The sequence below is a fragment of the Rhinopithecus roxellana genome, chromosome 2 (genome assembly GCF_007565055.1).
Source record: "Rhinopithecus roxellana isolate Shanxi Qingling chromosome 2, ASM756505v1, whole genome shotgun sequence".
In the NCBI taxonomy this organism is placed as follows: domain Eukaryota; kingdom Metazoa; phylum Chordata; class Mammalia; order Primates; family Cercopithecidae; genus Rhinopithecus; species Rhinopithecus roxellana.
Genome location: NC_044550.1, coordinates 136,027,264 through 136,099,352, shown reverse-complemented (window position 1 = coordinate 136,099,352; position 72,089 = coordinate 136,027,264). Strand labels below are relative to the sequence as shown.

At 41.7% G+C, this 72,089-nt stretch overlaps 2 pseudogenes; one reads left to right on the top strand and one right to left on the bottom strand.

Moving 5' to 3' along the window:
• Positions 1 to 11,927: 11,927 nt before the first annotated feature.
• LOC104669907 lies at positions 11,928 to 16,009 on the bottom strand (annotated as a pseudogene).
• Positions 16,010 to 22,314: 6,305 nt separating this feature from the next.
• LOC104669906 lies at positions 22,315 to 65,345 on the top strand (annotated as a pseudogene).
• The last annotated feature ends 6,744 nt before the right edge of the window (positions 65,346 to 72,089 follow it).

Sequence of the window (72,089 nt, the reverse complement as noted above, 5' to 3'; positions counted from 1 at the left end):
AAAAAGAAGCTATAAGGGTGACATCTTATTTGGAAAAAAGTCAAATATAAAGTAAACAATTAAAAATTAATCAGTCTAATTTACAACATTTGAGTGAAACATTAAATTAGTCTGAGCTAATGAGAAGATTAGGGAACTAGAATACCAAGCAGAATTAGTGTAAAAGCAGAAAAGGAAAAGTTATATAACCACAAATATACATTTATGAAAAGTAGAATGAGAGGAAATAAATCTATTTTTTTCAGCTGGGCGTGGTGGCTCACACTTGTAATCCCAGCACTTTAGGAGGCCACGACTGGCAGATAACAAGGTCAGGAGTTCGAGACCAGCCTCACTAACAAAGGGAAACCCCGTCTCTACTAAAAATACAAAAATTAGCTGGACGTGGTGGTGGGTGACTGTAATCCCAGCTACTTGGGAGGCTGAGGCAGGAGAATCGTTTGGACCCAGGAGGCAGAGGTTGCAGTGAGCCAAGATCATGCCACTGCACTCCAGCCTGGTGACAGAGCAAGACTCCATCTCAAAAAAAAAATTTATTTTTTTCTCAGAATATATTTTCAAAAGTAAAGTCAATATTCAGAGTTGGTGTCTTCTAAGTTTCTAAAATTGAAAACCAGACATAAGTCTTTTTTTTTTTTTTCTTTTGAGATGGAGTTTCACTCTAGTTGCCTCAGGCTAGAGGGCAGTGGTGCCATCTCGGCTCACTGCAACCTCCGCTTCCCAGGTTCAAGCAAGTCTTCTGTCTCAGCCTCCTGAGTAGCTGGAACTACAGGAGCACACCACCACACCTGGCTAATTTTTGTATTAGTTTTAGTAGAGACGGAGTTTCACCATATTGGTCAGGCTGGTCTTGAACTCCTGACCTTAGGTGATCCACCTGCCTCAGCTCCCCAAAGTGCTGGGATTTCAGGTGTGAGCCACCGTGCCCGGCCTAAGTCTTTAAAAGAAGAAATGCAGTGGGTCAAAAAATAAATTAAATACCAAAAATAGTCAAGCCACCTAACATCAAAGAGGAGGAAAAAACACTATAAATCAGTGAGAAAAAATATATATACTTTACAAGGATGGAAGTAAAATGTCCACAACTTGTATAGAACCAAAACCTGAATAATAAATATAAACGGAAATGTGAAAATTTATTCTTAAAGCTGGAAATGGATACTTACCAGCAATACCTTCATCAAAATGGGTAAGTTAAAATATTTTGATAAGAAAAATATTAATTTGGTCATCAACAGCGTTACGGGCGGGTCTTTGTTCTTAGAGCTCCCAAGATGGGGTGGGCCACTCCCAAGATGGTGGCAAGACTTTTGTTCTCTGACTTGGGGTTCTTGACCTCATGGATTACAAGGAATTGAACCTTGGGCCGTGCAGTGAGTGTTACAGCTCTATTAGAAGCCATGGGTCACAGAAGAGAACCGTGGAACCCAGGGACTAGTGTTCAGCTCGATTAGGATGAACCCAGGCACTTAGCCTGCACAGGAACAATGGCGAGCCTCTAGCCCAATCGGGAGTGGCAATGGGTGCCTTGCTGGATCAGAAGTGCAGTGGACACCCTGCTGGATCCAGAGGGGTGGAAGTCAGCGGCAGGTCTTCGACAGTGGTGATCAGCAGTGGTGGATGGCAAGTGATAGCTCAGCTCAAGCCGGAACAAACACGGACCAGAAGAGTGTGCAGTTGCAAGATTTAATAGAGTGAAAACAGAGCTCCCATACAATGGGAGGGGACCCAAAGGGAGTTGCCACTCTCTGCTCGAATGCCTGGGTTTATATCCCAATCATTGTCCCTCCCCCTGTGCTCTCAGGTGATACATGATTTGACTATTTCTTTACCACCTGCTTTTAGCTTAATTTGTATTTTAGTGAGCCCTCTTTGCTACCTGATTGGTTGGGTGTGAGCTGAGTTAGTTGGGTGTGAGCTGAGTTACAAGCCCTGTGTTTAAAGGTAGGTTTAGGAATTCCTAAGCTAGGCTCAGGAATTCTTGGTTGGCCCAAGAAATCCAGCTAGTCCTGTCTCTCAGTCCCCCATCTCAACAGGAAAACCCAAGTGCTGTTGGGGAGGTTGGCCGATGAACGCTCTAACTGCTTCCTGTTGAATTGGGGCATAGTAGGGGTGGTGCAGATGAGATTTCCTCGGGAGGGGTGCCTTCGATGTCATTAACATCAGAGCATGGGCTAGCAGGCCGGTCCAGGGGTCCACAGTAGATCTTAGTCATGGACTGCATCTGGGGCTCCATTTGAAGAATGATTTGTATTTTTACAGCTTCAATTCTGGAAGAGATGAACTTAACAAGGAGGTTAAAGATACAGGGATTGAAATGTATGGCCTGAAGTGCAGGAGATTATTTCTTTGGTACACTTCACAGGCCCTGACTATCTGCTTGATAGTTTTAAAAAGGCCTGGTCCAGTAAATAATGATTTGGCCATCTGATGGGTGCTATCAATGCCTAACTGAAAGGTTTGGTGAAGGGTTTTAGGTAATTTCCATTGGTTAGCTGCAGACAAAAGTATTTTTCCTTCTTCAGTGGCTAGCCATGCTGAGGGGAGGAAACTGTGTCCTCATGAGGTTCCCCATTCTATTTCTTCTGCTGAGTACTGGGGCTTGGTTTCCCAGAGGGGATTATCCCATACTAGGGGTCCTTCTATGAGCATTTCTAATGGAGGGTCCCACCTTGCGGCTCTTTCAGCTTCAATATCCGCTTGGCGATTCCCTTCTATTTCCCTTTCCTTTCCTTTCTGATGACCCGGGCAGTGTTAGACTGCCACCTCTTTAGGTTTCTGTACAGCCAATAATAATCTCCTAATGGCTTCCTGGTGTTTGATAGGTGTTCCCTTGGAAGTTAGGAGTTCCCTTTCTCTCCATATTGCTGCGTGGGCACGGAGAACTAGGTAAGCATACTTAGAGTCTATATATATATTTACTCTTTTTCCTTCTCCTAATTCTAGTGTGTAATGGCCCCTGCTTTTGCTAGGATGTCTCTCCCTGACAAAGGAGTGGGGTTTTCTGGCATAATTAGAAAGGCATGTGAAAAGAGTAAAGTTCCCCAGTCACAACTTAGTGGCCAGGAGAAGTATCTAGTGACTGCCTGTCCTAGGACCCCTTAGATAGTGACAGATTTGGAGGACAGTTGTCCGGGACAGGAGAGTAAGACTGAGAAGGCTGCACCAGTGTCCAGAAGGCAGTTAACCTCCTGGCCCTCAATGGTCAAGTATACCCGGGGCCTAATGGGGGTGATGGCATGGGCTGGTGCTTGCCCCAGGCACCCTCAGTCCTGCTGCTGGATCATCTGGTTAGTGGCTTCTAACTGAGAGAACCTTCATCCCCTGGAGCAGTGGGCCTTCCAGTGATTCCCTTGACTTAAGGGGCATGGACAAGGGGGTGGATTATTTTTATTCAGACAGTCTTTTTTAAAGTGTCCTTAAGCCCTATTAGGCATTTGATTTGCCCAGCCTTTCCCTGTTCCAGAGGCTCCAAAGTCCACTTGCCAGAGGGCCATGACTAAAGCAGTGGCCTTTTTCTTATCCCATTTATCCCATTCTGCCTGCTCCTCCTGATCTCTATTATAAAAAACCAAGGCTGCCAAGTTCAATAGGGTTTCTAAGTTTTGCTCCAGGCCTAAGGCAGGCTTTTGAAGTTTTTTTCTAATGTCTGCAGCTGACTGAGTGATAAACTTATCCTTTAAGATAGTTGGCCTTCAACAGAGTCAGGTGACAGAAAGGTATGCTTCCTCAGTGTCTCAGTCTCTCCAGAAGGGCAGTAGGATTTTCTTCCTTTGCCTGTGTTATAGTGGACATCATTGAATAATTTATAGGCTTCTTCCTAGTTTTCCTTAGTCCTTCTGTCATACAAGTTAGTAAATGTCTGTGGCACCAATCTCCATGTTCTGATTCTGCATCCCAATGAGGGTCTACACTGGGAACTGCCTGCTTACCTGTGAGGAGTTGTTCTTTTTCCTCTGTTGTCATCCTGTCTTTGACCTGACTGAGATATCAGAGATCGCCAAACTCTCGGACTGCAGTTATGACGGCACTTCTCTCATTTGGGGTTAGTGTCTGATCTAGCAGTAACATTTTATCTCTCCATATGAGATCAAAGGATTGTCCTAACCCTTGTAAAACATCAACGTAGCCATCAGGGTTATCAGAGAATTTACCGAGGTCTATTTTAATTTGCTTCAAATCTGAGAGAGAAAAAGATACATGTGCACTGACTGGGCTGAATTCTCCAGAATACATCTTAGGGGCGTTTTTGCCTTGGGGGAACGTTTCCCATGTGAAAAAAGAACATAGGGATGTCAGTACCCCATTCCTGTGAGCATTAGTCGTAGAGCATCCTCTATGGTCCTCATGCTTATTCCTTTCCAGGGTGCATAACCACACATGGACCACTGCTTATCAGATTAGTTATGCTCACCAATGTAGCAGTCCTGCACCCCTTTTCCCACCTTTCTTGACCACAAGAAAGGGGTCCGGGCTGCTGGATTCTAGTGGTCCTTTACCAGCACACCCAACATTGCCTTTGTGCTCAGGGGTGAGTCCTAGAGCTGGGCTGGGTTCCTGAGTATTTCATAACAACCCAGCTGCCCCATCAAGATGCATCCCCATAAACAACATTTCTTATGCAAATTCATTTCAGAGAGCGTGTCGGTAACCTTTTGAGTCAGGATTGAGATAGTTTTTTGATTCTGTAAGTACTTTAAGGCTTGGCTGAGTGCAGACAGCTCACACGTTTGTGCAGACCAATTATTAAGCAATTCTCCTAACTCTGCTTCCACAAGAGTCTCCCTGTCAATTATAGCATACCCACTGGGGTTTTTTCTCAGTCACCTGGGAGGAACCATCTAATCATCCTGTCCTGAAGGGAGTTCCTCCTAGGTCTGGTCGGACCTGTGTATGGTAATTAAGATTTAAATCCCCTGTTAGGAAATCTGCTGGGTTAAGGGAATTTTCAGCTATTAATATTAAATCACCTTTTTCTAACAATAGGACTATACTTTAAGATTTTTGAGTTAGTAAGCTACCTTTTTCCTTTTTTTTTTTTTTTTTTTTTTTGGACTTAGGATAGCTCTGAACTGGTGAGGTGTGCTCACAATGAGGTTTCTTCTAAGTTATTTTTTTTACTATCTTCTGTTAGCAAAGCAGTTGTGAAGGAGATCAAACACAAACACATTCCTCCATATATCTCAGCCCTGGGCCCAACACAAACACATTCCTCCATATATCTCAGCCCTGGGCCCAACACAAACACATTCCTCCATTTGTCTCAACTTCCTGGGCCCAACACAAACACATTCCTCCATGTGTCTCGACTTTGAAAAACACCACCTGGCGATAAGGTCACAACCGTTTCTGGTTTTACTAAAAGCGCGGGAACCAATAGAAAATTGCTAAATGTATAACTTAAAATGTTAACCAATTGTAATGCTGTAACCAAAAGAATTCCCTTGTTCCTCTGTAACCTTACATATCCTGTTTACATCGGGCTATAAAAAGCGAGCACATGCATCGTTCGAGGCCCTCTTGAATGTTGTGAAACGGAGGGACCAAGTTCTAACTTGCAGTAAAGATCCTTGCCGCTTGGTTTTGACTCTGGTGGTCTTCTCTGGGGAACAAACGGTCTGGGCATAACAGTTGCCGCTACAGATTGAATGCATTTGACCCATCCGCGGGTTACTGGGTTAAGAATTTTTGATAGGAAGTCTACGGGCTGTCAGTGGTCTCAGTGTTTTCAGGCTACACCCTTGTTTACACTGACAAAAAGGTAGTATTAGAATGTTATAGGGTCACAGAGAAGACCTTCAATTATCAATTATAGGTTTTAAATTTACCCTGGCTTTCAAAGGAATAGGGCACACTTTTTTCTTTACTACTTCTTTTTCTTTCTCTCTTTGACTCCGTGTTTGTCTCTCTGCCTCTTTCCCTTCTCTCTCTGCTTCTCTTTCCACTGTCTCTCTCTCTCTCTGTCTGTCTCTCTCTTTCCCCTCTCTGTCCCTCTCTCTCTCTCTCTCTTTCCTCTCTGTCTCTCTCTCTCTCTGACATACTCAATTCGCTTTCATCCTGATCTATTATGTTGTCATAGACTCAGTTCCAGTTGTTAAAGTACTGGGCCATCAGTTCTAAGGCCCTGGCCAAGGAACCAAGGCTTGGAGATTGCACTGTGGAGGGGTAAGCTGAGTAGAAATTGGGGAAGGAGAGCATCTTACACAATGGGAGAGCAATCTTCCTCGCCACTTACAAACTTGGGAACCTGGCAAGGGTGGTGAGTAACGGGTCCCACATAACTGCCCGTGTCAAGAGCTGTATGCCTAAATTGGGAGGGATATCAGGGACAAGACTCTCTGGGTTCATAGTCTAGGGGCCTAAAGATGCAGCATAGAGCTTCCTTAGATCCCTTTGGAGATGCAACTTGCTAGAGGAAATGAAAGTCTGAACCATTAGGACCTAGGAGGCAGGGATCGGAGGAAGTAGATTCAGAGGTAAGGAGAATTTTGGGGCTACACTTTCAAAAACGTCATGGTCGGGACCCAGGAGGTATGGGTCAGAAGGAAAGGTAAGGGCACACGCATGGGCGACTGTTGGGTAGAGACTTCTGGCTGCACCATAGTCTCAACTGGCTAATGCTGGGAGTTTGGGATACAGTTTTCTGCCTCTAGTCAGCCCTCAGCTTCCCCAGGAAAACTGTGAAAGTGGAAGCTGGTTCCCGGCAGACCAACACTACCAACCCAGAAGGGTTGGGGGTTGTTAGCCCTTCCCAGGAAGCCTAACACCTGAGTCTTTAGTCCGGCAGCCATGCTAATCGTTTTTAACCGGCTGACAGGTGCCCAGTATTTTCCTCCAATTGTAAGGAAGGATAGGACAGAATAGCAAGTGAAAGTGGTCTGATATTATTCACTGCTTTGGAGAATCCCCATATGAGGCCACTAAATGTTATGGGCGGGTCTTTTTTCTTAGAGCTCCCAAGATGGGGGCGGGCCACATCTTGGGAGCTCTAAGAAAAAAGACCCGCCCATAACAATAGGAGCTTTTTAAGCATGTACTTCAAGAAAAATATTTTTGTGTTTAAAGTTAAAAATAAAAATGAAAGAGTGAGAGACTTCATTTGGGAGCTGACATGTCCTTTTCTCAGAGGTATCAGCACCTGGGAGCCTTTCACCCACATACAACACTCTAGAGTTTACAAAAAATTACTATATTCCATCTCTTCTTTGATCTTTATACCCTGTCAGGTGGTGCAAAATAGAGGCTTGAGTCCCATTTTTCATATAAAAAGGCTGAGGCTCAGAAAGACAAAGATAACACACAAAGCTTCAGTCAGAACTGGAACTAGAACATAGGACTGTCAAACCAGTGCTTTTCCCGTCACTAAATCACATGTAGGGCTAAGGATACATTAAGACTCCAAAAGATAGAGAATTGCTCAATACATTCCACCAAGATTAGACCTGACCCACCCCAGAAAGCTAAAGCTGCTCTGGGGCCCTGGTGTGGAGAACTCAAAAAAGAGAATGATGCCTACATTTGCACATCTGAGCTCCAATCCAAACTTGGACAGTTGTAGAACCTCACTTTCTGAGCTTCAGCTTTTTCTGCTATGAAATGGAACTACGGAAGGCATCAAAAAGATCAGGATAAGGGTAGAACTGCACTCTAAATGCAGGAGTGCATGGCAGGTGGAAAGCACTCATTGACTTTTAGTTTAAACACATGAGTAATATGTTGTGTTTCACTGTGTCTCCTCCATGGTGTTTCATTCATGGCTCCAGATCCTGGGGGCTTCTGATCAACCCTTCTGCCAAGTGATGGATGACTAGATGAATGGATGGGTGGGTGAAAGTATGGATGGAAACATCCATGGATGGATGAATGCTCAGGAGACCAGAAAGAAGTAAACAGAGAGTCAAAATGAGAATGAGGAGATGACTGAAGGATAAAGAGTTGATTTATGAGATAGAGGCGTGGTCTGCAATGCTCCTATCCCCACCCAGCACCACCAACACCTGCCTTGGGGTAGCAGTGGCACGTGCTTCAGATGATGTCCCCACTCGCCATGACAGAGCTGCAGAAGGTGCCACAGACCTGAGGCTGATCACAGCTCATGAGAACGTGCTGAGAGCCAGCAGAAAAAAAACCCAGCAGCACAATAAAGTCGATGTTGAAGCTCTTCTCATCTGCCATGGCTGCCTGGCCAGGCCATAGACTCTGCACTCCTGGCAGAGGGGATGCATGTCATCCAGCATAAACACCCAGACAGGCTCACAGGGAGGGACAGAGCTCTGCGATTGCTGCCAGTTGAGGCTTAAAAGTGTTTTTTGGTTTGGTTTTTTTTTTTTTTTTGAGACAGAGTTTTGCTTTTGTTGCCCAGGCTGGAGTGCAGTGGCTTGGTCTCAGCTCACTGCAACCTCCACCTCCTGGGTTCAAGTGATTCTCCTGCCTCAGCCTCCCAAGTAGCTGGGATTACAAGCATGGGCCACCATGGCCTGCTAATTTTTTTGTATTTTTAGTAGAGACAGAGTTTCTCCATGTCGGTCAGGCTGGTCTTGAACTCCTTACCTCAGGTGATCCACTCACCTTGGCCTCCCAAAGTGCTAGGATTACAGGCGTGAACCACCACACCCAGCCGAGGCTTAAAGTTAAAGGGAGAACAAGACCCCCTCACGTCCAAACCCAGTGCCTGGGCCCACAAAGTCAGCATGGCAAGAGGCAGCACACTTTAGTGAACAAGTGCACCCACTCACCCACTCACCTTCTCTCCTCACCCTCCTGCCTTTTCTGCAGGCTAAGCAGTCCTGTAGGGCATGTATGAATATGAGTGAGAGAGTATGCACGAAAGAGAGAAGGGAAGGTTACCAGGGCTGGGCCGAGCCAAGGCTTTGACATCACCTTGTTTGTCTACTATAGGGATGAACTAGGTGGACACGTGGCCGTATTATTACACTGTATTTATACAAATACACCTTCCAGCCCTGGGAAGCAGCACACAATTCTGCAGCCAAGAGATGTTAGAATGCTGCTGGAGGATTCCAGGATCTCACAGGCTGGATTTCAGAGTTCTGAATTTTAGACTTTTCAAGGACATGTGCCCATCTGGGGTTCAGGCATAATAGACTATATTTACTGATGGTGACTATGTGCATGCCACCATAACATGTTACACCATTAACTCACTTAAGGGACTCCATGAGGCAGTTACTGCTATCTTGACTTTACAGAGGACACTGAGCACGGGCAAGTAACTTGCACGTGGTCATACAGCTGGAAATAGCAGAGCAGCTGGGATGTGAAACCAGAGTTTGTGTATTTAGCCATAGTGCAGTCCTGCTTCATTGCAGAACAAGCTTGTGTGTGTGTGCTCTAATGGCAAGGCAAGCTGGCTGGTTTAGATCCTGGCTCCTCTACTCTGGGGCAGAATGGTTGATCAAGTTACCTGCTGTGCTTCATTTTCCTCCTCTGTAAAATAGGCATAATAACAGTGCCTCCTAGATTTGGAACTGTCTTTGGGCCTAGCCTTTTTGTGTTCCCCTATACCCTTCACATTCTGTGCACCATCCAGGCCTGGTTTTAATGAGCTCCTCCCATTTCCCACCACAGCTCTGGTAAATTAATGTCTGTGCAGCATGTGAATGACTGATAGCAACTAACCCAATTTCCTTGCAGCCTAATCCAGAAAGATGCCTTCCTAAGAATAGTATTCTAACTTGGGATTTTGGTCCTGGGGACAGGCTGATACGAGCAATAAGATTCGTTTACAGGATTACAGGAGAATAAGAACTATCCGTGTCTCTAAAAAAAAAATGTTCACTTGGAGTGTTGATGGGGTTAAATGGTGATCTAGGATAAAAGGCTTTCATTTGGCTCAGTGACTTGCTGGGTTTGGGGATTTTCCTCTTCTTGGTCATCACCTCCTGCCTCCTGGCCCCCCATTGTGGTGCCTGGTCCCCTAACCCCACACCTGTGCTCACACCACGCCTTCTGCCTGGTAGTCCTACCCACAGGCCTGTTTTCTTTTCTCTTTTTCTAGACAATTAAGCACAGAATGACCTTTTTTTTTTTTTTTTTTTTTTTGAGACGGAGTCTTGCTCTGTCGCCCAGGCTGGAGTGCAGTGGCTGGATCTCAGCTCACTGCAAGCTCCACCTCCCAGGTTTATGCCATTCTCCTGCCTCAGCCGCCCGAGTAGCTGGGACTACAGGTGCCCGCCACCTCGCCCGGCTAGCTTTGTGTATTTTTTTAGTAGAGACGGGGTTTCACCGTGTTCACCAGGATGGTCTCGATCTCCTGACCTCGTGATCCACCCATCTCGGCCTCCCGAAGTGCTGGGATTACAGGCTTGAGCCACCGCACCCGGCCTAGAGTGATCTTTAATATGCCAGTCAATATTAATAAAACACAAGTCAAAGACAAGAGTAAACATATTTTAGATCAAAATTGTGAGAAAACAATGGACAAATTCTATTTCTTTTTGCAAAATCTGCTTGCCAATATTACTAGTCAAATAGCTAATCATAGATACAATGTATTTTGTGAAAGACTTAGAATGTCTGAAGTAATTCTAGCATTTCAAACAGCTGTGTAGCGGATTACCAAGATCATTTTATATACACAAACACTGCATATGAACCTGGCAAGACACTGAACATCAGAATAACAGTACAATCGGATACAAAATTGGGGAGGAGGGAGGAGGGTTTTTGTTGTTGCTGTTGTTGTTGTTTGTTTGTTTTTGAGACAGAGTTTCACTCTGTAGCCCAGGCTGGAGTACAGTGGTGCGATCTCGGCTCACTGCAACCTCTGTCTCCTGGGTCCTGATTCAAGCAATTCTTGTGCCTCAGCATCCCAAGTAGCTGGGATGACAGGTGTGTGCCACCATGCCCAGCTAATTTTTGTCTTTTCAGTAGAGACGGGGTTTCACCATGTTGGCCAGGCTGGTCTTGAACTCCTGACCTCATGATCCACCCGCCTTGGCCTCCCAAAGTGCTGGGATTACAGGTATGAGTCACCGCACGCAGCTAGTATTTTTCTTTTTTTTTCTTTTAGAGTTAGGCAAGTACAATACCAGAAAAAATTAACAAACTCAGTAATTATTATTTGGCATTAATACAAAATTCCAAAGGTGAGGGGAAGATGCATTTTTTTAAATTCACCAGCTTTAAAGTTCAAAGGAAAAAAGGCCAATAGTTGTTTTCATCAAGAGCAGCTGTACATTTCACATAATTCTTTCAAAAAGAAAGACTATTAACAACAGTGTCTGTTTAATGCTGCAAGTTTACAGCAAAGACAAAACTAAATAGCAAATTCACAAGGCAATACTTCCACAGAACTATCATCCCATGTCTCAGGCAGTGCCTAAAAGATGCTCTCAATTGGATATACAAGTATAATTCACATTTAAAAAAAGAAATATAAATTTGACACACAGATACATTAAAGGCTGAGTGGTAATGAGTGGTTTTAGCATTTTCCTTTTTGAGAGGAGAATATGTTTGTCATCAAGCACTTGAATCCTTTCCCCAGGTCACTACAGGAAAAGATATCTTCACTAAAGTGCATCAGCACACTGAGAGCAACACACCACCACAGCGGTTAATTTTGGAAAGGCTGCTGTAACCTCCACTAGTGACTGATATTTAACAGAAGACAGATTGGTAAGTACACAAAAGCCTGAAAAAGCTATGGTCAAAGTACAGCTTCCAATTGTAATTCACAGGTAAAAGTCCTAATCAGTAAAACTACTGACACCAAAGAGAGATTAATTGCAAATTGAATTCTAGCAGTGATTTCAACCTAGCTTGCTTTTGTCATAGTGTTATTTTGGTGGGGTGGTTAGGTAGGAAATGAGTAGCTTAGTATACTGGAAGGCTGATAGGGCACTTCATTTTCTTTCTAAGAAGTCAAGATGTTGTGTTCCTCTGCATGGTAGACCTAGTGGCCTCTAATCAGTGAAGAGTGCTCCTTCCTCAGCTGCAGCCTTCTCTGTCTTGTGCTTTCATGATTTCTTTAGGTAAAAGTGTATTTTTGGACTTCTCAACATTCAGTTCTATACATAACTGTTCTCCTCTCTCTAGAAGCAGGCAGCAACATTGAATGCTTTATAAGGGCAATTGCTGAAGGTCTTCTCTCTGGATCTGGATGAATCATAAATTTGAGCAACTCTGTAAATTCTTGGAAAAGCCTGTGTAGTATCTGAGGTAATCTATTCTATCTGATTCCATGCCATTGGTCTCCATTCCTGGGAAGAGATTCTGCACCAGCAGCACATACCACTGTGAGGGCAAGTACAAGATATCTGCTTTTAGTAGCTGCTATAGTTCTTCTGTAAAACTTCATTTCCAAAAAAAGGACTATCATCCTTTTCAATCTGTGGGCTAGAGATCCTTGTTACATGCCCAGAATTACCTATTTTAAGTATAACTTTGGGAGGGATTGCATTGGGGAGTTATACATGATATAAATGATGAATTGATGGGTGCTGACGAGTTGATGGGTGCAGCACACCAACATGGCATAAGTATACATATGTAACAAACCTGCACGTTATGCACATGTACCCTAGAACTTAAAGTATAATAAAAAAAAAAAAAAAAAATAAGTATAACTTTGTTGGATGCCCAGTGACATGCTTTGACTGTGTCTCCACCCAAATCTCATCTTGAATTATAGCTCCCATAATTCCCATATGTTGTGAGAAGGACCTGGTGGGAGATAATTGAATCATGGGGCAGTTTCCCCAATATTGTTCTCCTGGCAGTGAATACGTCTCAATAGATCTGACGGTTTTATAAGGGGAAACCTGTTTCACTTGGCTCTCATTCTCTCTTATCTGCCGCCACATAAGATGTGGCTTTCGTCTTCTGACATGAGTGAGAGGCCTCCCCAGCGATGTGGAATGTGAGTCCATTAAACCTCTTTTTCTTTATACATTACCCTGTCTCGAGTATCTCTTTACCAGCAGTGTAAAAATGGACTAATACACTAAATTGGTACAGTTAGAGTCGAGTGCTCCCTTAAAGATACCCAAAAATATGGAAGCAACTTTGGAACTGGGTAACAGGCAGAGGTTGGAACAGTTTGGAGGGCTCAGAAGAAGACAGGAAAATGTGGGAAAGTTTGGAACTTCCTAGAGACTAGTTGAATGGCCTTGATCAAAATGCTGATGATATGAACAATGAAATCCAGGCTGAGGTGGTCTCGGACAGAGATGAGGAACTTGTTGAGAACTGGAGTAAAGGTGACTCTTGTTATGTTTTAGCAAAGAGACTGGTGACTTTTTGGCCCTGTCCTAGAGATTTGTGGAACTTAGAACTTGAGGGAGATGATTTAAGGCATCTAGTGGAAGAAATTTCTAAGCACCAAAGCATTCAAAAGGTGACTTGGATGCTGTTAAAAGCATTTCATTTCAAAAAAGAGACAAGAGAACATAAAAGTTCAAAAAATTTGCAGCCTGACAATGTGATAGAAAAGAAAAACCCATTTTCTGAGGAGAAATTCAAACCAGCTGCAGAAATTTATATAAGTAGAGTAGCCAAATGTGAATCACCAAGACAATGGGGAAAATGTCTCCAGAGCATGTCAGAGGTCTTCATGGCAGCCCCTTCCATCACAGGCCAGAAGGTCTAGGAGGACAAAATGGTTTAGTGGGCCAGGCCCTGAGCCCTCCTGCTTTGTGCATCCTAGAGACTTGGTGTCTTGTGTCCCAGCCACTACGGCTGTGGCTACAAGGGGCCAAGGTACAGCTTGGGTTGTGGCTTCAGAGGGTGCAAGACCCAAATCTTGGCAGCTTCCACATGGTGTTGAGCCTGCAGCTGCACAGAAGTCAAGAATTGAGGTTTGGGAACTTCTGTCTACATTTCAGAAGATGTATGGAAATACCTGGATGTCCAGGGAGAAGTTTGCTGCAGGGGCAGGGCCCTCATGGAGAAACTCTGCTAGGGCAATGTGGAAGAGAAATACAGGGTCAGAGCCCCTACACAGAATCCCTACCGGGGTACCACCTAGTGGGGCTGTGAGAAGAGGGCCATAGTCCTCCAGACCCCAGAATGGTAGCTCCACCAACAGCTTGCACCATGCACCTGGAAAAGCTGCAGACACTCAATACCAGCACAAGAACATAGCCAGGAGGGAGGCTGTACCCTGCAAAGCCACAGGAGTGGAGCTGCCCAAGACCATAGGAACCTACCTCTTGCATCAGCATGACCTGGATGTGAGACATGGAGTCAAAGGAGATTATTCTGGAGCTTTAAGATTTGACCCACTGGATTTTGAACTTGCATGGGGCCTGTAGCCCATATTTTGGGGCCAGTTTCTCCCATTTGGAACAGCTATATTTACCCAATGCCTGTACCCCCACTGTGTCTAGGAAGTAGCTAACTTGCTTTTGATTTTACAGGCTCATATGCAGAAGGGACTTGCCTTGACTTTAGACTGTGTTTTTTGTTTTTGTTTTGTTGTTTTGTTTTTTTGAGACTGAGTTTCACTCTTGTTGCCCACGCAGGAGTTCAATGGCATGATCTCGGCTTACCACAACCTCTGCCTCCTGGGTTCAAGCGAGTCTTCTGCCTCAGCCTCCCAAGTAGTTGGGATTACAGGCATGTGCCACCACACCCAGCTAATTTTGTATTTTTAGTAGAGACAGGGTTTCTCCTTGTTGGTCACACTGGTCTTGAACTCCCAACCTCAAGTGATCTGCCTGCCTCGCTCACCTAAGGTGCTGGGATTACAGGCATGAGCCACCACACCCAGCCTGGACTGTGGTCTTTTGAGTTAATGCTGAAACGAGTTAAGACTTTGGGGGACTGTTGGGAAGGCTTGATTGGCTTTGAAATGTGAGGACATGAGATTTAGGAGGGGCCAGAGGTGGAATAATATGATTTGGCTGTTTCCCCACCCAAATCTCATCTTGAACTGTAGTTCCCATAATTCTCATATGTTGTGAGAGGAATCTGGGGGGAGTTAATTGAATCATGGGGGCAGTTTCCCCAATACTTTTCTGGTAGTGAATAAGTCCTCCTGAGAGCTCTGATGGTTTCATAAGAGCAAACCCCTTTCACTAGTTTCCCTCATTCTCTCTTGTCTGCTGCCCTGTAAGATGTGCCTTTTGTCTTCTGTCAGGGTTGTGAGGCCTCCCCAGCCATATGGAACTGTGAGTCCATTAAACCTCTTTTTCTTTATACATTACCCAGTCTCGGGTATGTCTTTATCAGGAGCCTGAAAATGGACCAGTACCCCCAGTCGTCTTCAACCCCTTCTTCAGAGGCTGCATTGAGGATTGAGGTTTGAGATATGAAAATATTACCAGGTTACATATCCATGTGAATCAAAGACATCGAATGAATATACCTCAAGTACTGGCCAACTTGCAGAAGGAGATCCTTCACCTCTGCTTGTTAAAAGTAACTCGTGATTCTGGAATTCTTACTTGTAGCATCAACTGACCTTCCACCATCACAATATCCATTCTGTGGAAGCATATGAGCATCTGCCCAAGCAGACAAGTGTCAAACTCCACGAATGCGGTCCGAGCACTGCGTGAGCATACACTTCTCTGAAAGCGTTCTGCTCATCAACAGAGCCAGCCAGTGACTTTTCTGATCACTTAATGCACCTATCCAGTCTCTCCACAGGCGGCCCCTGGGTCTGCCGGGGGTGCTGGAGTCGGGGTGGCCCTGGCGCTGTCCCCAGCCCCATTCCCCAGCCCGTGCAGCACCATGAGGTGGGACTCCTGGGCGCGTCCTGGGCTCTGGCCCACCTGCGACACCAGCTGCCTGCAGGGCCAGACCCAGCTCCACCCCTCGGGGCTTCGCGGCTCAGAGGGGCGCCCAGGGCGCTGGGTCCGGCTTCCTCTTCACCGCCCACGGTGTCCGCCCCGGCCCTGGCTTGACCAACGGCGGCCGGGTCTGGGTGTGGCTCGGGCTCGGGGCGCGCCCCTCCCATCTCTGCAGGGTCCGCCTTCCCGCCGCTGTGGGGCCCCGCCGAGACCCCCGGTGGCCCCGGCTCCAGCGGCTCCAGCATCGCCATCTCCGGGCAGATCCCCCCCTCCCCGGGCAGACGTCAAAGCGACCGCGCGGGGGGGCCGGCGGGAACTGGGGCTGCACAGCGCGGCCTGGGGTTGGGGCGGCGGGGCCCCCGGGAGCTGCTCGGAACTGAGAGTCTTGGGGCCGCCCGCTCTCAGCCCATCCATCTCGCTGTGCCCGACAGCGCGCATCAGGAGGGCATCAAAGGTGTTTTAGTAGAGTGGCAGTGGACAGCAGCATCCATGCAGAAGGTGCAGCTTGTGGACAGAGTCACAGGCTGGTTAACCGGTGACAAATTCCTGAAGGTGCCTGACAAATTCAAGGAGAGCCTGTTTCCAGATCAGCTGGGGTCTGGGTTTTGTGTTCGCCTTTTCCCACTGCTCCAGTGAGGCAGGACAGTGGGGCCAGATTGCACTCAACCATGGTCAAGAGCTCCCCTACAAGCTGGGGAGGACTAACTCCCTTCTCAGCCCAGGGACACAGAAGGTTAGAGCAGCCTGTCCAGTGGGGATTTGAGCTCAGAGAGGGGAAGCCACTGTCTCAGAGTCACAGAGCAGGTCAGCGGCAGGCCCAGGTCCTGGATCCGCAAGCTCTTTGTTTCTGAAGAAATATTCCACCCCAGAGCATGAGAGTTATCTGAGCGCTAACTCCCTAGCAGGTGAGGTCATTTTGCCCATTCTCTCTTTTCACCTTCATTGTGTGTGTGCTTTGTGTAAATGTCCCCATCGTATGGTGGAAAACTTAGGCTCAGAGAGGGGCAAAGGCCTGTGCAAGGCTACAGAACTCAGAAGTGCCTGAGCAGAAACAAGGACCAGACAGACTTTCCCTTGACTTTGCTCTGGTCCATCTGGAGGTGGGGCAATTTGTTGGGGGACCAGAGGCCATCAGCAGCCCTCTTGGTGGCCATGTGAGCTCAGGGGAGATGTGCATGAAAAAGCTGGAGGCCATGATGCTTTCACCCTCACTCATTTCTAAAGGGGCAGGAATCTTTGCATGGCACAGATGCCTCGTTTGCCAAAATGACCCTCCCCTCCATGCCTCTGGCCCCAGAGGTGAGTCACAGGTGGGTGAGGGTGGTGTCAGGCATGGGCAGGGTGATGTTGCTAGCACACTCTTTAGGCCCTGCTTCAACCCAGGAAACTGGATTTGTCAGGCAAAGCCCAGATATAGTGTATCAAAATCTGGATTTCAAATAATGTTTTCAGGTGATTCACATGTACATTGATAATTTTAACTGGCAGTAATTCTATAATTGAAAGGGAAAAGAATATATAGATATATTGACTTGTCAAAAAGGTAAAGACTGAATGTTTCAAGGCATATACATCTTATCTTACAAAAAATAACTAAAAACAATAATAAAGAGGGGATAGGGAATGAGTTGAAGTAGAAATTAAACAAATAGGGCATAATTAGTAGATGTTGAGGCTGAGCATCAGCTTATACTATTTTGGTTATTGTGTATAGGTTAAAATATTCTCTAATAAAACACTTGTATAAAAAGAAAAACTGTAACATTAGCTCTTAAGATCGTGGTTAGGTTTGGGGAGGAGGAAAAGAGGAAGGAAGTGGTTTGTGGGCAAAAACGGGTAGCTCTATTCTATAGTTACACAAATGTATTAGCTTTGTTACAACTTATTGAGCATTACATTAATATTTTATTGTGCATATGTTTCTGTATGCATGTTATACATCAATAAAATTTTAAATATTATTTAATCCTAACTTAATATTTCAGAATAATAGCAATGCTTGGCATTGTTTTGTTTCAAAGTGGGGCATTTACACTCAGGCATCATGAGATGGATATTAATATTCCAAGGTATTTATTCATGTCCTGACCTTTGGGCGTCCCCCTCAATCTTTCATTTTTTATTTCAATTGAGTAAGCAGCATGGTTTTAGTTTTGGGGAATGTAAATTTCTTACAGCAAAGTCCTTCCTCCACAATATTCCCCACGGCCAGGCCACCTAGCACCGTGGGCTGCACATAGTGTGCACCCAGTGTGTGTGGAACTGGTTTGAATCAGGAAGAAAACAAGTAGCAGAGGTCAGTTTTGCAAAGGATAGAATGTGGGTAATACGAGTAAGATTGAAAGGCCACAACTCAACAGCAAACACTTCTTACATTAATTTGAGAAATACTTGCAACTGGTCCTCTGAAAGATGGTGGTTTACAGCAGACATTGGGAGTGTGGTTGCATATTGTAATCACCTGGAGAGCTTTAACTCACACTGCTGCCTGGGTCTCACTCTAGAGATTGTCTTAATTATTCCCTGGCAACTTGGGTTTGGGAACATTAAACACCACCTCCCACATGCACAGCAGGTTATTCTAATGTGCATACAAGGGTAAGAAGCATTGATTCAGGGTCAGGGATGGATTGGTTGTGTGTGATTTCTATGTGTGGTCTAGGCATTTGCCCTATAGCTGCTCCTAGATGGGGGTCTTAGAAAACATCTTGGCCCTTGAAAACATACTCTGCTGGTTGGCTAAATTGCATCAGGGAAAAATAGCAGCAGCTCCATCTCTATGTCACTTGCCGTCAGAGCAAAAGTTGTTTCGGGCACAGTAAGTTGATTTAGTCATATTAAAAATCATAAGTATCCTACCAATACAGAATAAGGATACAAAGGGTTTCCAGATATGTGGAGTGCATTATAGGTGTTTTTGTATTTATCCTATAAGAAATTACAAATATAATGGTGGGCATTAATTTCCTAAACCAATGCTTAGCCATTTCCTCAAATCATTTCCAGTTTTTCCAAGAGACTTCAAAAGCATTCCCTGGAGTGAATTATTTCTAATGGTGAAGAGTACTTGATAGATGGGATGAGATTCTCAAAAAAAAATCTTGCTTCTACTTCAGAAGTGTCACTCTTCAGCTCCTTGAAGGACCAGGAAACCTGGCTGAGTAGTATGGTCTATGGAGGTGCATGGGCTTCAGAGACAGGCCAACGATGATCCTGAGTCCAAGCCAGCTGCTTAGTAGATGTGGAACAGTTTTATAAGCCTTACCTGTGAGAAAAAACAAAACAAAATTGATTGCAAAAAGAGAAATTTAAAAAATTTTCTTATTGTATTCATGTTCTTGGCAATGGCTTTTATGCTGGTTCCCATCAACAGACAGAATCTGTTTCCCAAACCTTGAACTTTCTTGCTTTATTTGCACAGGCCAAAGCTGTGCATATGACAGTGGGCCAGTTTGGTGCCTAGGCTCAAAAGGTCTTAAATGGCTCTGTTATCTTTTTCAGAATTTTTCCATGTCCATGAAAACAAGCCCATTTTAGCTTTCTGTAGGATAAAGTAGCATGCTGAGAAAAGCCCAAGAGCCTCAGTTTACAGACAGCTCACTCCCAGAAGCAGAGCCACCTAATTCACCAGCAGCTGAACACTCACACATATAGGAGCCAAACTGAGCCCAGAAGAATGGCCCAGCTGAGCCCAGTCTAAATTTCTTTTTTTTTTTTTTTGAGACGGAGTCTCGCTCTGTCGCCCAGGCTGGAGTTCAGTGGCCGGATCTCAGCTCACTACAAGCTCCGCCTCCCGGGTTTACGCCATTCTCCTGCCTCAGCCTCCCGAGTAGCTGGGACTACAGGCGCCCGCCACCTCGCCTGGCTAGTTTTTTGTATTTTTTTAGTAGAGACAAGGCTTCACCGTGTTAGCCAGGATGGTCTCGATCTCCTGACCTCGTGATCCGCCCGTCTCGGCCTCCCAAAGTGCTGGGATTACAGGCTTGAGCCACCGCGCCGGCAGCCCAGTCTAAATTTCTAACCACCTCAGCCCCTGAGAGAGGAGACAGTCAGAGGCTGGTTAGGAAGATAGGGAGGGAGGGTCTCGGGAGAGGAAAACCACCCGCGGGACTGCACCTACCGTGCCCCTGTAGGTAGTGGGAAGAAATGTGGTTAAGAACTTCCTCTTATGCCAGGATGTTGCTCAGATGGGACTATCCCAACTTAGGCATAGGCAAAATAAATCAACCTAAATTTCCTTGTTTTCACCCAGCTCATTGTAAAGTCATTAACCTGATATTAGTATTGTGGTTTTAGCTTCTCCCCTGTAAGTTTCCCTTAGGCACTCATGGGTAATAACCAAAATGGAATCACTGTGGCCAACCCCAGGCATGCGCAGATGCAACACCCTTGGTGGGGAACTTGACCCCTCCCCATTTGGGTAGAACCCACAGAAGACTTCCTCTTTCTTGCCACATAAAAGACCCAGAAGTCAGCCCCATTTCTGGCAACATGCTTTCAGGTCCCCTCTTGCTGCTGAGAGCTTTCCTATTGCTTAATAAATCCTATTCTGCTTTCTCACTCTGGTGTATATGTGCCTCATTTTTCCAGGTCATGGGAGGAGAGCCTGAACCTGGCTAAACTGAGACCACCACACCGGCACCAAACAGCAACTAGGAGACCGTGATATTCACGTGGACACTCTCAGCTTGCACCTCTGCTCTCTCTAGGGGGCACTGTCCCACCCACCCTTGAGCCTGAGGAGAAAAGTTGGTAGGCTGTTCCCTCACTTCCAGAAGAAAAGAGGTGTTCAGGCTGTCACTTCCCTGAGGTCAGAGCCCTCATGGCTGCACTCAATGTGGCAGCCACCTGCCATATGTAGCTACTGGGTACCTGGAATGTGGCTGGTTTGAAGTAGTATGTGCTGCGAACAAAAAAAATGCACAGTGAGTTTAGAAGAATTAGACCAGAAATATACTTTATTTCTAATTAGATTGATCATGTATTAAAACAGTATTTTGGATACAATAGGTTACAATTACAAACATTTCACTTGTTTCTTTTTATTAGTTTGGATGTGGCTAATAAAAAACTAAATTCACAACGAACATTTTATTTTTTAGAGACTTGTTTCCTCTTCAAATCTCAGGTGTCCTACTCAAAAGACCAGAGGCCAGAAAGGTTATGAAATCTAAAACATTAAAATAATTGTGATTATATTGTTTCCATTTGTGAGCAAGCGTGTCTGTGTGTGTGCGTGCGCGGGCATGCACAATTGATAAATGGACGTAACATTACACAACAGAAGGTTAAAAATGAACCCCCAACAGAGCCAGGCCTAGCACAGAAAGCAAGCCCTGACTGAAAATACCTGGAGAGACGAGTCTGTCACTCTTGCCTCATTAAGTGTATGGTCGAATTTCTGTCACTCGAATTCTGTCACTCAAAGCTTGAGGGCGTAGAGCTAGTAGCGGTATCCAATGAGGGCGCCGGACTGGGAACTGCCCAATCGGGCAAAGGAGGGGGCGGCATCCGGGATCTGGCGCGGCTTTTCTCTCTCTCTTAAGCCAGAGCTGTGTTAGGGCCTCACGGTCCTGCTGCCACCCTCAGGGAGGCCTCGGTGATTCCGCCACAGCCTCGGCCTCCGTCGCTCTGTGACCAGCGGGTATTGGATGATTCTAGCTAAGACTTCGCGACACCCTTGAAGCCCTGAAATGGTGAGTGTGCTGGGCGGGGCGTCCTGAGGCTGGGAGGGGCCTCATCGGCACCGGCGGGAAATGGCGGCCGCGGGACCGAGTCTGCAAACGGAGTCTCCGCTGCCGCCGCTCAGCCCTCGGTCCTCAGTCCCCTCCGGTGAGGGACCCGCGCTCCTGTCGGTCCCCGCAGGGCGGCTCTGCCCAGCCTGTAGCCCTCCTCGTGCAGCTCTTTGCCCGCAGCCCCGCACCTTCCCCGGGCTGTGGGGTGAGGAGCTCACCTGGAAGACGCCGGCGCGGCGTGCGCGGGCACCGCGTGGGAGGAGCTGTGGTCCAGGGTCCCGTTTCTTCTTTACCCTTTTCGGAATGAGATGGAGGCTCCGTCAAAACACAGAGTTCATGTGAGCAAACAGGACTCATTAATGGGACAGCGCCCCCGTGGCTCGTGGTTTGGGGGCTGCCAGCGGGTCTTGAAGGAAAGGCTTGTGTGAGGAAGGGAAGCAGATCACCCGCCCGCCCCAACTTTCCCACCGGTCCCCTTGCCCTGAGCGCCGCCTCTGCGTGGCTGTTCCTGAGTGGCCTCTTTTAGAATAGGCTGGTGTCGTGTGCACAGCGCTTCGCTGAGTTCTGTGAGTGGTTCTGCCACATTATGGAACTTGAGGAGGGTGTGGGCGCCCCTGGTTTGCTGGAGACGTTCAGAAATGAAGACGGGTGTCCAGAGGCAGGGACTGGCGTCTGCAGGGGGGCAGTTGCGGGAAGAGCGCTGAGCTTGTGGGGTCTGCGCTGACTCTGGGTGGGGTCTTTAGTGAGTTGCTGGACACCCTGTTGGGGTTGGAGCATTTGGTGTTGAGGAAACTCCGCAGGTTTTCTGTCAGAAGAAAGACATGGCTGAGCCTAGGCTGGAGGGAGTCGCCCATGTCTGCGGGAGGCGCGACTGGGTTCTGCACATGCGCGGTCCTGCTGGGCACTGTCCTGTTCCTCCAGGTCTCCTTGCGGGGAAAGAGGGGACTGAGAACTTGGAGGAAAGGAGTTCTGAGAAACATCCCTTCCCCGCACCCTGCTGCCGGCCGCCACCCGGTGCTAACCCACTCCTGAGCATGCCCACCGGGCATTCGCATGGCCACACTCATCCCAGGACAGGGTTCTACCCTCAGGAATTGTGCCCATGGCAGCTTTGCTCCTACAATTTTCTCATAAGAACACACACAGTGCCCAGAAGACTCCTGGCTCATGTCAACCCCAGATCTGTAGCAGGAATCTGTTTTTTTCACCTACCTAGGCTTCTGGACTACCTGATCCTAATCTCCTCTGCCTTTATCGACTCAGGAATCAGAGCTTAGCCCTGCCTGGGCCTGAACTTGTAGCACAAACCAGTCCTTTCATCAATCCTGCCTTGCCCCCACCCAAGGCTCTTGATAGCACCTTTCTCTCTTATGCTCTTTTCTTCCCCACACATCCTCTTTCCTGTGCACACAGTTTGCTCAAGTGCATCCCTCATGTGCTACAAGAATTCCAACGTTAGTGAGTTCAAGACCAGACCTTTAGACCTGCCTGTTGTAGGACCAAATACAAATTAGAAGAGGCTTAATGCTTTCTCTTTAGAATGAGGGAAGAACTTTTGCTCTTCTCCCTTTTCTTAAAGCATTTAGTTTGAAAACTTTTATATTTAAATATTTTCTCTGCTTCTTTGAAAAATATGTAAATCATTTTTGTCAGGTAACTAGGTCATTTGTCTTTTTTGACTCAAAACTGTCTTTAGGACCTGGGAACTATTGCGTTGAAATGCGAATAGCAAGAATATACACCCTATGCAACAGTTTCTGTAGGCGAGTAGGAGGCTGCCTTCAGCAGGTACCTGCCTCCACATGTCAAAACTACGTCCTATCATAAAGATATGGAAAGTGGTTTTTTGGTTTGTTTGTTTGTTTTTAATGTTACCAATTAGAAAACCCAGATGACCTCCCAAATTACTAGTTGACATTATTATAAACTATGTATGACAAATGGTGCTGTCATGTCTTGTACTTGAGTACTAATGGCGATGTTTTTTCTGTATTTGCAATCTATTAGATTGCCTGTGATGCATATCATATTTTGGTTTAATTAAATAACAAATCATTATCTTGCTGTTCTGTTATTGTGGAGAGTATCTTAGGATTGGAGATTATTTTGCTTTTAGTTATATTTTCCAAGCACTGTCCAGAATTACCAGATGGTATACACAAAGTGCCCACCAGGCTTCTCTTTAGAAAAAACCTTCCTTCTAAGGATTCCAGTCACAATCCACAATTTTTGGCGAAGTGCACAAAGTGCAGCAAAGTGCTCCACAAATCTGCAAACCAAAAGTTCTCTCTCTTTGGGATCTACAATCACTTCTAGAGCAGTTAGAATAGATTTCTACAAAAATAACTTTTCAGGACAGCCATCAGTTATTCCACTTCCCTCCATGCTCCTGGCATCTTCAGATCTGACACTGGTTCAGACATCATGGGACCCATACACCCAACCAGGATCACACATGTGCATTGATTAAACCTGAGAACTTCAATTCTGTCCCTTCTCCCCTTGTCCAAATGCCCACAAATGTCCATAGCTCACCAGCCCTCCAGGACCTAAATGTGCATTCCCAAATTCTGAATTTATGTCCTGGGATTTGAGAGAAAAATGACACTTTTATCTAAGAAATATAGGTTCTTTTAATTATCAGACCCAGAGACTTGTTAAAATGAGACCACAGTCCTACTATTCCCCTCTTTGAACTATTTGTTTTTTGAAATTCCTTGCTATTGCCATCAGTGGCTATAAAGTAACCTAATAATACCACAATGGGCACTGTAACCCACACTCTATGACTTAACAATATATAGCCAGCCACTAACCAATTTTACTTCTGTAAATCAATAGAAATGTCTAACAACTTTGTATCATTCCCCTCTCTGCCTTCTTTTTTGCCTTTAAAAATACACTTGTAACTGCTTCTAATTGGAGTATATATTCAGGGCAGCTTTATACTGCAAGGTCGCAATCTTCAAGCTTTGGCCCAAATAAACTCTCTACTTATGTTTACCCCAGCTTTTTCCTTTTAGGTCAAAATATTCTTCAGAATGTGTTGAAGGAGCCTCCATGAAAGGCTGTCTCTGATTTTACTCTGTTTGCTGTAATCCCCAGGAATGCAGAGGCACATTGATCTCACCTAGAATCTGCACATAAAAGCTGGCTTCTGCCTAGGATTCACAAGATAGGGCCAGACTTTGGGTTAAAGACATACAGAAAACTCAGAGAAGGCATTTTCTGCATTATGAGAGGTCAACATAGACTTCTTAAACCCCACTTTCAGCGTGGAGCCCTTTGAGTTTTCCAGGTCTTGTCACCTGCTACAGCTGTGTGAGAAGCTTCTGGTGTGAACAGAATCCTGTGACAGAATCTGTAAGTGTATAACAAGCACCATAGCAGTGGGAGGTCAGGGCCACAAAATATCCAGAGCCATAATCACAACCATAATCACAAGTATGCCATCCTGTATACTGGGGTACTGGAGAACTTTCGTCTTTCCTCTTGTCTCAGAGTTAGCTGATCAGGGACAGTGCATATCACATCTGGATCCAGAATCTGCAGCTCTACCTGGGCAGTTCTATTTTCTATTTGCACTCCATGAAGTCAGTCTCAGTCTTTCTTGCCTGGATCACTATGGGGGCTTCAGCCAGGGTCACTGAGGACACTCAGTGAGTATTTGAGACATTTGAGGATGTCTTGTGCAGACTGGGGTCAGTCTGACAAGAAAGTCTAATTCTGGTTCCATTTCAGAGAAAGAAAAATGACTTATCAAGGGTTTGTTCCTCCCCTCACAGAAAGAATCTCATTGGTTCATAACCAGATAAGAGTTGTTCCAGTTTTCTGGTTCTGGAGACTCAAACTGATCAATAAGCTAATTGCTTCTATTTTGTATGGTCATTAGAAAAAGAGACGAAGCAGTCACGGTCCCTCCCTTGAAGGAACTTGCAGTCTAGAGCACATGAATAAATGGTAGAATTCAGCATCATGTGTTCAGTACAAAGACGGAAACTGCATGGGAAGCTTAAGCTTCATTAGGGTTACTTCCCTTTTATTGTTTTGTGAGTTTTGATGCCTCTACCTGAAGGGCTATTCATGGATAGAAAAGAAGTTCTTATTATTTGTATTGTTTTTAGCTTGCTAAGAATAAGTATTTAGCTTCTAATATAATTGGTCCAGAAAAACATAAGGGTTTTGGTTAAATTCCTCCTTATTGTATGTTGTAATATAGACAGGGAAGTGTCTAAAATAGATTAAAATTACACAAACTCTGGGAATCAAATTTCTCTTGCTCAGGCTTAGAAAAAACAAAACTGAAAATATTTAGTGGCCCAGAGAGCAGAAGCCTAGGGCCCACCTTCTCTCCCAACCCTGCCCAGATCCACCCTCTGCTGAATCTTGTCCAGGTCTAATCCACACTGAAATCTCTCACAGAACTGCTTAGAGGAGATCTGAGTTTGGGGTGGCTGCTCCTACTGCCTCTTCAGAGCTGGTGCTTCCAATTTCCTGAAACACAAAAGCAGATAAATGGGGAAAAGCAATATACTTTTGTGCTTTAAATTCTTTTTATAAAATTAAAACCAGTGTTTCTAGAGACACCCAGCAATCTGTTCTCCATCCCTACAGTTTTTTTTTTTTTTTACAATTCTCAAAGTAAATACAAATACAAAAATAAATTCCTCTGAATTGCACTTAACACTTCCATTCTGTTTCTCTCCCATCTATTTATATTGAACTATTATTCTGAACATTTTTTTAAAAAAAAATCAATGATAGGGAAACAGAAAAAAAAAATAGAAATGCTGGGCCCTGCATTTAAATCCTGGGAATTATAGGACACTTAGTACCCACCTCCCAGGATGTTATGAGAATTAACACACATAATGTGAGCTTCCCAGCACAGTGCTCTGTGACATACTCCTGCACACAAGTACATGCTCCGTAAAGATCACAGTAATGCATGTGCACATGTTTTTCAAATGCAGACTTATTTAGACATTGCCACCATCTCCAGCCTCTGTAACCATTGAAGGGCCTGCAGAGAATGCCCTGTTTCAGGATGATGACTGGTGGTCTTGTCTTCCGATGAAAAGTATTTGTGTTGGGGTAAGGGACCCTGTGTGCTGTGCCTGCTTTCTCTAGCTGAGTGGTACTATAATGGATCTAGGGGGAGGAATATCAGCATCAACAGGAGACTTGCTATAAGAATCTATATAATTCATGGACCTTTTTCAAACCTGCAGAATTTTGTTATTTACAGTGAGGCCTAGAATAGCAAATAATTTATACGCACATTGAAGCTTGAAAGCCTGTGCTTAGCTGACTCTCAGCCCAGTCTTCTAATAGGATCACATGGACTGTTTGACGACAAACAGTCACTTGTTCCCTCCCCACAGATCCTGTCTGTTGTTCTGGGTGGAAACATCCCTGTTTTTAAAATTAAAACATGATTCTACAGCGAGGCCAGGGTCAAGCATGAGGGTTTCCAGATACTTTAATGAGTGGTGAGTTTACCCTTTGTTCCAGGAAGTCACAGGGCCTACTCTGCTTGGTTTTGGTAGCAGCAGGTCAGTGTAGCCCATATTTCCACTGCAGCAACAGTAATTGCTCGCATGCCTTCCTTTTTCCTAAGAGTTATAGAATACTTTAGAGAACATTACTGTGTTGAAAGTTATTTTATCAGATAATTACAGTCAGAACTAGCTCCCTTAACTCATTTCTCCTGTGGTCAAATTGAGAACTCTGTCACTGGCCGGGCGCGGTGGCTCACACCTGTAATCCAGTGCTTTGGGAGGCCGAGGCAGGCAGATCACGAGGTCAGGAGATTGAGACCATCCTGGCTAACAAGGTGAAACCTTGTCTCTACTAAAAATACAAAAAAAAAAATTAACCAGGCATGGTGGCAGGCGCCTGTAGTCCCAGCTGCTCGGGAGGCTGAGGCAGGAGAATGGCATGAACTCAAAAAGCAGAGCTTGCAGTGAGCTGAGATGGCGCCACTGCACTCCAGCCTGGGCAACAAAGCAAGACTCTGTCTCAAAAAAAAAAAAAAAAAAAAAACTCTGTCACTTGATAAATATGTGTTTTCAGGAACCTTAACATTCAGGGATGTGGCCATAGAATTCTCCCCAGAAGAGTGGAAATGTCTGGATCCCGCCCAGCAGAATTTATATAGAGATGTGATGTTGGAGAACTATAGAAATCTGGTCTCCCTGGGTGAGGATAACTTTCACATGTAATTCCTAATATTCCCTCAGAGTTTTATTTTTTCTCTTTGTAGAATGTTTCTTGGGAGCTTCTGCTTTGCGTACATTAGTTTCAGTTTGTTTCTTCATGAAAAAATTGGGAGTTTGCTGATGTAAAAAAAATCTTTAAGATGTTTCATCTTTACCTAAACCTTCTTTTTTCTTGAGGTAATTTGTGTCCTTCACTCTAGATTACTGGTAATTCTAGAAATTCAGTGTTGTAAAATATTGTTTTCCACATCTTAAAATCCTGGGCCGGGTGCGGTGGCTCAAGCCTGTAATCCCAGCACTTTGGGAGGCCGAGACGGGTGGATCATGAGGTCAGGAGATCGAGACCATCCTGGCTAACACGGTGAAACCCCGTCTCTACTAAAAATACAAAAAACTAGCCGGGTGAGGTGGCGGGCGCCTGTGGTCCCAGCTACTCGGGAGGCTGAGGCAGGAAAATGGCGTGAACCCAGGAGGCGGAGGTTGCAGTGAGCTGAGATCCGGCCACTGCACTCCAGCCTGGGCGACAGAGCAAGACTCCGTCTCAAAAAAAAAAAAAAATCCAATTTGCACCAAGTTTTTTTGATTCAGTAGTACTGGGTAGTGGAACTTAGAAACCACAGATTTAAAATACTTAAATATTCTAAAGAGCCTATCAGGAAACAATTTTTTGATCAATTTTTTAGAATCTTCCATCATTTGTCTTTTCTTCTTAGCGTAGGGCTAAGTTGGTAATTGGTGAATCCTCGGCAATAGTCATGTTACTTTTTTTTTTTTTTTTTTTTTTTTTTTTGAGTAAAACAGGTGTTGCTCTCTTTAACTCAGACCTGATCACTTGTTTGGAGCAAAGAAAAGAGCCCTTTAATGGGAAGACACATGAGACAGTAGCCAGAGCCCCAGGTAGGTGAGAGTGAATGAAGGAGAGGACACAGGCAAGGGGACCAAAGTCAAAGAAGGAAGCCAGGCCTTCAAATGTAGTTTGGAAAGCTCTTCTTCAATGCAAATAATTTCTGAAAAGGCTGCATTTTTTCTCATGTTCACAAATAGGGGCATCCGCAGCCCCCTGCTGTTAAATCTTCTAAGAATTCTCTTTTTTCTTTTTTTTGAGATGGAGTCTTGCTCTGTCACCCAGGCTGGAGTGCAGTGGTGCGATCTCAGCTCACTGCAGCCTGTGCCTCCCAGGTTCCAGCGATTCTCTTACCTCAGCCTCCTGGGTAACTGGGATTACAAGCATCTGCCAATACACCTAGCTAATTTTTGTATTTTTAGTAGAGACAGGGTTTTGCCATGTTGGCCAGACTGGTCTCAAACTCCTCCTGACTTTAGGTGATCCACCTGCCTCGGCCTCCCAAAGTGCTGGGATTACAGGTGTGAGCCACCACACCCAGCCCTCTCTTTTCTTTAGAGATCTCCCTTCAAGTTTATAGGGAGAGCCGATGTCCACTTTATCACTTATAAGGGGCTGCATGATCTGACTGCTGTTCCATTGCTTTTGGAGACATAGGAATTCTTGTGTTATTGAGGAGCTCTATGTTAACGTATTGTTTTCAAATACTGATTTTGTTTCATGCCTAAATATGTAAGGCAAGTAGTGGACATATTGGAATTTGGTTCAGAAATCCCAGGAACGCTAGGGACAGATGTTGTACCTTTTCTGCTTAGTGATTTTTAATCCTATTGCAAATGTAATTCTACAGAAATTCTTTCTTAGCAATTTTATAAGAACGATAAGCATTTTCCTAAATATGAAAAATGTGTTGCTGATTGTACTTCAAAATGTTATTGTTTTAGTATAAACTGAGATTTGTAATTTAAACTCTATATGTGTAAATTTTCAAATTATAATATAGTTTAAAGCATAGTTTTCCAACCTTTTAGCTTCCCTGGGCCACATTGGAAGCAGAATTGTCTTGGGCCACACATAAAATACACTAACACTAACGATACCTGATGAGCTTTACAAAAAAAAAGTTCATGAATAATTTTTATGATATCTACCACAACAGATAAGCAAAATGTTCTTACATTCATTGGATTGAATACCACTTGATTAAAGTATCTACTCACCTTCAAGATTTCTTCCCCCCCCCCCCACCCCCCCGAGAGGGAATCTCGCTCTGTCGCCCAGGCAGGAGTGCAGTGGCGCGATCTCAGCTCACTGCAAGCTCCACCTCCCTGGTTGACGCCATTCTCCTGCCTCAAGCCTCCAGAGTAGCTGGGACTACAGGCGCCCGCCACCATGCCCAGCTATTTTTTTTGCATTTTTAGTAGAGACGGGGTTTCACCGTGTTAGCCAGGATGATCTCGATCTCCTCACCTCGTGATCCACCCGCCTCTGCCTCCCAAAGTGCTGGGATTACAGGCGTGAGCTACCGCGCCCTGCTAAGATTTCTTAAATGCACTGTTATTAACTAGAAGACTGCTAAGTGTATATTATTATTTCCTAATAACTATTATCTTACAATTTTAGTAAGAAGCCTACTGGGGATCGGGCACAGTGGCTCACGCCTGTAATCCCAGCACTTTGGGAGGCCGAAGTGAGTGGATCACCTGAGGTCAGGAGTTCGAGACCAACCTGGCCAACATGGTCAAACCCCGTCTCTACTAAAATTATAAAAATTAGCTGGGCATGTTGGCAGGCACCTGTAATCCCAGGTACTCAGGAGGCTGAGGTGGGAGAATTGCTGAACCCGGGAGGCTGAGGTTGCAGTGAGCTGAGATGGCACCATTGCACTCCAGCCTGGGCTACAGAGTGAGACTCTGTCTCAAAAAAAAAAAAAAAAAAAAAAAAAAAGCCTACTGGGATTCTGTCATTGAGATCTATATCTATGTAAAAATGTGGGTCTCACACATACACACACCTATATAAGTTATATATGTGTATTGTAAATTCTCACTTAACATTGTTGATAGTTTCATGGAAACTGTAAGTGAAGCAACATATTGTTTAAGAAAACTAATATTGGCTGGGTGCGGTGACTCACACCTGTAATCCCAGAACTTTGGGAGATCGAGGCGGGCGGATCATGAGGTCAGGAGTTTGAGACCAGCATGGCCAACATGCTGAAACCCCATCTGTACTAAAGATACAAAAAATTAGCTGGGTGTGGTGGCGCACACCTGTAATCCCAGCTACTCAGGAGGCTGAGGCAGGAGAATCGCTTAAACCCAGAGGCAGAATTACCATAGTTGAATTGATAGAAACAAGGGTTATGTTTGAATGGTATATATAGCAACATGGTTTTATTTAAAGATGCAGTTTTCAAAAACCTATTTTGAACATTGTGTACTTACTGTGACATGGATTTTTCTGATAAATAAAAATAGTATAACTATATATTTAATGTGTACAATGTAATGATTTGATATGCATATACATTGTGAAACAAAATGCAGTCAAGTTGGTGAAGACATCTAGTACCTCAATTTTTTTTTGTAGTAAGAACACTTAAGATCTACTGTTGTAGCAAATTGTAAGCATACATTACAGTATTACTAACTATAAACACAATGCTATTTGGCTAATCTAATGCTAATTTACATTAGATTTCTCAGACTTACTCAACTTATAGCTAAAAATTTGTAGTCTTTGAACATCTCATATTTCTACCCTCAGGCACTAACAACCCCCCCCCTTTTTTTTTTTTACAACCACCATTTTACACTCTGCTTCTATGAGTTTATTTTTTTCGATTTCTCATTTAACTTAAGCAGTTTCTTTGTCTTTCTGTGGTTGGCTTATTTCATTTAGCATAATGTCCTCCAGGTCTATCCATGTTGTAAATGGCTAGATTTCCTTCTCTTCTGGCGGAATAGTATTCTGCTGTCTATATATATATACACACACACACCATATTTTGGCTATTGTAAACAATACTACAGTGAACATAGGGCTGAAGATCTTTTTTCAAGGTACAAATTTTATTTTCTTTGGTAGGATGCTCAGAAGTGGTATTGCTGCATTGTATGATATTTCCATTTTTATTCTTTACTGTTTTTTATGATGACTTTATTTACATCTCACCAACAGCATACAGATTTCCCTTATATGTATGGTTTGTCTAGTTTTGAATGGGTTATTATTGTTTTGCTTTGAATTGCAGAAGTGTCTTTATACATTTTGGATATTAACTTCTTATTAGATATATGGCTTGCAAATAATTTCCTATGCTGTAGAGTTTAAATAATTTTTTTTCCTTTGCTGTGTGGAAGCTGTTCAATTTGATGCACTTCCACTTGTTTGTATTTTTTGTTGCTGTGCTTTTCATGCCATATCAAAAAAGTTATTGCCAAGATTAGTATTAACAAGGGTTTTTTTATATATATGTTTAGGAGTTTTAAGGTTTTATATCTTACATTTAAGTGTTTCATTTTGAGTTAATTTTGGGGTATGGTGTAAGAAAATATTCTACTTTTATTCTTTCACTTGTGGGTACCCAGTTTTTCTGGCACCATGTATCGGCAAGACTGTATTTTCTGCAGTGGATATTCTTGGTGGCCTTTTCAAAGATTAGTTGACCTTGTATTCTGGTTTTGTTTTTGGGCTCCCTATTCTGTTCCATTGGCTTTTGTATCTGTTTTTATGCATATGCCATACTCTTGATTACTATAACCTTTAAATAAAATGTGAAATTAGAGAGTATGATGCCCCAACATTGTTCTTTCTCAAGATTGCTCCAGTTATTTAAAGTTTTTTAAGGTTACACTTAAATTTTACAATTGTGTTTTCTATTACTGTGAAAAAAGCTACTAAAACTTTGATAGGGATCACATTGAATCTATAGATCATTTTGGATAATATGATACTTTGACAGTGTTAGTTATTCTAATGGAATATGTTTCCATTTATTTGTATCTACTTCAATTTCTGTCATCAATATTATTGTATTTAATGTATAATTTTTTTATTTTATTGGTTAAATTTATGTTTATACTATTGCAAATGAAAATTGTTTCTTTTCTGGAAAATTTGTTGCTACTGTATGCAACAAATATTTGTATGTTGGACCAGATGCAATGTCTCATTTCTGTAATCCCTGCACTTTCAGATTCCAAGGCAGGTGAATGGCTTGAGACAGGAGTTTGAGATGAGTCTGGGCAACACAGTGAGACCACGTCTTTAAAAAAAAAAAACCCACAAGTATTTGTATGTTGATTATGTATCCTGATACTTTAACAAATGCATTTATTAATTCAAACAATTTTTCTTGTTTTACTCTAGGGTTTTATATATGTATGCATGATCATATTATCTACAAACAGTGACATTTTTACTTCTTTTCCAAGCTGGAGAACTTTGTTGTCCTTTTCCTTACCCAATTTTTCTGAAAGAAACTTCCAGGAATATGTTAAGATAGAAGCTGTGGCCCTGCAGGCAGGCCTGCATATCTTGGCCTCAGCTGTGGTCTCTGAAGCAGCCCTGTGTCTGTACATTTGAAGGATCTAACAATGATTACAGTTCCTGTAAACTATTTTTGACAGGTAAAGATCTCCCATTTGTTTGGTCCACAGGCTGATGAGATTACCTCTGGGGTTGCAGAGAAGAAGAGTTGTAGCTGGGTTACAAGGATGATGCAGGGTCTGCTGTGGGGTCTGCCTTTGATGGTTGTGTTACCAGAGATTTGGACAGTCATGGATTATTTCTGGGCCATGGAAACATTAAATATCCTTGAGGACATTAATCTATATGGCAGGCAGTAGGGTAGGGTTTGAAGTTTTTCTGCGTGTGTCGGGCCAAATATCAGGTGTATGAATGGGTTTGGCTTCTGCTGACTACCTGGGAACAGTTTTCACAAGTCTCTATGTGGGTCCCTGAGTGTGTACAACTGGCCACAGACTGTGACTGTGAGGGCTAGAACTGAGTCACAGGTTTGCTTCAGGGAGCACAACTGAGGCCAAGATATATAAGGCTGCCTCCAGGGTTATGGCTGGGTGTGTCTCCCTGCAGGTCTCTTAATGGCAAGGACCACTTGTGGACTGTAGCTGAGAGGAGTTTGATAACGGTTGCAGAACTGCTTCATAATCTTCAGTAACACCAGGCTTGTGTGCCATTTCCTTGTCTGTAGCCATGTCTATGGGCCCTTGAGTTAGCCACCTGGGTGAGGGCCTGTTTTTTCTAAATAACCCTCCTTGATCTCTGGCTCCACTGAGGCTTCACAACCCTAACCATAGGCAAGCGTGTTTCTACTTCTATTTCCTAGTTTACTACACAAGATATTGTATATAAGTGGAATCATACACTGTCACTTTGTTGGTGTCTTATTTCACTTTAAATAATGGCTTTGAGATTTATCCTTATTGTAGCATCTCACAAGATATTTTCATTGGAGGCTAAAGAATATTTCATTGTATGTATAAAGCACATCTTTTTAAATTATTCATCCATTGAAGGGTGTTTGAGTTTTTTCAGTTTTTGGCTTTTGAAAATGATATGGTTTGGATCTGCGTTTCCATTCAACTCTCATGTCAAATTTCCATCCCTAGTGTTGGAGGTGGGCTTGGTGAGAGGTGGTTGAGTCATAGGGTTGGCTTCTCATGAATGGTTTAGCTTAGCCCCTTTGGTACTGTCTGCCATTGCGAGTGAGTTCTCCTGAGATCTCATTTTTCAAAAGTATGTGGCACTTCTTCTCAATCTCTCTTACTCTTGCTCCCACCATGTAAGATGACTCACCGTCCCTTTGCTTTCTGCTATGATTGGAAGCTTTTTGAGGTCTTCCCAGAAGCAGAAGTTGCTGCACTTTCTGTACAGGCTGTAGAGCCATGACCCAATTAAACCTCCTTTTTAAAATAAATTACCCAGTCTCAGGTATTTCTTTATATCAATGCCGGAATAAACTAATACAGTGAATATTGCTGCAGTAAACATGAAAATGCAAATTTCTTTCAGGTATACTTTGCATATTTTGAATAGATGCTCAGAAGTGGGGCAGGGCACCATGGCTCACACCTGTAATCCCAGCACTTTGGGAGGCCAAGGCAGGTGGATCACTTGATGTCAGGAGTTCAAGACCAGCCTGGCCAACATGGTGAAACCCTGTCTCTATTAAAAATACAAAAATTAGCCAGGAGTGGTAGTGTGCACCTGTAATCCCAGCTACTTGGGAGGCTGAGCCACAATAATCACTTGAACCCAGGAGGCTGAGGTTGTGGTGAACTGAGATCACGCCACTGCACTCCAGTCTGGGCAACAGAGCAAGTCTCTGTCTCAAAAAAAAAAAAAAAAAAAAAAGAAAGAAAGGAGTGGGATTACTGGGTCATATAATAACTTCATTTTTAATTTTTGGAGGAACCTTTATACATTTTTCAGGTACAAATAACAACATTTGTCATTGTTTGCTTGATATTGGCCATCCTAATTAATGCACAATAATACCTCATTGTGGTTTTGCTTTACATTTTGCTAAAGATTGGAAATTTTTTTCAGTAATTGTTTGCTGTGTGCATTTCATCTTTGGAGAACCATTTTTATCTTGTTCATTTGTTAATCATGTTACTTACTATTTGTTGATTTTTTTGAAGTTCTGGATGTTAGCTTCTGTCAAATATATGCTTTTTAATTTGTTTTCTTCTTACATGGGACTCTTACAAAATGTTTAATATGCAGAGATAAATTTAATGTAGTCCCATTTTTCTGAGTTTTTAAAATTTGTTCCTCAGATATTTGATGTTGTATGCAAGGAAACATTGCTGAGACCAAGGTCATAAACTTACTGTATTTTCTTCTAGAGATCGTATAGGTATAATTCTGACATTTAAATATTTAACTCATTCAGGATAGTATTTGTATATGGTTCGGGTGAAGGACCCAACCTCAGTTTTTCCCATGTAGTTACAGAGTTTTCCAACACCATTTATTGAAGAGACTGTCTTTTTCTTGTTGTGCGGTCATAGCAACCCTGTTGAAGATCATTTGAGCATATACACAAACATGGTTTGGCTTTAAGTTCTGGGTTCTGTTCCATTGCTATTTGTCTTCTTGCAAGTACCACACTGTTTTTATTTATGTAGCTTTGTAATCTATTCTAAACAAAGGAAGCATTGTGCCTCTAACTTTGTCCTTGTTTTCTAAGAATGTTCAGGCTATCAGTGGTCCTTTGATATTCCATGTAAATGTAAGAATTTTTAAAAAGATGTCTTTAAAAAGCATCATTTGGATTTTCATCAGGATTACACTGAATTTGAGTATCACTGTGGGTAGTATTGTCATTTAAAAATATTAAATCTTCTGTTAAGTTTCACATATTTTTGGATTTGGCAATTTTGATTCTGCTTTTGATTTCTAGTTTGATTCCAAGTAATATGAAAGGATGCATTGTGTAATTCAATCTTTAATACGTACCAGGCTTAATACCTTGATGACAAAATAATCTGTACAACAAACCTTTGTCACACAAGTTTACGTATATAACAAACCTGCACATATACCCAGATCTTACAGTTTTAAAAAATAAGAGTTATTTTGTGTTCTAACAGGTTGTCTGTGAAACAAAAACTACTCATTTTCTTCTCCACTTAGCCCCCGACACAGTTTAGTCTACTTTCTGTTTCTAGGAGCTTAACTACTTTAGGTATCTTACATAAGTAGAATTATATAGTATTTATCTTTTTGTGCCTGGCTTCTTGCACATAAATAAAGTCTCAAAAATGCATCCTTAGGCCAGATGTAGTGGCTCACGCCTGTAATCCTAGCACTTTGGGAGGCCTGGGTGGGCAGATCACCTGAGGTCAGGAGTTCGAGACCAGCCTGGCCAACATGGTGAAACCCTGTCTCTACTTAAACCACAAAAATTAGCAAATCCCAGTTACTCAGGAGGCTGAGGCAGGAGAATTGCTTGAACCTGGGAGGTGGAGGTTCCAGTGAGCCGAGATTGTGCCATTGCACTCCATCCTGGGGTACAAGAGCGAGACTTTGTCTCAAAAAAAAAAAAAAAAAGCATCCTTATTGTGGATGTAATAAATTTTTCTGCTTTTAAGAAGCTGAATAATATTTAATTATTAGTACATTTCAAATTGTCTTTATTCATTTATTAAGAAAACTTAGCCAGGCGCTGTGGCTCAAGCCTGTATTCTCAGCAGTTTGGGAGGCCGAGGTGGGCGGATCATGAGGTCAGGAGATCGAGACCATCCTGGCTAACACAGTGAAACCCCATCTCTAGTAAAAATACAAAAAATTAGCCGGGCGTGGTGGCAGTTGCCTGTAGTCCCAGCTACTCGTGAGGCTGAGGCCAGAGAATGGTGTCAACCCAGGAGGCGGAGCTTTCAGTGAGCCGAGATCATGCCACTGCACTCCAGCCTGGGCGACAGAGCAAGACTCCCATCTCAAAAAAAAAAGAAAAAAGAAAACTTGATTCTTCTCACGTATTTGCTTTTGTAGATGATACTACAATGAATATGGATGATGGAATGTGTAAATTATTCATTTGATAACATATGCAAGGGATTATTTATGTGCTCTATTCTGTTTCACTGGTATTGTCTTTTTTTGATCCAGTTATAAAGTATTTCAATTACCATAAATTTATAATAGGTTTTCAAAATCAGGATGTATGATGCTTCTGATGTTGTTTCTCTTTTTGACAATTTTTGAGCACTTCTGGCCTCCTTCATTCTCATATGTCTTTAGGATTGCTTCTTTCAGTAATGTAAAATATGCATAGCTGCTGTCATCCAAAGTATACCACGTTTTTCTTCAGCACTCTGTCAGGGGAGACAAAAGCCATCTTTGACAGCCCGCCAAAAACCAAAAATGTGGGCAGATATTCTGTGTTTCTCTTTCTCTCCTGAGGAAGCATAGAGTTGGGAGTTTCTCATTGTTGACCATGCTGTACTGGCAGGAGGTAAGGCTGTGCCGGACATAATAAAATTTTAATAAAATTTTTCTTCTCTTCATGTTTTTGGCCTTTTGCTAAAGTGAAGTAGTACACATTCTTAACTATGTTTTGGAATTCCCACAAAAGCAATGTGATCAATATAATGTTAAGGTCATGTATCTATGAAGAAATGAGGACCAGTGATTTTTATTTTTAAGCCTTGCAATTTAAATTGATATTTTTATTTATTATTTTAATTTTTAATTTTTGTGAATACACAGTAGCGTGCTCTCTCTCTCTCTCTCTCTATATATATATATATATATGTATCTTTTTTTTTTTTTTTTTTTGAGATGGAGTCTTGCTCTGTCGCCCAGGCTGGAGTGCAGTGGCGCAATCTTGGCTCACTGCAAGCTCCGCCTCCCGGGTTCATGCCATTCTCCTGCCTCAGCCTCCCAAGTAGCTGGGACTACAGGTGCCTGCCACCATGTCCAGCTAATTTTCTAACATTTTTTTTAGTAGAGATGGGGTTTCACCATGTTAGGATGGTCTCGATCTCCTGACCTCGTGATCCACCCGCCTCGGCCTCCCAAAGTGCTGGGATTACAGGCGTGAGCCACTGTGCCTGGCCTATCCCTATCTCTCTCTTTCTGTCTCGCGCTCTCTCGTGCTCTCTCTCTCTCTCTCTCTCTTTCTGGGTTACATGAGATTTTTTATGAAGGCAAGAAATACATAAAAATCACATCAAGGTAAATAGGTATTCATTATCTTAACTATTTGTCCTTTGTTTTACAGATGATCTGATTTCATTCTTTTAGTTATTTAAAAATATACAATTAAGTTGCTTTTGACTATAGTCACTCTGTTGTACTAGCAACTACTAAATCTTACTCTTTCCAATTTTTTTGAACCCATTAACTTTCCTCACTTTCTCCCAGCCCCCTACTATATTTTCCAACCTCTGTAACAATCCTTCTTCATGAAATTAATTTAATTTTTAGCTTCAGTAAATGTGTGAGAACATGCAAAGTTTGCCTTTATATGCCTAGATTATTTCTCTAAACATAATGATCTCTAGTTCCATACATGTTGTTGCAAATCACAGAATCTTATATTCTTTTTTAACGGTTGGAAAGTACTCCATTGGCCAGACGTGGTGGTTCACACCTCTAATCCCAGCACTTTGGGAGGCTGAGGTGGGCAGATCACCTGAAGTCAGGAGTTCGAGACCAGCCTGGCCAACGTGGTGAAACCCCGTCTCTAGTAAAAATACAAAAACAAGACCGGGTGCGGTGACTCACGCCTGTAATCCCAGCACTTTGGGAGGCCCAGGCAGGTGGATCACGAGGTCAGGAAATGGAGATCATCCTGGCTAACATGATGAAACCCCGTCTCTATTAAAAATACAAAAAATTAACCGGGCGAGGTGGTGGGCGCCTGTAGTCCCAGCTACTCGTGAGGCTAAGGCAGGAGAATGGCGTGAACTCTGGAGGCAGAGCTTGAAGTGAACAAAAAAAGTTAGCTAGGTGCGGTTGACCGGTGCTTGTAGTCCCAGCTACTTGGTAGGCTGAGAGGGGAAAATGCCATGAACCCAAGAGGTGGAGCTTGCAGTTAGCCGAGATCGCCCCACTGCACTCCAGCCTGGGAGAGAGACAGCGAGACTCCATCTCAAACAAAAAAAAGAAAGAAAAGTACTCCATTGTGTATATGTACCACATTTGCTTTATCCATTCATGCGTTGATAGACACTTAGGTTGCTTCTAAATCTTGGATAATGTGAACACTGCTGCAATAAAAATGGAGGTGCAAATATCTCTTTGATGCCCTGATTCCCTTTCTTTTATGTAGCTGCTTGGGATTGCTGGATAATACAGTAGCTCTATTTTTCATTTCTTGAGGAACCTCTAAACTGTTCTCCACAGTGACTGTCTAATTTACATTCCCACCAAGACAGTGCCAGAGTTCACTTTTCTCCACATCCTCATCAGCATTTTTTATTGCCCGACTTGGGTAAGAGCCGTTGTAATTGGAGTAAGATAATATCTCATTGTCATTTGGTTTGCATTTATCTGATGATAAATGATGTTGAGCACTCGTCATATGCCTTTTTGTCATTTGTATGCCGTCTTTTGAGAAATGTCTATTCAAATGTTTGCCCATTTATAATTAGATTATTCAATTTTATCCTATAGAGCTGTTTGTGAACTTTACGTATTCTCATTATTAATTTTTTTTTCTGATGGGCAGTTTACACATATTTTCTCTCATTTTATGTGCTCTCCCTTAACTTTGTTAATTGTTTCATTTGCTGTTTAGAAGCCCTTTAACTTGATGTGATTCCATTTCATTTTTGCTTTGGTTGCCTGTGCTTGTGACATCTTTGCCCAGTTTCCTGGGCCTCACCTGTAGAGCTTCACCAATGTTTTCTTGTAGGAGTTTCATAGTTTGAGGTTTTAGATTTGTCTCTAATACATTTTGATGTAATTTTTCTATATGGCAAGAGATGGGGTCTAGTTTCATTCTTCTGAATATGGATATTCAGTTTTTGTAGCACAATTTATTGAAGACTCCTTTTCCCAGTATATATTCTTGACACCTTTGTCAAAAATAAGTTGGTTGTAGATACATGGATATGTCTCTGCATTCTCTCTACTGTTTCACTGATCAGTTTCATGCTGTTTTAATTACTGTAGCTCGGTAGTATCATTTAAAGTCAAATACTGTGATTCCTCTAGTTTATTTTTTCTTACAATGGCTTTGGGTATTCGGATTCTTTTGTGGTTCTGTCTACATTGTAGGATTGTTTTTTCTATTTCTGTGAAGAATGTCATTGATGTTTTTCTAGAGGTTGTATTAAATCTGTAGATTGCTTTGGGTAGTATGGACATTTTTAAAATGTTGATTCTTCCTATTCATGAACATAAAACATTACTCAGTTGTTTGTCTTTTTAAATTTCTTGCATCAGTGTTTTATAGTACTAATTGTAGAGATTTTTCACTTCTTTGCTTAATTCCTAGGTATTTAATTTTAATTTGTGACTATGTTCTCTTGATTTGTTTTTACATTGTTCACTGTTAGCATATAGACACACTTTTTTTTTTTTTTTTTTTGAGACAGAGTCTCGCTCTGTCACCCAGGCTGGAGTACATTGGTGCAATCTCTGCTCACTGCAACTTCTGCCTCCTGGGTTCAAGCAATTCCTCTGCCTCAGCCTCCCATGTAGCTGGGACTACAGGCATGAGCCACCACACCCGGCTAAATTTTGTAATTTTTTAGCAGAGATGAGGTTTCACCATGTTGGCCGGGCTGGTCTCGAACTCCTGACCTCAGGTGATATACCCGCCTCAGCCTCCCAAAGTACTGGGGTTACAGGCATGAGCCACTGCGTCCGACTCACTTTCAATCTTATATCTTGACCAAGTCTAGTAGTGTTTTAGTGAAATATGTTTTTCCAAATATAAGACCACATCATCTGCAAACAAAGGTAATTTGACTTCTTCCTTTCAGATTTGGATGCCTTTTTTTCCCCCTTTCTCATTGCTCTAGCTAACACTTCTAGTATTATGTTGAGTAACACTGGTGAAAGTGGGTATCCTTTGTGCCTCTTCTTTTTTCTTTTGTCTTCTTCAGATGCAGACACCTTATCAGAATGTTTTTGGGTTTAGGTTCCCAACTTTATGAGGTAATTTGTCCTCAGCCATACTGTTGTCTTTTCCTGGTCCTAGGATTCAGAACTCTCTGGGGAAGATCCCAGATGCCCACGGCAGCCATGTCTTTTGGAGTGGTTAGGGTATAATAGTTACTGCAGCATCTCCTCATAGTGGACGGCCTGAGGGGTGGGGTGAACCCTCTCGGAGGCAGCTGGGTGCCCTGGTGCTCAGAGCACTCTCATGGTTTACGCTTCATTCAAAAAGCCACATCCTTGTGGCATTATTTTCTTTTTTTTGAGACAGTCTTGCTCTGCTGCCCAGGCTGGAGTGCAGTGGGATGACTTCAGCTTACTGCAACCTCCACCTCCTGGGTTCAAACAATTGCCCTGCCTCAGCCTCCCAAGTAGCTGGGGCTACAGGTATGCGCCACCATGCCCGGCTAATTTTTTGTATTTTAGTAGAGACAGGGTTTCACCATCTTGGCCAGGATGGTCTCAATCTCCTGACCTCATGATCCACCCGCCTCAGCCTCCCAAAGTACTGGGATTACAGGCGTCAGCCACCATGCCTGGCCAAGATTTTCTTTCTCCCAATCCAGTTTCCGTTTTTTTGGAGACACATTGCTGTTCAGCCAATGGAATTCTGATATTGAGGGGAAAGGCAGAAATAATTTCTATCATCTGGATTTTTTCAGAATTGTGAAGGGAGAAAAAGATAGTATCCCCAAAGACAATGAAAGTCCATTCTAGCAAGACAGTGCATGGACCTGCAAAAATAAATAAATAATAGGCACTCCAGGCACACAGTGCAGAGGTTCTTGGGAGGGTGGTCATTAAGTATTTCAATGAGAAGGATGAAGGAGGATGTACATCATAAGCCATTCAGCCCGATTTGACACTTGAGTCAGACATATCATTATTCCAGCCAGTACTGCTACTCCTTGCATTTGTCATCTTGAAAAAATGTTTACTTATTTCAACTTCCACTTTTAGTAACTGTACAATGCATTTTATTAGTAGTGTTTGAAAAATAGGAATGTGCATTTAAAAATGTCTAGCGACATATTTGTTAAAAATTCTTTCATTTTTCCCTTGAGAGTGTGTAATAAGTTTTTGAGATCTGTACATTTTGGGAGTGGTTTCATACTGAACCTCAGGACTTAGTTATGGGAATATTACTGGATAAACAAAAGTAGGAAACATTTCTCTTTATGACTATGGAGAAGTGAATACATTTTTAGAAGAAATTTTGGTAGATAAATTGGTGATTTACAGAGATGTGCCAAAATATCAGTTTCTCTTTTCTGCCTGGTAGAGAATTTGTGATAATGAATAAGTTTGCTCTGTATCTTGTTATCTGGATGTCTGAATTTAATGTTAAATTTTATGGAATAGGACTTGACATTCCTGGTTAATGTTCATGTATGATTACCTATTTGTTACTATGGAAATACCTGAATGACATGTTTATTGTTTGAAATAGATATTTTGGCTTTTCTTGTTGAAGTATAAAATGTAAGTGCCTTACAATCTCCTTTCCTCCTATAAACATAAGCAATGAGTTTGAGGAATTTTGTTGGATTATTTAAACACTGAGTTCTTTTATATAAAACTAAGTGAATAATCTTGACTGGAAATCAGAGACCTAAGCCTGTTAACTGCAGGGTAAGGCCAATCTTGACCCTGCCAAAGGAGGTCATCAATAGCCCAATAGTTTCTTCCTGGGAACCTTTTCTGCAGGTGTCCTAACCTGGCTGAAAGTAGACGTGAAAGGAGCCTTTATACTGAGAAGCCAACGGAGCCCTGGAAAGCTGGGTGTCCACAGGCAGATGCAGTGAGAGTTAAGATGGGAGGAGGGTTGTGATGTCCTCTGAGAGGGTGTAATTGTTATTGTCATCGGCCTGTTTCTAGATATCATCAAATAAAATAAATTCTGATGTAGGTAAGAAGTGACTTTATTTTAAGGAGAATTGCAATGGAAAAAGCACCAAGCACAAGATCTGCAAGCATCTCCAAAATGAGGCAGATCAAGGCTATCTGTCATATGGAGGAGCAATCAAGATTAGAAAGAAGATGCGAGGGAGAGGGCAGAATGGAGAACAGCAAAATCAGATTCAAGATTAGAGAATGTTTCACCCTGAAGTCAGCCTGTTCTTGGGAGGGACATCAAGAGGGTTATATGCTGGCTCAGAATGAAGGTGAAGCATAGTCCAGGGGCCTGGGGGAAGGAGAGAAACTTGGGCAGTTTGGTTAACAAGTATTCTGTTCTGAATACTGAGGACAAAATTATTTAATTGTTTATGAGGGAAAAATGAGAATGCAGAGTCTGTGAATTTGTGATAACTAAAGAGGGAGCATCATCAAAGTCATAATGAAAAGGGCATTTCTTTGCAGTAAGCTTTTCTTGCAGAACACAAAGGATTTGAGAGATGTTAGTCATAACTACCATGGTTCACGGCCCACCTCATGCTTCCCTGCTTTTCTTTGTCCTATACATTTTTTCCTCTTGGCTTTTACTGAGTTGTATCCAGTATAATAACCTGGTAAACATAGGTAAAGTGTTTTTGCCAAGTTCTGTGAGTAGTTTTATCAAATCCTTTAACTTGAGGGATGGAGTTATGGAAGCCCATAATTTATAGACAGTTCCTCAGAAGTATAGATGGGTCCCTGGGGCTTGTGACTGGCATGTGGAGTGGAAGCAGTACTGTGGGACTGAACCCTGAGCCGGTGGGGTCTATGCTGATCCGGGTGTTTTCAGAATTGAGTTGTTGGACACCCAGTTTGTGTTGGAGGATTGGTTGGTGTTCAGCAAGCTCCATATATTTGGTGTTAGAATAAAGATACCGGGCCAGGTGCGACAGTTCACCCCCATAGTCCTAGCACTTTGAGAGGCCACAGAGGGCAGATTGCTTGAGTGCAGGAGTTCAAACCAGCCTGGGCAACATGGTGAAATCCCATCTCTACCAAAAATCCAAAAAAATTAGCTGGGCACGGTGGCACACACCTGTATTCCCAGCTACCTGGGGGTGTGCTGAGGCAGGAGGATCGCTTGAACCCTGGGTGGTTGATGCCACCATGAGCCAAGATCATACCACTGCACTCCATCCTTTGTGACAAAGTGAGACCCTTCAAAAAAATTAAGATATCATAGCAGCCTTGGTTGGAGGCAGACACTGGGTCTGTTGTAGAATGGAGAAGCTTTTTTTTTTTTTTTTTTTTGAGACGGAGTCTCGCTCTGTTGCCCAGGCTGGAGCGCAGTGGCCGGATCTCAGCTCACTGCAAGCTCCCCCTCCTGGGTTTACGCCATTCCCCTGCCTCAGCCTCCCGAGTAGCTGGGACTACAGGCGTCTGCCACCTCGCCCAGCTAGATTTTTTTTGTATTTTTTAGTAGAGACAGGGTTTCACCGTGTTAGCCAGGATGGTCTCGATCTCCTGACCTTGTGATCCGCCCGTCTCGGCCTCCCAAAGTGCTGGGATTACAGGCTTGAGCCACCGCGCCCGGCTTGAGAAGCTTTTTTGTTTTGTTGTTGTTGTTTGCACACAAGCTGTCACACAGTGAATTGACCCCTCCTCCAGGGGTCACAGTGAATTTGACCCCTCCTCCAGGGGTCAAAGGGGACTGAGGACTTCAAGGGAAAGAGTTCTGAGGGCAGACTCTTCTCTCCACCCTGCTGCTACAATGTGATTTCTGCACATTCACACACATGCATGCTAAGCAATGATAGGGCCATGCTTCACTCATGACAAAGCTTCACTCAGGAATTGTGCTGAGAACACCTCTGCTTCTAGAGTTTTCCACTAATAGGCCACATAAGTGTCCAGAAGATTCATGGCTTCTTTCTAATTCCCAGATCTTGAATCTGCACCAGTAACTTCTTTCCTGCAGTAGCCTGGGCTTCTGGATCACCTGACCATCTTATCTCCCTGCACGTACCCATTTATAAGTAAGAGCTGTCCTGCCTGGGCCAGTATCTGTAGCGCTAACCAGACCTTTCACCAACTGTGCACCAACCCTCACCCATGGGTTCTTGAAAGCACCTTTTCTATTCTGCATTTTTTCCCCCACAAACCCTCTTTCCTGTGAAGACAGTATGCCCAAGGTCACCCTGCAGGTGCCTAAATCCAAGCCATGCTGGAAATCAGATGTTCACAAGTTCAAAGCAGAGTTTTCAGATGTGGTGTTTTTTTTTTTTTTAAAGAGAGAGTCTCGCTCTGTCATCCAGGCTGGAGTGCAGTGGTGTGATCTCAGCTCATTGCAACCTCCGCCTTCCAGGTTCAAGTGATTCTCCTGCCTCAGCCTCCTGAGTAGCTGGGATTACAGGCGTCTGCCACCACACCTGGCTAAGTTTTTGTATTTTTAGTAGAAACGGGCTTTCACCAGGTTGGCCAGGCTGGTCTCGACCTCCTGACCTCAGGTGATCCACCCACCTTGGCCTCCCAAAGTGCTGGGATTAAAGGTGTGAGCCACTGTGCCAGGCCCATGCCACTTCTTTTTTTAAAAAGACTAAATAGTTTTCTGAGATCTTTATTTAATTTTATTTATGTACTTATTTAAGAGACAGGGTCATGCTATATTGAGCAGGCTAGTTTTGAACTCCTGGCCTCAAGCAAAAGTTAGTGTCTATGTATAGAAAAAATAATTTTCCCCCCTCAACATAGTATTTATGTCACACTCTACATCTTTTTATATTGTATACCCTTTAACAAATTATTGAAGCTATATGTAGTTTTAATAAATTTTTCTTGTAGCCTTTATACCAGAGTTAAATGTGATTAATTCATTCACCATAATTATAGTTTATAGCCTTCTAAATTTGACTATGTATATATGATTTTCCGTAAGATTTATATTTTTGTTGTAAGTTAGGATTCCATTACAACTTAAATTCTCATTAGCATTTGTTGTAAGTCAGGTCTAGTGATTAAAATTTCAACTTTTTTTTTAATCAGAGAAGATTTTGAAACTTCATTTCTAAAGAACAACTCTGTCAGGTATAGTCTTCTTAGTTGTCAAGGTTTTTTCTTAATGTCTCTTCATTTGCACTTTAAATATATGGTTTTACTCCTATGTGGCTTGCATGGTTTTTGCTGGGTAATCTGCTGATAACCTTGTAGGAGTTCCCTTGTATGTGAAGAATCTCTTTTCTCTTGCTTCTTTTAAGAATCTCTCTTTGTCTTTGAATTTTGGCAGTTTAATTATAATGTGTTCTTGGCAATTTTTGTTAGATTCTTCTTGCCATAGACATTTTGAGCTTTTAAATTTAATGTCTAGATTCCTTCTAAGGTTGGGAAGAATTTAAGACATTATATCTTTAAACAATTTTTAAAAAATTTTCTTACTCATGAACCTCCTAAAATATGTACATGCTTAACATTTATTATAAAATAAGGGGGCCAAATGCTTTATTCACTCTTACATTCTTTTTTTAAATTCTAACTAGGAACTTTCAAATAACTTACTTTTACATTTGCTGATTTTTTTCCCTGTGTAATGGAGTCTTCTGTTAAAGCTTTCTCTTAAGTATTTTAGATCTCCTGTTATGTACTTCAGCTCCAGCATATCTAATTGGTTCTGTTTTAATGAATTGTGATTTTGTTCATACACTGTTGCAAAAAAACTCAGTAATTTTTTTTTTTTTTGCATCTCATTGAGATTCTTTATTCTTTTGAATTATTAGCCATTTTTTAGATCTGTGTTTTATTGTAAGTGGTTACTAAAGCATGTTTAGTTTCTTTTGGTGATGTTACATTTGCCTGATCCTTCATAATCTGTGATGCCTTGTTTTTATGTCCTTGCATCTGAAGGAGTAAATATCTCTTTCAGTCATTATAGATTAGTTTGGGGTGGTAAATATTTTATCCTATTGGATCTCTGTGCTGATGAGATTGCAGTAAGGTGCATTGGATCCGGATCACAGTGAAGTTCATGCTTGGCAAACTGCTATTAGGGCATCAGACCGTTGTGGATTCTGTTTTCTGGGAAGACGGAACTTTCTTCAGGATCTTGATCAATAAGACTGGTGCTGAGGAAAAAAGTCTCCAGTTATATATGCAGATGACAGAGCTGATAGAATCCATGTGAGCAGGTGTGGCTTCTGCTGTGTGGCTCTTGCTGGGTTTTTGGAAATCTAACCCAGTCATTAGGTTCCTAGATGAGCAGTACTGACCCTTGAGCATGGCTGAGAGGGTGTGGAACTGATTCACAGGGCTGCTTCAGCATACACAGCTGAGACCAAAGTCTTCAGGCTTGTTTCCAGGTTCATGGCATTTCTCCCTCTAGATTCCTGGGTGAGCAGGACTCTTCCCAGATTTTAGCTGACAGAGACTGGAGATAGGTTTTAAGACAGCTTCAAGATTCACAGTGGGAATAAAGTCAGCCAGCATGCCTATGGGGCACATATAGTATGCTTTTTGGCAGGTCCCAGGTTAGCAAAAACTGCTTCTGGACTTTGGTTTCATGAACTTGGAGCCAGGTTATAGTGCCATATCAAGATCCACCATCAAATAAATATTGGCAAGCCTACATCCAGGGTTTCTGTCTGTGGGTTCCTGCATGTGCAGGATTTCTTCCACACCATGATAGATGTGTGCAAGGGGCTAATTCAGAGATCACAGAGAGGATCAACATCTAAAGTCCTTTCACCTGAGACACAGGACATTATGAATCCTCCTTGGTGTCTTGGCAGATGGTGCTAGTGGCATAAACAAAACCAAATGGCCTACAGCTATATTTACAATGAGAATTAATCATATTTTATTTTGTAGCTGGGAGTATGATGGGCAAGCATGCCACTCAAGCAAGGTCATGCCCTCTCAATACAGCCCTCCTGTCTTGGGTTTACACCCTTTGACATGGATTCCAAAGTTCCCATAAAGGTTCTTTTTTCCAGGGTATAACTGCTGCATTTTTTATAACCATAGAAGATTTAGGTAGAGAACCTCCTATTCTGCCATCTTGCTATGTCACTCCCCTTGTATGTTTTACTTTGATATGTTCTATGTCAACAAATATTTTTTATTTCAAATTCAAAGTGTCTGAAATAAAATGCTTAAATTTTCAAATTGTGGAATAAGTAAATGTAATGAAATGTCTCATTCTCATCACAGCATTTTATTAATTACTGAGATAAATTTTCTTTTACTGCTGTACCTTGAATGCCAAAGATTCAAAATGCCAGCTCTTCATAAGTACATAGTCACAGTTGAAAACTGTAAAGGATTGTTTTTATGATACTCTATATGATATTCAATATTTTAAAGGTCAGAATTTTTTATTCTTGTTTTCGACCCCATTTTAGTGGTTTTTTAATCTTCATATTTGTATGGTAATTTTAAACCCTGTACCTTCGCCAGGCACAGTGGCTCATGCCTGTAATCCCAGCACTTTGGGAACCCAATGCGGGCAGATCATAAGGCCAGAAGTTCAAGACCAGCCTGACCAACGTGGAGAAACCTCTTCTCTGCTAAAAATACAAAATTAGCCAGGCATCGTGGCGCATGCCTGTAATCCCATCTACTTGGGAGGCTGAGGCAGGAGAATCACTTGAACCCGGGAGGCGGAGGTTTCAGTGAGCCGAGATTGTGCCATCACACAGGAGCCTGGGCAACAAGAGTGAAACAATGTCTCAAAACAACAACAACCTCTGTTCCTTTTATGACCATGTGGTGTTTAATTTGTATAAACATCATTGGGTTTCACCTCGAGCAAATTAAAAGACATATATATAAATCAGACATTTCTCTTGCCAAGAAAGTTATATATGTGGTATTTGCCTGTATATTGTCCCTACGCTGTTTATAAATTATTTCTTGGCTGGGTACAGTGGCTCACGCCTGTAATCCCAGCACTTTGGGAGGCCGAGGTGGGTGCATCACAAGGTCAGGAGATCAAGACCATCCTGGCTAACACAGTGAAACCCCATTTCTACTAAAAATACAAAAACAAAATTGGCCAAGCATGATGGCGGGCACCTGTAGTCCCAGCTACTCAGGAGGCTGAAGCAGGAGAATGGCGTGAACCCGGGAGGCAGAGCTTGCAGTGCACCAAGATCGCGCCACTGCACTCCAGCCTGGGTGACAGAGCAAGATTCCATCTCAAAAATATATATATATATTTATTTACTTGGGTGTTCATCATTGTTTTCTTGTGTAGGTGAATAATCAAAGAAACAGTGTAAAATTACGATCTATTTATTGTTTGATTATGTTATTCTGTGAGAGAAACTCTTTTCTTACTTGAAGGTGATTTTTAAAGACTAACCTTTTTAGGTAGATCTAAATATTAATTGTGATGAAAAACATGAAAATGCCAGGGAAAAGAGAGATCAGACTGTTACTGTGTCTATTATATAGTAAAAGAAGACATAAGAAACTCCATTTTGATCTGTATTTTGAACAATTGTTTTGCCTTGAGATGCTGTTAATCTGTAACTTTAGCCCCAACCCTGTGCTCACAAAAACGTGCTGTATGGAATCAAAGTTTAAGGGATCTCGGGCTGCGCAGGCTGTGCCTTGTTAACAGTATGTTTACCGGCCATGTGCTTGTTAAAAGTCATCACCATTCTCCATTCTCGGTTAACCAGGGGCACAATGGACTGCGGAAAGCTGCAAGGACCTCTGCCCAAGAAAGCCTGGGTATTGTTCAAGGTTTCCCCCCACTGAGACAGCCTGAGATATGGCCTCATGGGAAGGGAAAGACCTAGCCATCCCCCAGCCCGACACCCATAAAGGGTCTGTGCTGAGGAGGATTAGTAAAAGCGGAAGGCCTCCGTCTCCTGCATGCCCCGGGAACGGAATGTTTCAGTGTAAAACCCGATCATACATTTGTTCTATTCTGAGATAGGAGAAAACCACCCTGTGGCTGGAGGCGAGACATGCTGGCAGCAATGCTGCTCTGTTATTCTTTGCTACACTGAGATGTTTGGGTGGAGAGAAGCATAAATCTGTCCTGTGTGCACATCCAGGCATAGTACCTCCCCTTGAACTTATTTGTGACACAGATTCCTTTGCTCAAATGTTTTCTTGCTGACCATCTCCTGACTGTCACCCTGTTTTCCTGCCACATTCCCCTCACCGAGATAGTGAAAATAGTAATTTATAAATACTGAGGAAACTCAGAGACCAGTGCCAGTGCAGGTCCTCCGTATGCTGAGCACCGGTCTCCTGGGCCCATTGTTCTTTCTCTATACTTTGTCTCTGTCTTATTTCTTTTCTCAGTTTCTCTTACCACCTGATGAGAAATACCCACAGGTGTGGAGGGGCAGTCCACCCCTTCGCCTGCCGCCCAACATGGGTGCCTTTCTCTTGGGTGCAGGTATGCTAAGAATGTGACCATTGAGTACAAGTCAAGGAGAGATTCCTGAGTACGTCCACTGTTGAGGTAAGCTTGTGCGCTCAGAGGAACCCAGGGTAACAATGGGACAAACTGAAAGTAAATACGCGTCTTATCTCAGCTTCATTAAAATTCTTTTAAGAAGAGGGGGAGTTAGAGCTTCTACAGAAAATCTAATTATGCTATTTCAAACAATAGAACAATTCTGCCCATGGTTTCCAGAACAGGGAACTTTAGATATAAAAGATTGGGGGGAAAATGGCAAAAAATTAAAACAAGCAAATAGGGAAGGTAAAAATCCCGCTTGCAGTATAGAATGATTGGGCCATTATTAAAGCAGGTTTAGAACTGTTTCAAACAAGAGAAGATAGCGTTTCAGTTTCTGATGCCCCTGAAAGCTGTGTAATAGATTGTGAAGAAGAGGTAGGGACAGAGTTTAAGAAAGGAATGAAAAGTTCACATTGTAAAAATGTAGCAGAGTCTGTAATGGGACAGTCAATGCAAAATATTGACTACAGTCAATTACAGGAGGTAATATATCCTGAATCATTAAAACTGGGGGAAGGAGATCCAGAATCATTGGGGCCATCAGAGCCTAAATGACAATGGCCTCTTCCCACGGTTCAGATGCCTGTAACATTACAACCTCAAATGCAGGTTAGACAAGTACAAACTCCAAGAGAATATCAAGTAGAAAAGGATAGAGTCTCTATCCCAGCAATGCCAATCCAGACATGGTATCCACAATATCAGCCATTAGAAAATAAGACCCAACTGCTGGTAGTTTATCAATATCGGCCGCCAGCCGAGCTTCAGTATTGGCCGCCTCCAGAGGTTCAATACAGACCTCAAGCAGTGTGTCCCATGCCAAATAGCACGGCATCATACCAGCAACCTGTGACGGTGGCGCTTGATCCTACAGCACCACCTAGTGGATAATATAGCACACTGCATGAAATCATTGATAAAGCCAGAAAACAGGGAGATCTTGAGGCATGGCAGTTCCTGGCAAGTTTACAACCGGTACCGGCCAGGGAAGAGACTCAAGTAGGAGCGCCTACCCGAGCTGAGGCTAGATATGAATCTTTCACCATGAAAATGTTAAAAAATATGAAGAAAGGAGTTACAAACAATATGGACCCAACTCACCTTATATGAGAACATTATTAGATTCCATTGCTCATGGAAGTAGATTTATTCCTTATGATTGGGAAATTTTGGTTAAATCTTCCATTTCACCCTCTCAGTTTCTACAGTTTAAAACCTGGTGGATTGATGGAGTGGAGTACAAGAACAGGTATGAAAAAATCAGGCTACTAATCCCACTGTTAATATAGATGTAGACCAATTGTTAGGAACAGGTCCAAATTGGAGTACCATTAACCAAAAAGCAGTAATGCAGAATGAGGCTGTTGAACAAGTAAGGGCTATTCGCCTCAGGGCCTGGGAAAAAATTCAGGACCCAGGAACCGCCTGCTCTTCTTTTAATTCAATTAGACACGGCTCTAAAGAGCCATATCCTGACTTTGTGGCAAGATTGCAAAATGCTGCTCAAAAATCTATTACAGATGATAATGCCCAAAAAGTTATTGTAGAATTAATGGCCTATCAAATGCAAATCCAGAATGTCAATCGGCCATAAAGCCATTAAAAGGAAAAGTTCCAGCAGGAGTTGATGTAATTACAGAATTTGTGAAGGCTAGTGATGGGGTTGGAGAAGCTATGCATAAGGCAATGCTAATGGCTCAAGCAATGACGGGGGTCACTTTAGGAGGACAAGTTAGAACATTTGGGGGAAAATGTTATGATTGTGGTCAAATCGGTCATCTAAAAAAGAACTGCCCAGTCCTAAATGAACAGAATATAGTATGTCAAGCTATTACAGCAAAAAATAAAGAGCCACCTGGCCTGTGTCCAAGATGTGGAAAAGAAAAACATTGGGCTAATCAATAACATTCTAAGTTTGATAAAAATCAGCAACCATTGTTGGGAAACAGGAAGAGGGGCCAGTCTCAGGCCCCACAACAAACCGGTGCATTCCCAATTCAGCCGTTTGTTCCTCAGGGTTTTCAGGGACAACAACCCCCCGCAGCAAATACCACCACTTCAGGGAGTCAACCAATTGTCAGACAACCAGCTGTCAAACAACAGTACAACAGTGTCCCCTGCCACAGCAGGCAGCACAGCAGTAGATTTATGTTCCACTCAAATGGTCTCTTGACTCCCTGGAGAGCTCCAACAAAAGATTCCTGCAGGGGTATATGGCCCACTGCCAGAAGGGACGGTAGACCTTATTTTAGGGAGATCGAGTCTAAATTTGAAGGGAGTCCAAATTCATGCTGGGGTAATTGATTCAGATTATAAAGGGGAAATTAAGTTAGTGATCAGCTCCACTGTTCCCTGGAGTGACAATCCAAGTGATAGAATTGCTCAAATACTGCCTTTGTCTTATATTACAATTGGGGAAAAGAAAACAGAAAGAACAGGAGGGTTTAGAAGTATCAACCCTGCTGGAAAAGCTGCTTCTTGGGATAATCCCATCTCAGAGGATAGACCCGAGTGTACAGTCACTATTCAGGAAAAGCAGTTTGAAGGATTAGTGGATACCGGGGCTGATGTCTCTATCATCACCTTACATCAATGGATGGCCAAAAAATTGGCCTAAACAAAAGCCTGTTACAGGATTTGTTGGCATAGGTACTGAAGGGGTGGCCTGCCCCTCCACACCTGTGGGTGTTTCTCGTTAGGTGGAACAAGAGACTTGAGAAAAGAAATGAGACACAGAGACAAAGTATAGAGAAAGAAAAGGTGGGCCCAGGGGACCAGCACTCAGCATACAGAGGACCCACGCCAGCACTGGTCTCTTGAGTTCCCTCAGTATTTATTGACCATTATCTTTACCATCTTAGAAAAAGGGAAGTGGCAGGATAATAGGATCATCGTAGGGAGGTCAGCAGTAAGACATATGAATAAAGATCTCTGTGACATGAGTAAGTTTAAGGAAAAGTGCTGTGCCTTGATACGCATACGCAAACATCTCCATAAACCTTTTTAGTGCATAAAGAGCAGCATTGCCGCTAGCACATCCCACCTTCAGCCCTAAGGCGGTTTTCTCCTTTCTCAGTAAACAGAACATAAAATCGTCCATCGACCGGCAGGAGACAGATGCTTTTCTCTATCTCAACTGCCAAGAGGCCTTCTTTCCTCTTAAACTAGTCCTCCTCAGCACAGACCCTTCATGGGTGTCAGGCTGGGGAACGATCTTTCCCTTCCCACGAGGCCATATTTCAGACTATCACATGGGGAGAAACCTTGGACAATACCTAGCTTTCCTAGGCAGAGGTCCCTGCGACCTTCTGCAGTGTGTGTGTCCCTGGGTAGTTGAGATTAAGAGAATGGTGATGACTTTTCACAAGCATACTGCCTTCAGGCACTTGTTTAACAAAGCACACCCTGCACAGCCCAGATCTGTTAAACCTTGAGTCACCACCGCACATGTCTCTTACAAGGACAAGGTTGGGGGTAGGGTCACAGATTAACAGCATCTCAAATACAGAACAAAGTGGAGTCTCTTATGTCTACTTCTTTCTATATAGACACAGTAACAGTCTGATCTCTCTTTTCCCCACAAGGCACCACCTCAGAAGTGTATCAAAGTGCCATGATTTTACCTTGTCTAGGACCTGATAAGAAAGTACAGTTCAACCTATGATCACTTCTATTCCAATCAATTTATGGGGCCGAGGCTTGTTACAACAATGCCATGCAGAGATTACTATCCCAGTCTCCCTATACAGCCCCGTGAGTCAAAAAATAATGAGTAAAATGGGATATCTCCCTAAAAAGGGACTAGGGAAGCATGGAGATGCCATTAAAGTCCCAACTGAGGCTGAGGGAAATCAAGAAAGAAAAGGAATAGGGTATCATTTTTAGGAGAGGCCACTGTAGAGCCTCCAAAACCCATTCCATTAACTTGGAAAACAGAAAAACATGTATGGGTAAATCAGTGGCCGCTACCGAAACAAAAGCTGGAGGCTTTACACTTATTAGCAAAGGAACAATTAGGAAAGGGACATATTGAGCCTTCATTTCTGCCTTGGAATTCTCCTGGTTGTAATTCAGAAAAAATCCAGCAGATGGTGCATGCTGACCGATTTAACAGCTGTTAATACTGTAATTCAACCCATGGGGGCTCTCCAACCCAGGTTGCCCTATCCGGCCATGATCCCCAAAGGTTGGCCTTTAATTATAACTGATCTGAAGGACTGCTTTTTTACCATTCCTCTGGCAAAACAGGATTTTGAAAAATTTGCTTTTACTATACCAGCCACAAATAATAAAGAACCAGCCACCAGGTTTCAGTGGAAAGTGTTGCCTCAGGGAATGCTTAATAGTCCAGCTATTTGTCAGACTTTTGCAGCTCAAGCTCTTCAACCAGTTAGAGACAGGTTTTCAGACTATTATTCATTATGTTGATGATATTTTGTGTGCTGCAGAAACGAGAGACAAATTGACTGTTACACATTTCTGCAGACCGAGGTTGCCAACCCAGGACTGACAATAGCATCTGATAAGATTCAAACCTCTATTCCTTTCCATTACTTGGGGATGCAGGTAGAGGAAAGGAAAATTAAACCACAAAAAATAGAAATAAGAAAAGACACACTAAAAACATTAAAAGGGTTTCCTTTTTTTTTTTTTTTTTGAGATAGAGTCTCGCTCTTGTCACCCAGGCTGGAGTGCAGTGGCGTGATCTTGGCTCACTGCAAAAACATTAAATGACTTTCAAAAAGTTGCTAGGAGATATTAATTAATTTCGGCCAACTCTAGGCATCCCTACTTATGCCATGTCAAATTTGTTCTCTCTCTTAAGAGGGGATCCAAAATTGAATAGTAAAAGAACATTAACTCCAGAGGCAACGTAAAAAATTAGTTGAAGAAAAAATTTGGTCAGCACAAGTAAATAGATTACTTGGCCCCACTCCAACTTTTGATTTTTGCTACTGCACATTCTCCAACAGACATCATTGTTCAAAATGCAGATTGTTCTGATGTCTTCCTTTTCTACATAGACACAGTAACAGTCTGATCTCTCTTGCTTTTCCCTACATTAAACATTTTCAAGTGTACAGTCTAGTGGTATTAAGTACGTTTACTTTTTTTTGCAATGGATCTCTAGATTAATTTTATCTTACAAAAGTAAAATTGAATACATTATAAACAATTTAACTTAGCCCTTTTTTCCTTTTTCTTCAGCTACTGAAGAACACCATTTTACTTCCTGTTTCTATAATTTTGGCTGATTTCCATATTCTTATTAGTGTAATTATATAATGTCTGTTTCTTTTTGACTATTTTATATAATGTAATGTTCTCAGGCTTTGTTTTTGTAAAATGTGTCAGAATATCTTTCTGTTTTAAAATGAAATACTTCATTGTATGTATGTCACATTTTAAAAATCTAATACTGATCTCTAAAGGGACATTTGTGTTGTTCCCAGGAATTGTCTTGTGTAAATAATAATGAAGAACATGCATATGTAAATATCTATTTAAAGTCCTGCTTTAAATATTCTTGGAATAGTTAGGATACAGTGATGTAGTACTATGTGTATGTCCATATTTTTGTTTCCTGAGCCTTTGATGTCATATCCAAAAAGCGATTGCTAAGAACAGTTACATGAAACCTTCACCATCTATGTTTTTATTACATTCCACATATGTGTAAGATCATGTGGAATTTGTCTCAGTTTATCTGGTTTATTTCTGTAACATATGATCTAGCAATTTGAATTCTTTTTTTCTTACATGGTCAACATTTTATTGTCTTAGAATCAAAAAAATCTTAAATTATGATGTTTATTGCTTAAATATATGTCACCCTGTGATACATTTTTTTCTATAATAGCTGTACTAACTTACAATCTTACGAGCCTTATATGTTAACTTTTATGTACATTCTCACTAACAATTTTTTTTTTTTTTTTTGCCTTTCTAATTACAGTCATTCTAACTGCAGTGAAGTCATATCTTATTATGGCTTTGATTTGCATATCTCTGATAATTAGTGATGTTGAGCATCTTTGCATGTTCTTCTTGGCCTTTTGTATTTCTTGTTTTGAAAAATGCCTCTTAGTCCGGGCACAGTGGTTCATGCCTGTAATCCCAGCACTTTGTGAGGCTGAGATGGGCGGATCACCTGAGGTCAGGAGTTCAAGAGCAGCCTGGCCAACATGGTGAAAACCCCTTCTCTACTAGCTACACATGGTGGCAGGCGCCTGTAATCCCACCTACTCAGGGGGCTGAGGCAGGAGAATCGCTTGTACCCAGGAGGCAAAGGTTGCAGTGAGCTATTGGGGGAACCAGCCCCCAATATTTCAACATAGGTTCTTTTCTGTTTTCCCTAAGTGTCGGCCAGTCTGAGAAATAAAAGAGTACAAAAGAGAGAAATTTTAAAGCTGGGTGTCCAGGGGAGACATCACATGTCGGCAGGTTCTGTGAAGGCCCCCCGCAAGCCGCAAAACTAGCAAGTTTTTATTAGCGATTTTCAAAGGGAAGGGAATGTACAAATAGGGTCACAGAGATCACATGCTTCAAAGGCAATAAAATATCACAAGGCAGATGGGCAAGACAAGGTCACAAGGCCAGGGCAAAACTAGAATTGCTGATGAAGTTTCTTGTCCCACTGTGCACGTGTTGTCATTGATAAACATCTTAACAGGAATCAGAGGCCGGGCGCGGTGGCTCAAGCCTGTAATCCCAGCACTTTGGGAGGCCGAGACGGGCGGATCACGAGGTCAGGAGATCGAGACCATCCTGGCTAACATGGTGAAACCCCGTCTCTACGAAAAAATACAAAAAACTAGCCGGGCGAGGTGGCGGGCGCCTGTAGTCCCAGCTACTCGGGAGGCTGAGGCAGGAGAATGGCGTAAACCCGGGAGGCGGAGCTTGCAGTGAGCTGAGATCCGGCCACTGCACTCCAGTCTGGGCGACAGAGCGAGACTCCGTCTCAAAAAAAAAAAAAAACAGGAATCAGGGTTCAAGAGCAGAGAACCAGTCTTGACTAGAATTCGCCGGGCTGGAATTTCCTAATCCTAGCAAGCCTGGGGGTGCTGCGGGAGACCAGGGCATGTTTCATCCCTATCTACAACTGCATAAGGCAGACACTCCCAGAGTGGCCATTTTAGAGGCCTCCGCCTGGGAATGCATTCTTTTCAGAGGACTGTTAATTAATATGCCTTACTGGGGAAAGAATTCAGCGATATTTCTCTTGCCCATTTTCGGCAATAAGAGAAATACAACTCTATCATGCCCGGCTCCCAGGCATGGTTTATCTCCCTTGTTCCCTGAACATCACTGTTATCCTATTCTTTTTTCAAGGTGCCCAGATTTCATATTGTTCAAACACACATGCTTTATGAACAATTTGTGCAGTTAACGCCATCATCACAGGGTCCTGAGTCGACACACATCCTCAGCTTACAAAGATGACAGGATTAAGAGATTAAAGACAAGCATAGGAAATTATAGGAGTATTGATTGGGGAAGTGATAAATGTCCATGAAATCTTCACAATTTATGTTTAGAGACTGCAGTAAAGACGGGAGTAAGAAATTATACAAGTATTAATTTGGGGAACTAATACATTTCCATGAAATCTTCACAATTTATATTATTCTGCCATGGCTTCAGCCAGTCCTTCCGTTCGGGGTCCCTGACTTCCTGCAACAGTGAGCCTAGACAGCATCATTGCACTCCAGCCTGGGCAACAAGAGTGAAACTCCATCTCAAAAAAAAAAACAAGAAAAGAAAAATGTCTCTTAATGTCTCTTCCCTAGTTTCAAATTATGTGTTATATTTGTTGTTAAGTTTGTTATATATTCTGTAAGTTTTCCTCTCATGTATATTTTACAAATATTTTCTTTCATTCCATACATTTTCTCTTCGCTCTGTTAATTGTTTTCTTTGCTGTGCAAAGCATTCTTAGTTTGTTGTAATGCCATTTGCATATTTTTGTGTATGTTTTGAAGTCTTAAAAATTCTTTGTTCTGCAATATGTTGTAAAGCATTCCTCTATGTTTACTTCAAATATCTTTATAGGTTTAGGTTTCCTATTTAAATCTTTATTTGTGATTGAGTTTTTTATATCATAAGAGGTAGGGGCCTAGTTTCATTTTTTTATATGTAGATAATCAATTTTTCTAGCACCATTTATTGAAAAGACAGTCTTATTCCAAATGTGTGTTCTTGATATCTTTGTTGAAAATCACGTGGCTCTAGGTTCACGAATTTATTACTGGGCTCACTGGATACTTTGACCTGTTTATCTGTTTTTATGTCAGTATCATCCTGTTTTGCTCATTATAATTTTATAGTATGTTTTGCAGCCAGGTAATGAGATGCTTCCAGCTTTGTTCTTTTTGCTCAGGATTACTTTTGCCATTTGTGGGTCTTTGGTGGTTCCTCATAAATTTTAGGCTTTTTTTTTTTTTTTTTCCATTTCTGTGAAAAAAACTCATTAGTATTTTGGTAGCAATTACATAATCTGTAGATCACCTTGGGTAGTATAGCCACTTTTATATTTTTTCAATTCATAAGCAAAAAAATCTCAATTTCTCATGTCTTTTTCAGTTTTTTATCGATGTTATAATTTTCAGTGTAGAGAGTGTTTACCTTTTTAATTAGGTTTGCTGCTAGACATCTAGATATCTTTATTTTTATTGTGTATGTAGGAGTATTTGGCAAAATACAACATTCAACATGCCTTTAAGAAACTCAGGCCGGATGCGGTGGCTCAAGCCTGTAATCCCAGCACTTTGGGAGGCCGAGACGGGCAGATCACGAGGTCAGGAGATCGAGAGACCATCCTGGCTAACACGGTGAAACCCCGTCTCTACTAAAAAATACAAAAAACTAGCCGGGCGAGGTGGCGGGCGCCTGTAGTCCCAGCTACTCGGGAGGCTGAGGCAGGAGAATGGCGTGAACCGGGGAGGCGGAGCTTGCAGTGAGCTGAGATCCGGCCACTGCACTCCAGCCCGGGCGACAGAGCGAGACTCCGCCTCAAAAAAAAAAAAAAAGAAACTCAACAAATTAGGTATAGATGGTATGTACCTCAACACAATAAAGGCCATGTATGACAAATCAATGACTGATACCATCCTAAACAGGAAAGAGCAGAGCACTTTTTTTCTGACATCTCGGACAAGGATGTTTTCATTGTGTATGACAATATTCAGCTGTGTACGCCATAAGACTGTGGAGCATGGCTGGGCATGGTGGCTCACACTTGTAATCCCAGCACTTTGGAATGCTGCAGTGGGTGAATCACTTGACGTTAGGAGTTCAAGACCAGCCTGGCCAACATGATGAAACCGTGTCTCTACTAAAAATACAAAAATTAGCTGGGTGTGGTGGTGAGCACCTGTAATCCCAGCCAGTCAGGAGGCTGAGGCAGGAGAATAACTTGAACCCGGTAGGCGAAGGTTACAGTGAGCCAAGATCCTGCCACGGCACTCCAGCCTGGGTGACAGAGCAAGACATCATCTCAAAAAATAAAAAATAAAAAGACTATGGAGCACAAGTCAAATATGGATCAGTTATATGTCTATTTCTATTATAAGAGTCTCTGTGTTTATCTATATGCATATTGTTCCTGTTAGTGTTTATGAGTTGTATACTTGTTCGGTTTATGTGTATACAATGGTGGTTTTACCCTGCCTAGCTGAGTAGTCCTTGAAATTCTCCTAATTTTACCCTCTATTTATTTGTAAATCTATGTTTTTGTGTGTGGGGGAGAAACACTTGTGATTTAAAGATTTCAAAAACTGTCAAACTTCTGTGTCTATTTTAGATATTAGATACTGTTTTAATTGTCAAAACACAAACTTTACCATCTTAAATTTTTTTAAATATTGAGTTCAGTCATATTAATTATATTGATATTGTTACGTATATAATTATATTGACATTGTTACGTACTATATCTTTAGAATATGTTTATCTTGCAAAGCCAACACTCAAAACACATTAAACAACTAACTACTTTTTCTGTTTTCTGGTCCTTTACAAAAACAATTCTGTTTTCTATTTTAGAGTCAAACTGCTTTAGATATCTCATGTGAGTTGATTCACACAGTTTGTGTCTTCATGGCTGACTTATTTCATGTCACACAATGTCATCAAGATTTATCTTTATTACACTTGTTAGAGTTTTTTTGCTTTTTACAAACTGAGTAGTATTTCATTATTTTAATATTACAAATTTATTCATTCATTTGGTGAGAAATTTGCATTGCTTTCATTTATTTGCTTTCAGCAACAGTACTACAATAATTATGTGTACAAATTACTCTTCATTCAACCATATGTGTGATAGTGTATATTTATGCCGGATTTTATTTTATTAATCTAGCTGTTCAGCTTTATACCCATATCAAATTGTTTTATTTCTTTTGCTTTGTATGTGCTTTGAAATCATGAGCTGTGGTGCCTCCAACGTTTTTTTTAATTGTTGGGTGCTTTATTGTCCCTTGAAATTCTATATAACTTTGGGGTTGCTGTTTCTATTTCTGCAAGAAATTGATTAGAAATTTGACAGGGATTTCGTTTAATCTGTAGATTACACTGAGCAGTCTAGACATCTTCATAATATTTCAAAATTTGAACAAGAGCATGCTGAAGACTGTATTTTTTAATTTCTATAAATATGTCAGTGTTAGTTTTCTTTCATTAATTTATAATCTCATTCCAGTTTGGTCATTAAAAGCTATCCGTAAAATTTCTATTTAAAAACATATTTTAAGACTTTTTTTGTGGCCTAACAGGTGGTTTATCAAGGAGAACATTGTATCAGCTGTTGAGAAGTGTGTATATCCTGCTGTTGTTGCGGAGTATTCTCTACAGTTCTCTTAGGCATAACTGCCATATACTGCTTCAAGTCTTCTCTTTTCTTATGAATATTCTTTTTTGATTATTCATTACAGAAATTGGGGTATTGAAATATTCTACTACAGGCCAAGCGTGGTGGCTCACACCTGTAATCCCAGCACTCTGGGAGGCTGAGGTGGGCAGATCACGAGGTCAGGAGATTGAGACCATCCTGGCTAACATGGTGAAACTCCATCTCTATTAAAAATACAAAAAATTAGCCAGGCATGTTGGCGGGTGCCTGTAGTGTCAGCTACTCGGGAGGCTGAGGCAGGAGAATGGCGTGAACCCGGGAGGCAGAGCTTGCAGTGAGCCAAGATCACGACACTGCACTCCAGCCTGGGCGACAGAGCGTGAGACTCCATCTCAAAAAAAAAAAAAAAAAAAAAAAAAATCTACTATACTTATATTGCTTCCTCTGTCTTGCTTTGTCAGTGTTTGATTTTTATATTTGGAACCCTAATGTGACACTGACACACACACAGACACACACAAACAATTTATATATATATATACACATTTGTCATGGGTTCACAGTAAATGAAGCTTTTTATTGTTGTTTAATGTCCTTCTTGGTCTCTTGTGCCTTTAAAATATATTTTATGAAATATTACAGTTTTGACTTAAGATGTACTTTGCATAAGATAATCTTGACCTCTTTTGTTTATCTGCATGAAATGTTTTCTTTCATCTTGCCTTTTTCAGTCTCATTTAATCATTAGATCTCAAGTGATTCTTGTTGAAAAGCAAGTTGGATCTTGCTTTTTAATTTGGTGGCATCTATTTTGAATAGAAAGTTTACTTCAAAAATACTTAATTTGCTTAATTAGAAAGACCTAGTCATCTTTTAATTGTTTTACTTGATTATTATACCTTTGTCCCTTATTTCCTTTCTCTGTCTTCCTTTGTGTCTTTTCTATTTTTATATTGATAGGGCTTCTTATACTTTTGTGTATCTATACAGATACTTTGTGGTATCTTGGGAATTACATAAAATTTCATAAAGTTAAAATCATATATCTTAAACTGGTAAGAACTTCATTTGCATTTGAACATTCTTCTTCATACATTTACCCTCAACTTTGTTATTGAGGTATCATATTTTATGTTGTATATTAACAGATTAAGTTTGTTTTTTTATGCTTTTATCTTTAAAACTTTAGAGAATAATTAAAATATTTTCTGCAATATTATAATGGTACAGAACCTTATATTTGTATATGTGCATATCTTTTTCAGAAAGTTATGTATTTTCATATGATCATGTTTTGTTTTCTTGCATTGTTATTTCCAGTGAAAGACACTTTCTTCAGAAATCTTTTTTTAAGGGAGATGTGCTAATATACTTTTTCAGCATTTGGTTATTTTGAAAGGTCTTTACTTTTTTTTCATTTTTAAGACAGTTTTGCTGGTTGTATTATTCCCACTTAGAAGTTATTTTTCTTTCAGCACTTTTTATCACAATTCCTTCTGGTCTGAAAAAAATTTATTGACAGATTTACTGGTTATCTCATAAGACCACACTTATAAATGACACATCACTTTTATCTCGCAGCTCCTAAGATTCTCTGTCTTTGACTTTTGAAACTTTGCTTATATATGTGCCTTGCTATAAATCTGTGTGTGTGTATCCTAGTTGAAGTCTGTTGAGCTTCTTAATTTTTTATATCCTTTTTTTACTTCTGAAAATTTGTCATTATTTTTGTTTTTTTCACCTCCATGATGTCTGTTATTTATGTTTTTAATGTTTTCATTGATTCTCATTTTTCTGATTTTATTTAGTTTTATGTATTTCCATTTAGCTCACTGAGAATACTCAGGTTAAATTTTAAAAATTCGCACATCTTCATTTTTATGGTTGTTTTCTGAAAACCTTTAAATTTTTTAAATTGGCCATGTCACCCTAATATTTTGTATGCATTGTAATATTTGCTTGTTATTTGAAGATTAACAAAAAGCCATTTGTCACAATCTTTACAATGTTGCTTTGTCCTGCCATAGTCTGAAACCAATTGTCTTTGATAGAGATTATGGGAGCCGCCCATACATGTTTTAAGGATGTGTCTTTTTTTTTTTTTTGAGACGGAGTCTCGCTCTGCCGCCCAGGCTGGAGTGCAGTGGCCGGACCTCAGCTTACTGCAAGCTCCGCCTCCCGGGTTCACGCCATTCTCCTGCCTCAGCCTCCTGAGTAGCTGGGACTACAGGTGCCCGCCACGTCGCCCGGCTAGTTTTTTGTATTTTTTTTTTTTTTTTAGTACAGACGGGGTTTCACCATGTTAGCCAGGATGGTCTCGATCTCCTGACCTCGTGATCTGCCCGTCTCGGCCTCCCAAAGTGCTGGGATTACAGGCTTGAGCCACCACGCCCGGCCCAAGGATGTGTCTTGTCTGGAATTTCATGTTTTTCAGTTAAAAGGGTTTGTTCATATTTCTTCTTAACAATCTGTAATCATTGCTCTACCTACTTTCTGTATTTAACACTGCAGTCTGCTCCTGAAACATTTACAGTTTGTCTCAGCAAACCCAAGCTGTCCTTTCCAAGTATACCATTGTTTCTTTCAGCACTGTATTACTGGAGACAGGAACCAGATTTTGTAAAGACCACCAAAAGCCAGAAGTTAAGAATATGTGCATTAGTATTTTTCTTCTTTTTAAAGACAGAAACTGGTAATTGGCAGTTTACTCCTAAAGATATAATGCTATATTGGGGAGGAGGAAGAGCTGTGTAAATGTAACAAATTTTCCTTTCTGTTCTATGTGGGCTCTTGGCGTTGTTCTTACCTGAGGCATTACATAAAATTAACTCATTTACAGATTTTGCACAAAAGCATTTTGATCAGTATATGTTTGTTACATGTATATGTCTGTGAAGGAATTATGGCCTGTGGTATTTTGTTGTGCCATCTTACTAATGTACTTTGTATAAGTTTATATATTAGTGTAAAGTAAGTATATTCATATGAATCTAGTAAGTGGGATTTGTTATTTCTTTCAGGTGTGTGTTCTCATTTTACCCGAGACCTTTGGCCAGCGCAGGGCAAAGAAGATTCATTCACAAATTTATACTGAGAAGATATGAGAAATGTGGACAGAAGAATTTACAATTAAGGAAGGGCTGTAAAAGTGTGAATAAGAGTAAAGTGCAGAAAGGAGGTTATAATGGACTTTACCAATGCTTGTCAACTACCCAGAGCAAAATAATTCAATGTAATACATGTGTCAAAGTTTTTCATAAATTTTGAAATTCAAACAAACATAAGACATAATGGAGAGAAATCATTTAAGTGTAAAAAATGTGGCAGATAATTTCCCAAGTTCCTCCAACTAAATTAACGTAATGGAATACATGCTGGAGGGATACAAATGTGAAGAATGTGGCAAAATCTTTACCTCATCCTCAAACTTTGACAAACATAATAATTCATACCAGAGAGAAACCCTACACATGTGAACAATGTGGCAAAGCCTTTAGATGGTCTGCAACACTGAACATAAGAAAATTCATACTGGAGAGAAACCCTACAAATGTAAAGAACGTGGCAAAGCCTTTAGATGGTCCACAAGCATGAATGAACATAAGAAAATTCATACTGGAGAGAAATCCTACAAATGTGAAGAATGTGGCAAGGCCTTTTATAGATATTCACACCTTACTAAACATAAGAGAATTCATTCTGGGCAAAAACCCTACACATGTGAAAAATGTGGCAAAGCCTTTAGACCTCTGCACTGAATGAACAGAAGAAAACTCATACTGGAGAGAACCCCTACAAATGTAAAGAATATGCAAAGCCTTTAGACGGTCCAGAAGCCTGAATGAACATACAAATATTCATACTGGGGAGAAACCCTACACATGTGAAGAATGTGGCAAAGATTTTACTTGGTCCTCAACCCTTACTGTACACCAGAGAATTCATACAGGTGAGAAACATAGTTGATAACATAGTTGAATGATATTTCTAGTAATATGTTTCCTTTGGCTTTAAACAGCAAATAAATCGAAGAATATTGTTCCATGTTCTTTTTATTTAAATTTCTTAAAATTTTTGTAGGCACATAGTATGTATATATATTTCTGGCATATATCAATTATTTGAATACAGGCATACACCATGTAATAATCCATCAGAGTAGGCTGGGCGTGGTGGCTCATGTCTGTAATCCCAACACTATGGGAGGCCGAGGCAGGAGGATCACGAGTTCAGGAGATCAAGACCATCCTGGCTAGCACGGTGAAACCCCATCTCTACTAAAACTACAAAAAATTAGCTGGGCGTGGTGGTGGATGCCTGTAGTCCCAGTTATTCAGGAGGCTGAGGCAGGAGGATGGCGTGAACCCAGGAGGTGGAGCTTGCCGTGAGCCAAGATAGCACCACTGCACTCTAGCCTGGGTGACACAGCAAGACTCCATCTCAAAAAAAAAAAAAAAAAAATCCATCAGAGTAAATGAGTTATTAATCACCTTAAGTTTTTATCCTTTGTATTACACACAGTCCAGTTGTACACTTTATTTTTAAATGTACAATTATTTTTCACTACAGATCGTTTTATGATTGTAATATATCAAAGTATAATTTATCCATTTCTGAGTCGTGAATGAATACTTTAAAAAATGTCTCGGCTGGGCACGGTGGCTCACGCCTGTAATCCCAGCACTTTGGGAGGCCGAGACGGGCGGATCACGAGGTCAGGAGATCGAGACCATCCTGGCTAATACGGTGAAACCCCGTCTCTACTAAAAAAATACAAAAAACTAGCCGGGCGAGGTGGCGGGCGCCTGTAGTCCCAGCTACTCGGGAGGCTGAGGCAGGAGAATGGCGTAAACCCAGGAGGCAGAGTTTGCAGTGAGCTGAGATCTGGCCACTGCACTCCAGCCTGGGTGACAGAGCGAGACTCCTTCTCAAAAAAAAAAAAAAAAAGTCTCATATTTATCTTTGAACATGTAGCATCTTGTGCTGCAAACACATACGGACTTTTCATTTTTATTTACATCAAGTTAAATATATACATGTATTGCTCTAAAAATAAACCTTTAGGTATAAAAAAATTATGGAGCAAGTAACAGTGTTTGTGTAACACAGTTTGTACCTACTTTCCAAAGAAAAGATCAATATTGGAACAATGAAGATTCTTTTATAAGGTGGATAATTTACTAGAAATTTAGAAACCTAAAACATTCTGAAATCAAATCTATATTTCTTTGGATTTAATTACTCTAAAATCTAATTGTTGAGACTCTCCCCATGTAAATTGTTTTCATTTGTCTGGTACTCATGTTAGAGCTATAATTTACTTGTTTCTTATTTGTTTTTACTTCATTAAGTATTTATGATGTGAGCTGGTGAGAAATTGTAAGAATGATTTTTATAAAATTTAACAGTGCACAGAAAATTTTTAGATGCAAGTTCACAATTTGTGTATTGTTATATTTTATCTGGTTAGAAAATTTCATTTTGTTGCTTTAACTGGAGAACCCTATATGAACTGTTTGCTTTAGTTGTTGCTTTCACTTTTTACTTGACATAAATGAGTTTATGTATTGTGTGCCAATTTGTTCAGGTACGTGCTAGAAAATCTTTTAAGTCATGGAGATGTTTTAATATATAATTGTAGTGAACAAACATAAGAAAGTGCCGAGTATGTAACAGATGCTCCATAATTAGCCATATTCTTTCTGGAGTCAGTTTGTAGTTGCAAGTAAGAGACTGAAAATATGTATAGTGAAGAAATGGCATTAATTCTGCATGTGGAGAGGACATCTGTTCCCAGGCTACAAAACTGAGTCGTTCTGAATTTAAAGAGGGTTTTTTTGTTTTGTTTTGTGTTCATTTAAAAGTAAACTTTAATGTCAAAAATGCAGACTTAGGGAGGGAGGGCATAAAGATCACACACAAGGCTGCCACTTCACACTTGCAGGGTTGCACAGCAGCTGGGCAAAGGCTCTCCTCACTTCCCAGACCGTGCAGCAGCCAAGGAGAGGCGCTCCTCACTTCCCAAATGGTAGGGCCGCCCAGCAGAGGCACTCCTCACTTTTTAGTGCCGCCGCCAGACAGAGGCGCGCCTCAATGTCCAAAAAGGTGTGGCAGCCGGGCAGAGGCGCTCCTCATGTCCAAGACTGTGCAGTGGCCTCGGACGGTGCAGTGGCCGGGCAAAGGCGCTCCTCATTCCCAGAGAGTGCAGGGAGCCAGGTAGAGGCGCTCCTCACTTCCCAGATGATAGAGCCGCCCAGCAGAGTCACTCTTCACTTCACAGACGGTGGGGCAGCGGGGCAGAGGCACTCCTCACTTCACAGAAGGTGCAGTTGCCGGGCAGAGGCGCTCCTTAAAGAGGATTTCTGTTTTACGTTTATCCACAGCTATGTATGCCTCACAGCTCCTCTCCTTTTGTTACGGCACAGTTTTCTCACTGTTCTCTTCATGCCATGTAATCTCACATGGACTTTCTAGGTTCTGATAAGTTTGAATTTTTTTAATGTGGTAAATTGTTCCTAATTGGACTTTTTGAGGTTATTTATAGCTTCTTCATGCAGCATTTAGATCACTTAATTGAGGTAAGTCTTTTAGTGTTCACAGGTAAGAGAATTAAGTCAGCATTGTTTTTCTGCTTATGAAAGAAAATTTTTGAGGTTCTAACACAAACTGTCTTAAGCATAACACTGTTAGAATAGGTAAAGCATTAATATGGGTGGGTTGCATATTGTCAGCACCATATGAAGAAAATATCAGAATTTTGAAATTTCTTCAGAGAAAATATACCTTACAGATAAATTTTTTAGGAGACTTAATGGTAAGAGAAGTTTTCCATGACATACTTATACCAAAACTTATTTTTTCATGCAGAATCTTCTATTTTTGAATGTGAATCTTAAGTGTTGGAAAATAATAGAATGCTCTCTGTAGATTCAAAATTTGGAATGATCTTTTTTGTCCAGATTGATACCGCAATCCTGAGGAACTTCTCTTTTCATTCTTAGTCACCTAATTTTAACCAAGTCCTTGGTCACCTTCTCTGGAAAAATTCTGGAGAGTATGGTAGCTGTTAATCTCAGTGATTTTTAATGCAAATTCATTTACTTTGTTCACGGAATGGCCAATTATGGGACCTTTAGCAAGTTACCCTTTTAATGTCTTCCCTATAATTACCATCAGCACTAGAAACTCCAGGTGCTTCAAACTTAAAGCAAAAGCCCTAGAGTACATCATCTTGTCTTATATAGTGTTCTGGGTCTCAAACATGCTGGTAAAAGAGTTTCTGTGGTTATTATATTATAAAAACAGCACAAAAACTACCTAGTTTTGGTAACATTCAAAGACAGACCAGCATTTGAAACGTTATTCTACGATGGTTTTTAAAATGCATTTTTAATTGACAGATAAAATACATATTTATCTTGTAGAACATGGTGTTTTGAAGTATATATATATGCTGTTAAAGGCTTACTTCTAGGTAATTCACATAGTAATTATTTTTGTAATGAGAGCACATAACATTGACCATCTCAGCATTTTTCAAAAATACAATTCATTATAGTCACCATGCTGTACAATAGATTTCTTGAACTTATTCTACCTAGACATCTGTAATTATGTATGATTTTACAGACATCTCTCCAAATGCTTTTTTCTAAATACCCAAGTATCTGGTAAGCAACATTCTATTGTCTGGCTTATTTTCATTTAGCATACTATCCTCCAAATTTGTTCATATTGTTTTAAGCGACAAGATTTCCTCACTTTTAATCCTGAATTGCATTTCCTTGTGTATACCATATTATGAAAAAATGAATTGAAATATGCATCCATTTATTGGTTGAGCAATTCATGTAATTAAAAGATATTTGTGTTAAAGCATGTATTAATGAAATTCAGCTTTTACACACTATTTTTGAGACCAAATCTCACTCTGTCACCCAGGCTGGAGTGCAATGGTACAATCTCGGCTCACTGCAACCTGCACCACCTGGGTTCACGCAATTCTTCTGCCTCAGCCTCCTGAGTAGCTGGGACTATAGCCGTAAGCCACCAAGCCTAGCTAATTTTTGTATTTTTAGTAGAGACGGGCTTTCACCATATTGACTAGGCTGGTCTCGAACTCCTGACCTCATGATCTGCCCACCTTAGTCTCCCAAAGTGTTAGGATTACAGGTGTAAACCACTCCCCACCCCCAGCCTACACATTTTACTAATAGTTAATTTGTACTAGACACTAATGGTAACACTATACATGTGTTAATAAATTTAATTTTCACAGTTACTCCATAGCATAGGCATTGTTATCCTTATTTTAAAGAGAAACAGAGCCACAGAGAAAAATTACTTGCTCACAACAGTGCAGCCAGTTTTAAAACACAGGCAACTTTGACTCCAGAGAAAACACTCTTTATTACAGTAAACACCCTCTTCAAACAAAATAAATGACTATCTGTCTTCAACACCCATTCTTAGTAAATATTTAACAAAATTAAATCAATTGATATTTTGTTATATGGGTGTGCAAATGTATAAATTATGATACATAAAGGAGAAATATTTCCTCTATTTAACGAAACTATATAAACTCTAGAAATTGCTCTTTGCTACTGACATGTACCTGGGAACAACCTTTCTTTCAACTGTCCTTCCATACCCCTCCACACTTCAGAATATTTATAGCATGATTTTTACGTAAACCCATAATCAGCAAATGCTGTAATGTAATTAATCAAATATTTACTACAAACGCAGCAGTACACTATGATTTTATTACTTTCTTAATACAAATTTTGAGTTAAATAATTATTTCACTCTATATTAGCATCCTTTGTGCCTGTTTCTCAGTTTTGCCTAATACTACCAATTATCTTACTTTTAAACTATTTGTTTATAAAACTTTAAATTATCTCTGGGAACCTCAGCTCAGCAGTCAGAGTGCATGGCCCTGACCAGAGCCCTAGAACTAGAAAAGAACCACGGAGTACTTTTTATACAGATTTCAAATATGCCATTTTAGTATTCCACAATTATGCCACCATTTGGAAAGAAATGATTGTTGACAACAAAGGATACCCCTATTAAATATGGGTCATAGATTTTTTGCCCTACTGTAGGCTATCCACCTATCACAGAAAGCTGTAGTTCATTGCTGGGGCTGCCAGAAGTGCCAAGATGAGATTACCTAGACAAACAAGAGGGTTGGCCAAGCAGGAAGGGCCACTACCCTTTCTGGGGAACTCCTTATGGCCCTTATCCCAACTTTGCCTAACAACCTGCCCACCCTGCAATCAGGTATCAAATGTCAGTATACCCTAGGATCTGAAAGAATGTATAACTTGGGAGAGGTTATTTTCCCCAGGTTCTCCAACAGAAAGCAATAAGGGCACTCCATAATTCTTGTCCCTTTAGAAGAGACCATCTCCATCAGCTGTAACCAAACAACCAAAAAACTCCTCTTTTTGACAAGTTTGTGAAGCCTGTCCATCTGGGTCTATAACAATCCTCCAGGCCCTAAGCCACTCCCCTTAATTCAGCTAGTTCAGCAACAAGAAACCTAGCCAGTGGGAAGAATGGTAGGTAGACTTTAATTAATTGGCAGCCTATTGAGGCTACAAATACTTCCTGATCCTTGGGGATGCCTTTACTGCCTGGGTTGAAGCCTCTCATACTAGAATAGAAAAGATTCAGGTAGTTGCCAAGATCATTCTAAAAGAAATTTTCTCTTTGAGCCTCCACAGTCTTCACAAAGTAACAATGGCCTATATTTTATTTCACAAACTACTCAAACAGTGGCAAAAGTCCCAGGGATAAAATACTTTTCACACTCCTCCTGAAAGCCACAATCTCCCAGGAAGATAGAACTAATCAAGCTATTAAAAGGACCTTGAGCAAATGATGCCAGGAAACCTCTTTACCATGGCTAGAACTTCTGCCCATGGCAATTCTCCAGATAAGAACAGCCCCTAAATTACATCTATGCCTTAGTTTCTTTGAAGTCCTATATTGGAGACCCTTCCTACATGCAAACCCAATATTACACCCAGAGGTCACCAAATTAACCCAGTACATAAATCCCCGACTCAATTTCAAGAGGTCATCCAGGAGTTTGGACAGACAATTCTGAGTCTGACTCCCCACCCCTCCCAAAACCCTTATAACCAGACAGGATAACAAGTCCTCATTAAAGTCTGGAGAGATGGATCTCTCTGATCTCAACTAACCCCCTCACAAAAGAACAATGTTACTATCATACTTTCCACCCCAATAGCTATCAAGTTTCCTGGCATCGCCGGGCGCGGTGGCTCAAGCCTGTAATCCCAGCGCTTTGGGAGGCCGAGATGGGTGGATCACGAGGTCAGGAGATCGAGACCATCCTGGCTAACACTGTGAAACCCCGTCTCTACTAAAAAATACAAAAAACTAGCCAGGCGAGGTGGCGGGCGCCTGTAGTCCCAGCTACTCCAGAGGCTGAGGCAGGAGAATGGTATAAACCCGAGAGGCGGAGCTTGCAGTGAGCTGAGATCCAGCCACTGCACTCCAGCCCGGGCAACAGAGCCAGACTCCGTCTCAAAAAAAAAAAAAAAAAAAAAGTTTCCTGGCATCTGGACACATTACTTTTGAATACAACTGGAAACACATTAAGGAACCAAAGATGGAACCAACACTCAGCTACTATTGTGACCCACAGA